The 72,089-nt window shown below is 45.6% G+C and overlaps 1 protein-coding gene across 1 annotated transcript; it reads right to left on the bottom strand.

Annotated features, from left to right (window-relative positions):
- Nucleotides 1-15,578: 15,578 nt before the first annotated feature.
- LOC122932127 (transmembrane 4 L6 family member 1-like) lies at nt 15,579-67,972 on the bottom strand. The gene is made up of 6 exons (XM_044286370.1): nt 67,768-67,972; nt 40,491-40,673; nt 24,605-24,670; nt 23,776-23,921; nt 20,158-20,350; nt 15,579-15,850 (listed from the first exon to the last, which is right to left on the bottom strand). Exons 2-6 carry the CDS (start codon nt 40,659-40,661, stop codon nt 15,836-15,838), a joined length of 591 nt encoding a protein of 196 aa, XP_044142305.1. The 5' UTR covers nt 40,662-40,673; nt 67,768-67,972; the 3' UTR covers nt 15,579-15,835.
- Between the last annotated feature and the right edge of the window lie 4,117 nt (nt 67,973-72,089).

Raw genomic sequence — 72,089 nt, 5'->3', positions numbered from 1 at the left:
CTCAATCCCAATCAGAGACGGCAAGAAGGAAGCCAACCTATCAGCTAAAATCTTGGATATTATTTTTGTATCCACATTAATGAGGGATATGGGCCTGTAAGATCCCGGTATCAGGGGGTCCTTCCCTGGTTTTGGAAGAAGCTTTATGTAGGATATATTATCTTTGTCCGGGGCTACCTTGCCCTTGAGTACATCATTATACAAATTCAGCATTACTGGAGACACCTGCGAGATTAGCATTTTGTAGTATTCCCCCGAAAATCCATCCGGACCCGGGGCTTTAGCATTTTTCAGACCCTTGATAACCATTTGGAGTTCCTCCAAGGATATATCAGCATTTAATTTCTGAAGTTGCTCATCTTTTACAGTGGGCAATTTCACCTGATCTAGCAGGGTATCAATTATAGGTGATGAGGAGTTATCCTCATATAAGGTCTTGTAATACTGGCCCAATATCTCATTTATACCCGCCGGGTCAATAACCACCTCCCCCTTGTTATTTTTGATGCTAGATATAAATTGGGGCGCTCTCTGGCCCTTAGCCAAGTTAGCTAACATGCGACCCGCTTTGTTACCATATCTGTACAACTTGGTCTCAAATTGCGTTTGTCTGAGAGCCTCCCTTTCCCTTTCATTTATTTCAAAGGCCTGGCGTGACTCCACCCATTTGGCCTTATTTTCCGCCGTCGGGGCTTCTGTAAATCGTCTGTACGCTTGTCTCACCCTATCACTCGCTTGCTCCAACAACTGCTGACATGCTTTCTTCTTACTGAATATATATCCTATAATACACCCTCTCAATACCGCCTTAGACGTGTGCCAAAACAGTTCCGAATCATCCAGATGGACCTGGTTATCTTCCCTGTACTCTTCCCACCAACCTACTAGCTTATTCTTAAAATCCTCGTTGTCTATTAAGCTTGAAGGAAACCTCCATAAATAATCTGTCCCCTTCAAGAACGAGTCCCTCATAACTAGGGTCACTGGAGCATGATCTGATATGGCTATATCTCCTATATCAGCATGCTCCACCAAGCCTGATAAGGTGACCTGAGTAAATATGTAATCGATGCGTGACCATGAGTCCCTGGCGTGTGAGTAAAACGTAAACTCCCTGTCATCCGGATGATATTGCCGCCGGGGATCCATCAGTCCCACCGACCTCATCATAGGCTCCAGAACTGCATCCTGAGCCGTACTAGTTCTGACTTCCCTGGAATTGGTTCTCCTATCTTCCTTTACCTCCACAACAGAGTTGAAGTCGCCTCCCACTATTAGGTTAGAAGCCTTGTCTGCGAGTAGATTACCTTCCAATGTCCTAAAGAACTGAGCGTTATTAGCATTTGGACCGTAAACATTATAAATAGTGTACTGCACATTTTGGACTTGTATCATTACTTTGACCCACCTCCCCTCCTCATCTGCAACGGAACCTAACAGCACAAAGTTGAAGGCCTTGTTAAACAGAATCAGGACTCCCGCTCTCCGCTCAGAGGAAGCCGACCCAATCACCTGTCCAACCCACAATTTTTTCATTCTTCCAAAATCTCTGGCTAATAGATGAGTCTCCTGAAGCAGAGCTATGTCAGGCTTCATCCTCCTAAGATGACGCAAGATCATCCACCTCTTTTGCGGGGAGCGCAAGCCCTTTATGTTCCAACTAACTATTTTCATACTTCCCCCTACTTTCTAGAACTGATACCTCATCCATTAGGATTGCAACTGGGTAAATATGACCCGTGGTCATATGCTTCTGAAGAGATACGTCGGCTGATGCATGAACATAAAAGACAATTTTTGCAAAATAACACAGATGAAAATAAAGAAAAAATAGAACATTTCCCCCCAACCCCCCCCCCCCCCCCTCCTGAGCACTTGGATCATCTCCTAACACAGAATTCCTACTATAGCACAGCAATCAGTACCGTACCCCTTTACTATTTCACAAGACTTCCCTTTTTTCTGGACTGCTAAGACTAACTACCTGCCCCCCTCCCTCACAATGGCGTAAGCCGCAAAACAAGTATCATTCTTAGTATAACAATTATAACAGCAAAACTGGAGGTATTACACCATAATGACCCTGGAATTATTTCCTCTAGTATATTCCTCAATACACCAGAACAATACAGTCCCCATGAGCTCTGTAATCAACTGTAACGCAGCCGCCTGCGAGTACCGCTTCATCGCGACCATGAGTCCCTTCTTCTGGAGCGAGGGGATCGTTTGCCCACCGGAACCAGCTCCCAATCTCTCCTCCGCCTGTCAGTGGGTGGCGAGCGTCTACATTCCGGACTCTTTGCTCTGTCTTTGTCACGCTGATGTTGTTCCGGGGATCTGCCTCTTTGCCGCTGCTCACCTTTCCTATTACTCGCCAGAAGAAAGTCCGCTGCCTCTTCCGGGTCTTGAAAAGTTTTCACTTCACCCTCCATTAGAATAACTTTTAAGATCGCCGGATACAGTAGTTGGAATCTCACTTGTTGCCTGTATAGTTCCGAACAGACTGAGCTAAATTCACGTCGCCTCTTCGCCACCATAGCTGAATAGTCCGCAAACATCAGTAGCTTATGTCCTCTCACCATCAGCGGCCCTTTGCGGGCTCTAAAGGCCCTCAGAATGGACTCCTTGTCCGTATAATCGAGAAAGCGCATGATGACTTGGCGCGATCGTAGTGGCGCATTTTGAGAGGTGGCGCTATTTTGTGTTTGAGAGTCCATGGCAGGTCCCACTCTATGAACCCTTTCCACCTTGTGCCTCCCACTAAGATTCAGAGCTTGTGGAATCTCCATCTCACATATTTCTCTCAGCGCCGTCTGCCTGATAGATTCTGGTAGGCCCACCACACGCAAATTATTCCGCCTAGACCTGTTCTCTAGGTCTTCCAGGCGATCTCTAAGGACAATGTTCTGTTTAAACAGATCTTGGTTATCGCGGTTACATCTGGAGATATCTTCCTCCATTCCCGCCACCCTCTGCTCCAGCTCCACTATGCTCCCCTCATGTCTGGCTACCGTCTCATGCAGCTCATGCAGTGACTGTGTGAGGGTTTTAGCGAGCGTTTCTTTAATGTCTGGAGCCAAGTATTTGGCCACTTCAATGGCTAAAGTTTTATAGTCCAGGTTAAGTACTTCCTCGTTCAGCTTACCGCCATCTGCTGCCGTTTTCTCAACTCCCATGATGTTAACCGGGGAGGCTGGGCGGGAATCCTCCATCTTGCCCAGCGCTACGCTTGCGGTCTGACTCGACCCGCTTGTCACTTGCCGTCTGCCGCTCCTAAGTAAATAGCGGTCCATGAACCGATCGCCGCTGCTGTGAGAAGTCTCCTAGGTGGTTTTCAGAGACTTCCAATGCCGCTGTGGACGGAGCGCAGGAGATATTAGGGGGACAGGCGCCGGAGCTCACTCACTCCGTGTCCTGCATTTCAGCGCCGGAACCGGAAGTCCCAAAATTATTTTATATAGCTACTGTATATCCTCAAGTCAATAGGCAGCTATAGCCGCACTAATAGGGGATGTGAGCACTAAATGTGCCTAGCAGTGATGGTCAGTTCGCAGTGGTCGCCAGCAAACACATGCGGGCTGCCATCCTTAGTAAGGCAGACTCACCTGTCCGGCGATGCACAGGTAAGCCCTTACCTGTGCCGATCTGAGTCACCGGGAGCAGGCAGTTCCGAGAACAGCCCGATGAAGGCCCCCGGCGGCTGTTCTCGGAACTGCCTGCTCCCGCTGACTGCATTTGATTTCAGACCGGCTCCCGGCACAGGCACAGGTAAGGGCTTACCTGTGCATCGCCGGACGGGTGAGTCTACCTTACTAAAGATGGCAGCCCGCATGTGTTCGCTGGCGAACACTGCGAACTGACCATCACTGGTGCCTAGAACAACATAAACCCTAAATACAGCCCAGGGCATACTGAATTGTAGTACGCACACATTTCAGGTCTCTGATGTGTGTTCTTATAGTAGAAACTGGAGCTGATGTAGAGATTGGAGTTAGATTAGCATTCATTCCTGAAAGGGAACCTGTCACCAAAAAAATCGCTTATTAGGCCCCTTTCACACGGGCGAGATTTCCGCGCGGGTGCGATGCGTGAGTTGAACGCATTGCACCCGCACTGAATCCTGACCCATTCATTTCTATGGGGCTGTTCACATGAGCGGTGATTTTCACGCATCACTTATGCGTTGCGTGAAAATCGCAGCATGTTCTATATTCAGCGTTTTTCACGTAACGCAGGCCCCATAGAAATGAATGGGGTTGCGTGAAAATCGCAAGCATCCGCAAGCAAGTGCGGATGCGGTGCGATTTCCACGCATGGGTTCTAGGTGACAGTCTATTCACTGTATTATTTTCCCTTATAACCATGTTATAAGGGAAAACTAATACAATCTTCAGAACATCAATCCCAAGCCCGAACTTCTGTGAAGAAGTTCTGGTTTGGGTACCAAACATGCGCGATTTTTCTCACGCGAGTGCAAAACGCATTACAATGTTTTGCACTCGCGCGGAAAAATCGCGGGTGTTTCCGCAACGCACCCGCACATTTTTCCGCAACGCCCGTGTGAAACCAGCCTTAAGCTGTTCAGAGTACCGTATAGTGCTGCATAGTAGTGTCCTATTGCACGTTTTCGTCATTTCCCAGCATTTAGGCTGCGTTCACACGGGCGAGATTTCCGCTCGGGTGCAATGCAGTAGGTGAACGCATTGCACCTGCACTGAATCCTGACCCATTCATTTCAATGGGTCTGTGCACATGAGCATTTTTTTTCATGCATCATTTCTGCAATGCTTTAAAATCACATTTTTCACGCAGCCCTGGCCCCATAGAAGTGAATGGGGCTGCGTTAATAACGCATTGCATCTGCAAGCAAGTGCGGGTGCGATGCGTTTTTCACAGATGGTTGCTAGGAGATGTTGTTTGTAAACCTTCAGTTTTTTATCACGCGCGTGAAAAAAGCATCAAAACGCATTGCACCCGCGCGGAAAAAACTGAACAACTAAACGCAATTGCAGCCAAAACTGACTGAACTTGCTTGCAAAATGGTGCGAGTTTAACTGAACGCACCCTGAACGCATCCGGACCAAATCTGTCACGCTCGTGTGAACTCAGCCTTATCCTCATTGAGAAATCGATGTTTTATTCAGCTGCTGCCCCGTGTTTCAAGTCAGGCTTGAAGTCAAGGGGGCAGTGGCCTAGGCGTCTCCAATCCTGCTTTTCCGGCCTCTCGCCGCCTTGATTGACACGCCGCATCTCAGTGCCGGGACCGCGCTCTCCGCCCGCATGCGCAGTAAAGGGCTGCTGTAGCGCGATCCTGGCTCCGGCTCGTACACTCAGCCGGATTCAGTCTCGCTACTGCGCATGCGCCCGCCAGCCTTACATACTTGTGCCTGAGATCACGCTCTGTATGCGCAGGAGGAGAAGATGCCGTGCGCGGGCGTGAGTATGTAAGGCTGGCGGGCACATGCGCAGTAGCGAGACTGAATCCGGCTGAGTGTACGAGCCGGAGCCGGGATCGCGCTATAGCAGCTGTTGCTCCGCTTTGTGGACAAGAATAGGCAGTTATATTAAAGGCTGTCCGTGACGTTCCGCAAATTGCGGAACGTGCACAGACGCCATCCGTGTTTTGCGGATCTGCTATTTGCGGACCGCAAAAAACACCACGGTCGTGTGCATGAGACCTTATGCTGTGGACTTCAAACTGTGAAATAAACTCGATGGTGTAAAAGACACCAAATGGTCAAGTGAGATCCAGATGCCCAGAAGCCCATATTTTCAGATGTCTGGGTGCCCGGTGAGGACATGGTGGTGGTCGTAAACTAATGAGCAGAGAGCGTGGACTTTGTTGTGATTTGTATGATGTGAAGTCTTATAAAGTGTGGTCATACCCTTAGGCCTCTTTCAGACGGGCGTTGCGGGAAAATGTGCGGGTGCGTTGCGGGAACATGCGCATTGTAATGCGTTTTGCACTCGTATGATAAAAATCGTGCATGTTTAGTACCCAAACCCGAACTTCTTCACAGAAGTTCGGGCTTGGGATCGGTGTTCTGTAGATTGTATTATTTTCTCTTATATATAATACAGAATGCATAGTAAAATAGCGCTGGAGGGGTTAAAAAAAAAACCATTTAACTCACCTTGGTCCACTTGATCGCGAAGCCGGCATCTCCTTCTGTCTTCATCTTAGCTGTGTGGAGGAACAGGACCTGTGGTGACGTCACTCCGGTCATCACATGATCCATCACCATGGTAGAAGATCATGTGACGGACCATGTGATGACCGGAGTGACGTCACCACAGGTCCTTTGACTGCAATCAGCAAAGAAAGAGACAGGGGAGATGCCGGCTACGCGAGCAAGTGGATTAAGGTGAGTTAAATTATTTTTTAAAAATTTTTAACCCCTCCAGCGCTATTTTACTATGCATTCTGTATTCAGAATGCTATTATTTTCCCTTATAACCATGTTATAAGTGAAAATAATAATGATCGGGTCGCCATCCCGATCGTCTCCTAGAAACCGTGCGTGAAAATCGCACCGCATCCGCACTTGCTTGCGGATGCTTGCGATTTTCACGCAACCCCATTCATTTCTATGGGGCCTGCGTTACGTGAAAAACGCACAAAATAGAGCATGCTGCGATTTTCACGCAACGCATAAGTGATGCGTGAAAATCACTGCTCATGTGAACAGCCCCCTAGAAAGGAATGGGTCGGGATTCAGTGCGAGTGCAATGCGTTCAACTCACGCGTCGCATCCGTGCGGAATACTCGCCCGTGTGAAAGGGGCCTTAGGCCCCTTGCAGACGAGCGTTCCTCCCTAAGCGAGTCCGCAAAGCAGCTCCCGGCCTGTCCTCCCAGCGCTGCCGGGGGTCACATAGCATTATATTGATTTATGATGCTATGTAACCCTTACAGTTCTGGAAAGTATTAGATTACACTGGCATAATGCTGGGATAATAATAATAATACATTCCAGAACTGTAAGCGTTACATAGCATCATAAATCAATATACAGGTCCTTCTAAAAAAATTAGCATATTGTGATAAAGTTCATTATTTTCTGTAATGTACTGATAAACATTAGACTTTCATATATTTTAGATTCATTACACACAACTGAAGTAGTTCAAGCCTTTTATTGTTTTAATATTGATGATTTTGGCATACAGCTCATGAAAACCCAAATTTCCTATCTCAAAAAATTTGCATATTTCATCCGACCAATAAAAGAAAAGTGTTTTTAATACAAAAAAAGTCAACCTTCAAATAATGATGTTCAGTTATGCACTCAATACTTGGTCGGGAATCCTTTTGCAGAAATGACTGCTTCAATGCGGCGTGGCATGGAGGCAATCAGCCTGTGGCACTGCTGAGGTGTTATGGAGGCCCAGGATGCTTCGATAGCGGCCTTAAGCTCATCCAGAGTGTTGGGTCTTGCGTGTCTCAACTTTCTCTTCCCAATATCCCACAGATTCTCTATGGGGTTCAGGTCAGGAGAGTTGGCAGGCCAATTGAGCCCAGTAATACCATGGTCAGTAAACCATTTACCAGTGGTTTTGGCACTGTGAGCAGGTGCCAGGTCGTGCTGAAAAATGAAATCTTCATCTCCATAAAGCTTTTCAGCAGATGGAAGCATGAAGTGCTCCAAAATCTCCTGATAGCTAGCTGCATTGACCCTGCCCTTGATAAAACACAGTGGACCAACACCAGCAGCTGACATGGCACCCCAGACCATCACTGACTGTGGGTACTTGACACTGGACTTCAGGCATTTTGGCATTTCCCTCTCCCCAGTCTTCCTCCAGACTCTGGCACCTTGATTTCCGAATGACATGCAAAATTTGCTTTCATCCGAAAAAAGTACTTTGGACCACTGAGCAACAGTCCAGTGCTGCTTCTCTGTAGCCCAGGTCAGGCGCTTCTGCCTCTGTTTCTGGTTCAAAAGTGGCTTGATCTGGGCAATGCGGCACCTGTAGCCCATTTCCTGCACACGCCTGTACACGGTGGCTCTGGATGTTTCTACTCCAGACTCAGTCCACTGCTTCCGCAGGTCCCCCAAGGTCTGGAATCGGTCCTTCTCCACAATCTTCCTCAGGGTCCGGTCACCTCTTCTCGTTGTGCAGCCTTTTCTGCCACACGTTTTCCTTCCCACAGACTTCCCACTGAGGTGCCTTGATACAGCACTCTGGGAACAGCCTATTCGTTCAGAAATTTCTTTCTGTGTCTTACCCTCTTGCTTGAGGGTGTCAATGATGGCCTTCTGGACAGCAGTCAGGTCGGCAGTCTTACCCATGATTGCTGTTTTGAGTAATGAACCAGGCTGGGAGTTTTTAAAAGCCTCAGGAATCTTTTGCAGGTGTTTAGAGTTAATTAGTTGATTCAGATGATTAGGTTAATAGCTTGTTTAGAGAACCTTTTCATGATATGCTAATTATTTGAGATAGGAATTTTGGGTTTTCATGAGCTGTATGCCAAAATCATCAATATTAAAACAATAAAAGGCTTGAGCTACTTCAGTTGTGTGTAATCAATCTAAAATATATGAAAGTCTAATGTTTATCAGTACATTACAGAAAATAATGAACTTTATCACAATATGCTAATTTTTTTAGAAGGACCTGTAATGCTATATAAATCCTGGCAGAGCTGGGAGGTCAGACTGAGAGCTGCGATGCGGACTCGCTGCGGGAGGAACGCTGGTCTGCAAAGGGCCTTAGAGTTCTTCACTCTCTAGGTTGGGGATCTGTAAGAAATTCAGGTTTTTGAAATAATGGAAGCCTAGATTTTGTATAATGTAAAGTATTTTATTTGTGTGACGTGTGTCTGGAGTGTTCTTCATAAGTAAGCACACCGTTTACTGACACTGACATCACAAGGTCTTGGAGGATCAGGAATTACTTTTACACTAACGTTTTTACTAGATCCGGCAGGGTTCAGCAAAAACGCTTCCGTTACTGATAATACAGCCATCTGCATCCGTTATGAACGGATCTGGTTGTTTTATCTTTAACATAGCCAAGACGGATCCGTCATGAACTTGTCACGGCTGAGGATGGGGAAAACCCTCAGCCGTGCGATGCCCGTAGATGTTAAGCGCTGCTTGGCCAGGACGACAGTATTAGGGAGCAGGTCACCTCCTATCGCGTCCCTAAACTTACCCTGACTCCTTACCATATGAGTCAACCCTGAAGGTGGGAGAACTCATACACCGGATGCCTTGGGGTCCCTGCTAGCCCTCAGGATTGCCCTGGAACAAGGAGCAGGGTAAGACGACCTGTTCTTCCTAGGCACGGAGGAACAGGAGTCTTACTAGCCAAGCTGCAAAGGGAAAAGAACATAAACAGCCTATGGATATGGCAGGAGGCTGAAAAGCACTTCCACACCTACCTGCCACAGACACACAGACTGGATCCCGTGCAATACAGCAAGTGTCCACACCCAAACACCAGTGGACACAGCACACACACAAACACACAGGAACCCAGATCCATAGGTGCATAACATCACAAAGGAAAACATCCACAGAACATCGTGTATAAAAATATATAACAATAATTTTATGACCACAAGGGTGGCCCCCACTGGCAGATGGAAATACAAGGAGGGTGTCTCCAGCAAAGCATGGCTGAAGCACCCCTCAGCTTCTGATCTCCAACAAGGCTATATAACCCAAAGTGGCCACACCCACACAGACACACAAGGAGAGGGAATTAACCCTTCCAACACTTACAGGGAGTGAAACCACTTAAAGGGGAAGTGTCCAAATGCACATCACACTGCGGCTGTTACCGCTGGCAACGACATGGGTGGCAACCATGTCCTGGGAGTCAGCCAGAAGGCCGAGACACTGCCACCACATGTACATCATACCAAACGTTGCCACGGGCAGCCACAGTGAAGGGAAGTGTCACAGTGCACACCTAACATAAGACCAAGTGCACACCAGACATACAAAGTGCATAACATAAACACACACCTAACAGAGAGGTTGCCAGGTGTAACCGCATGCCATTGCAGCAAGCTGCCTAGCACCAGCTCAGGCTGTTATACTGCAACAATACAACACTTGTTGCCCGCAGCAACCACAAGTGAGGCAGCACACTAGCGGCCCTCACCTGTGGTTGAACAACCAAACCAAAACCGCAGGCAACCGCATGCGGATCAGGAGTCACGACCATGACCATGGCCGTGACAGAACTCCACTGAAAGTCAATGGGGGAAGGATCCGTTTTCTATTGTGGCAGAGAAAACGGATCCGTCCCCATTGACTTGCATTGTGGGTCATGACGGATCCGTCTTGCTGCGGTTTGCTCTCCGGTATGAGAACGGAACAGAATGCATTTTGGAGCATTACGTTCTGTTCATTTATGTGTTGTGCCCATTGACAATGAATGGGGACAAAACTGAAGCGTTTTTTTTCCGGTATTGAAACCCTATGACGGATCTCAATACCGGAAAATATTAACGCTAGTGTGAAAGTAGCCTTACACTGGCTGATATTCTGGCTGATAATTGCTAACGAGCATTTGCATGAACACTCGTTAGCGATCATCTTGCAGTGTAAAGCCTTATTCACACGTCCGTGCTCAAATCTGTAAGAAGGTGGTCAGTGATGCATCCGTGAAGGATCCATGTTAGGTCCATGTGTCCATTTTTTGCTGCCCGTGTGTCATCCGTGTTTCACTGACACTGCACAGCTGAAAGATAATTTTCAAAGCATCTCTTCCTAATGATCCTTGAAACACGGATGCAACACAGAAGGCGTCCATGGTTTTCACGGACCCGTAGACTATAATGGACGTGATGGATCCGTGAACATGGACAAAATGGAGCATGCTTCCGTGCTAAAACACTGATGTGTAAATACACACATTACAATGAATGGGGACGTGTGCTGTCTGTGGAGAACTCGTACACCACACGTCCGTGGACCATCGGGCAATTCTGATCTTTAGGCATACTTAAAAATCAGCGCTTGCCGGCGGCAGATCGTGTTGTCTAATAACGATCTGCAGCCATCAAACCACTAGACCAGGGATGGCCAACTTGCGGCTCTCCTGCTGCTAAAACTACAACTAGATGGTGTAAAAGACACCAAATGGTCAAGTGAGATCCAGATGCCCAGAAGGCCATATTTTTAGATGTCTGATTGCCCGGTGAGGACATGGTGGTGGTCGTAAACTAATGAGCAGAGAGCGTGGACTTTGTTGTGATTTGTGTGATGTCAAGTCTTCTAAAGTGTGGTCATACCCTTAGGCCTCTTTCAGATGGGCGTTGCGGGAAAATGTGCGGGTGCGTTGCGGGAACATGCGCTATTTTTCCGCGCGAGTGCAAAACATTGTAATGCGTTTTGCACTCGCGTGATAAAAATCGCGCATGTTTGGTACCCAAACCCGAACTTCTTCACAGAAGTTCGGGCTTGGGATCGGTGTTCTGTAGATTGTATTATTTTCCCTTATAACATGGTTATAAGGGTAAATAATAGCATTCTGAATACAGAATGCATAGTAAACTAGCACTGGAGGGGTTAAAAAAATAATAATTTAACTCACCTTAGTCCACTTGATCGCGAAGCCGGCATCTCCTTCTGTCTTCATCTTAGCTGTGTGGAGGAAAAGGACCTGTGGTGACGTCACTCCAGTCATCACATGATCCATCACCATGGTAGAAGATCATGTGACGGACCATGTGATGACCGGAGTGACATCACCACAGGTCCTTTGACTGCAATCAGCAAAGAAAGAGACAGGAGAGATGCCGGCTACGCGAGCAAGTGGATTAAGGTGAGCTAAATTATTATTATTTTTTTTTAACCCCTCCAGCGCTATTGTACTATGCATTCTGTATTCAGAATGCTATAATTTTCCCTTATAACCATGCCGAAGGGCCATGAGCTGAAGGTAAGGTTAAGGGTTAGGTTAGGAAATTGGCATTGGGGAGGGGGGCACTGTTTCAGTTTTCGCCTCAGGCAGCAGAAAGGCTAGGTGCACCCCTGACTGTTACTGTAAGGTTTAAGGAATTGTATGTCATATTGAAATTGTATTTCTTTCTGCTTCCTTATCCATATTTCCTTAGAATTGCCAGTAATATAATTATTTCAGCATTTTTCCATGGTAGACAATATACTTTTCATACTCTAAGGCCTCTTTCACACGGGCGTCATGTTTTTTGCCCGGATAAGATGCTGGTGCGTTGCGGGAAAATGCGCGATTTTTCCGCGCGAGTGCAAAACATTGTAATGCGTTTTGCACTCGCGTGAGAAAAATCGTCATGTTTGGTACCCAAACCTGAACTTCTTCACAGAAGTTCGGGTTTGGGTTAGGTGCTGGGTAGATTGTATTATTTTCCCTTATAACATGGTTATAAGGGAAAATAATAGCATTCTTACTACAGAATGCATAGTACAATAACGCTGGAGGGGTTAAAAAAATAATAATAATAATAATTAAACTCACCTTAATCCACTTGCTCGCGCAGCCCGGCTTCTCTTCTGTCTTCTTTTTTGCTGTGTGCAGGAAAAGGACCTGTGGTGACGTCACTCCGGTCATCACATGGTCCATCACCATGGTAAAAGATCATGTGATGGACCATGTGATGACCGGAGTGACGTCACCACAGGTCCTTTTCCTGCACACAGCAAAAAAGAAGACAGAAGAGAAGCCGGGCTGCGCGAGCAAGTGGATTAAGGTGAGTTAAAAAATAATAATTTAACCCCTCCAGCGCTATTGTACTATGCATTCTGTATTCAGAATGCTATTATTTTCCCTTATAACCATGTTATAAGGGAAAATAATAATGATCAGGTCCCCATCCCGATCATCTCCTAGCAACCGGGTGTGAAAATCGCACTGCATCCGCACTTGCTTGCGGATGCTTGCGATTTTCACGCAGCCCCATTCACTTCTATGTGATAAATGCACAAAGAGGAGCATGCTTCGATTTTCACGCAACGCATAAGTGATGCGTGAAAATCACTGCTCATGTTCACAGCCCCATGGTTACGACCACCCTGCAATCCATCAGTGGTGGTCGTGCTTGCACACTATAAGAAAAAATACCAGCCTCTCTGGTGGCCGGGACCGTGGGAGCGCACGTAGGCTGGTGCTTTTTTCTATAGTGTGTAAGCACGGCCACCGCCGCAGGATTACAGGGTGGTCGTAACCATGGAAACCTTCTCTGCATAATAAATGCTATTTGCTGATGTGGCAAAACCCCTTTAAGGAGAAGTCAGATTAATTCACATCAGTGAGGCTGGAGGCGGAGAATCCAGGTGTAAAAATATTTTATTTTACTTAGGTTTCAATCTTTTACATTTGGTGGAGAAAGGGAGCACGGTGTGCAAAAATCTGTGTCAAGAAAATACCAGTGGTGTATATTGCTGCAGTGTAGAAGCCATACTGGAACAGAGGGCAGCACTGAACCTTCACAGGCTCTGTTCACACCATGCTGGTGGTGTACGTCCAGCACATAGGAAAATCTCCCAGCGAATAAGCTGATGATCTGATGTATGTCTCTCTATGCAGCGCTGGATCTCTTCCTATACGCCAAACGTACACCGCAACAGGGTGGTGTCAGCAGAGTAAGGCCTCTTTCACACGTTTATGTTCCCTTTTTCGCATTCTGTATACGGACCGTATACGGAACCATTCATTTCAATGGATACGCAAAAAAAAAACGGAAGGTACTCCGTATGCCTTCCGTATTTCTGTTTTTCCGTTCCATTCAAAGATAGAACATGTCCTATTATTGTCCGCATAACGGACAAGGATAGTACTGTTCTATCAGGGGCCAGCTGTTCCGTTCCGCAAAAAACGGAAAGCACACCGTATTTTTTGCAGAGCCGTTTTTTGAAGACCGCAAAATACTGAAAAAGCCATACGGTCGTGTGCAAGAGGCCTAAGGCTGGGTTCCCATCGCGTTTTTTCACATCTGCTTAACGTATACAAAAAAGTATACGTTAAACGGATGCCTCAGACTGATGCCGTACAGGGGCAACCGTTCACCATAAAGTTCCATTGTAAAAAAAAAAAAAAGGAAACGTTTTTTATCGGACTCTGCAGGATACAAGAACGCGGTGTACTGTGTTTTTGTATCCTTTTTTTAAAACGTGATGTGAACACACCCTTAGGCCCTGTTTCACACGGGCGTTGCGGGAAAATGTGCGGTTGCGTTGCGGGAACATGCACGATTTTTCCGTGCGAGTACAAAACATTGTAATGCGTTTTGCACTCGCGTGAGAAAAATCACGCATGTTTGGTACCCATACCCGAACTTCTTCACAGGTGTTCTGTAGATTGTATTATTTTCCCTTATAACATGGTTATAAGGGAAAACAATAGCATTCTGAATACAGAATGCATAGTATAATAGTGCTGGAGGGGTTAAAAAAATAATATTTTTTTTTAACTCACCTTAATCCACTTGATCGCGAAGCCCGGCATCTCCTTCTGTCTTCATCTTAGCTGTGTGGAGGAACAGGCCCTGTGGTGATGTCACTCCGGTCATCACATGATCCATCACATGATCTTTTACCATGGTGATGGATCATGTGATGACCGGAGTGACGTCACCACAGGTCCTGTTGCTCCACACAGCTAAGATGAAGACAGAAGGAGATGCCGGCTTCGCGATCAAGTGGATTAAGGTGAGTTAAATTATTTATTTATTTATTTTAACCCCTCCAGCGCTATTGTACTATGTATTCTGTATTCAGAATACTATTATTTTCCCTTATAACCATGTTATAAGGGAAAATAATAATGATCGGGTCTCCATCCCGATCATCTCCTAGCAACCGTGCGTGAAAATCGCACCGCATCCGCACTTGCTTGCGGATGCTTGCGATTTTCACGCAACCCTATTAATTTCTATGGGGCCTGTGTTACGTGAAAAACGCACAATATAGAGCATGCTGCTATTTTCACGCGACGCACAAGTGATGCGTGAAAATCACCGCTCATGTGAACAGCCCCATAGAAATGAATGGGTCGGTATTCAGTGCGGGTGCAATGCGTTCAACTCACGCATCGCATCAGCGCGGAATACTCGCCCGTGTGAAAGGGGCCTTAGATTTACACACCGATGTAGTAGAGCTGAAATTATGGCTGAGACTTTGCTACAATGTATCTAGCACTCCAGACCCACAGACCTCACCTATAGGGCTTATTCACACGACCGTGCCGTGTTTTGCGGTCCGCCCGTGTGCCTTCCGTAATTTGCGGAACGGAAGGGACGGCCCATTATAGAAATGCCTATTCTTGTCCGCAAAACGGAGAAGAATAGGACATGACTTGTAATTTTTGCGGGGCCCACGGAACAGAGCAACGGATGCGGACAGTACACGGAGTGCTGTCGCATCTTTTGCGGCCCCATTGAAGTGAATGGGTGCGCACCCAAGCCGCAAATAATGCGCCTCGGATGCACAGTTGTGTGAATGAGCCCATACTGATACTAAAATACCGAGGATTGCCTAAACGGATGTATTATAACAAATGGGTATGTTTCCATTCACTGACAGCAAGCAGAGGTATAGAAAATAGTGAGGTGTTTTTGTTGTTGTTTTTTTTAGAATTATAAATTACACAATACAATGAAACTTTATTTACACGAGACAGGACAACCCCTTGATGATAAGTCATTACCTACCTGCAGTACCACATTAACTGCAGATGATGCATCATGATATCACAGCGGGTTGTACTAAATGACAATCTCTGCTCCATTGCATTAACCAATTCAGCTCTGCTACATCAGTACAAACACTATAATAAAAAAAAATTAAAATCATGGACTGGAGGTTTTCCGGGTATGCGGTTCGCCCGCAGGGTGTCTTCGTGTTCACTCTTCAGTAGTCTGAAATAAAAGAGAAGACAGTATATCAATAAGAAGTATTCAGTCGACACGTGTGATATGGTATATGGAGGTACAGGGGTGATGTGTGGTAGAAGGGATGGCATGCTTTATGTCTGATACATGGAGTAAGGACGGTATAATTATGTGCGACGTATAGCGGTTTTATGGGGTTACGTGTTGTATGGCAGGCATGGGCAACCTGCAGCACTCCAGCTGTTGTGAAACTACAATTCCCAACATGCTCTATTTATTTCTATGAGAGTTCTTAGAAGAGCAGAACAAGTATGCATGCTGGGAGTTGTAGTTTCACAACAGCTGGAGTGCCGCAGGTTGCCTACCCCTGTTTGTATGAGTGAAGGTATTGAGAGTAAGGGGCCAGTAAGTGTACGGATATATCTGCTGCACATAGTGATCAGTGTTATAGGCGGTAATGACTGTAAAGGGGGTGTGTTTAAAAAAAAAATCCAAGATTTTTATACTGATGGCCTATGCCCTGGAGATGAGCGAAGTATTGAAAAATTCCATTCAGCTGCTTCGCCAAATTGTAAAAAAAATCTCTTTGTGATGAATTACTTCATCAAGAAGCGCATTTCTTTGTAAGTAGTGGGTGCAATGACAGGGAGCGGCGGTCACGCCATTCCCCATCATTGTACCCCTCAGATGTCGCGTTCGATTGTGTCATCTGACAGTACTAATACAGTTTAAAAAAAAAAAGTGAAAATAAAAAAAAATCATACTCACCTCCTCCGTTTGATCGGGAAGATCGGACCGCCGCCATCTTGATTGAAGATCAAGCGGGAAATCTTGCGCGGCTCGTGATGATGTCATCACATGGGCCGGCGTGGTGGCGTCATACGTCCCCGCCCACAGGGTTTAGTGCGAGATTTTCAATCAAGATGGAGGCGGCTGGCTCTTTGCGCTCAAATGGAGGAGGTAAGTATGATTTTTTTTTATTTTTATACCGCCATTCAGGGAAAATCAATTTGCTATCACGAAGCACAGAGAAATTTGGCTTTGCGGTGAATCAAATTTTCCCTGAAATTCGGATCAAAGTTCACTTCATCGACTCCGATTTGCTCAAATCTAGTCATCAGTATCTGATCAGTGGGGGTCTGACACCCGGGACCGCCGCCAATCAGCTGCTTTTCCTAGGCGGAGTGATGTCATGTTCATCGGTCACATGGTCTATGCGCAGCTCAGCCCCATTGAAGTGAATGGAGCTGAGCGCGATACCAAGCACAGCCGCTATACAATGTACGGTGCTTGGTAAGCGGAGAGAAGGTTGCAGCGCTACTTCGAGCACCACTGCTTTCTCAAACAGCTGATTGGCGGGGGTCCCGGGTCTCGGACCCCCACTGATTAGATACTGATGTCCTATCCTGAGGATAGGTCATGTTATAAAATCCTGGAAAATCCCTTTAATGTATAGAGGTAGTAACAGTATGGAGATAATTGAGGTAAGCGTATTCATGATTAGTGATGGCCAGTTCGCCGCGTTCGCCCGCGAACACATGCCGGCTGCCATCTTTATTCACAAGTCCGGCGATGCACAGGTAAGTCCTTGCCTGTGCCTGTGTCGGGAGCCGGTCTGAAACAAATGCGGTCACCGGGAGCAGGCAGTTCCGAGAACAGCCGCCGGGGGGCCTTCATCGGGCTGTTCTCGGAACTGCCTGCTCCCGCTGACCGCATTTGTTTCAGACAGGCTCCCGACACAGGCACAGGCAAGGACTTACCTGTGCATCGCCGGACTTGTGAATAAAGATGGCAACCCGCATGTGTTCGCTGGCGAACACGGCGAACTGGCCATCACTGTTCATGATACTTGGCTGCAATCCAAATCCACTAAAGTAAGTATGCAGCAAACACCTGTAAGTAGATTAAAAATGAAAAAACTTTTTTTTAGAAGATATTAAAAACATGGGGGAGATTGATCAAAACTCCTGCAAAGGAGAAAACTGACTTAGTTGCCCATAGCAACCAATCAGATTGATCCTTTTATTTTCCAAAGGAGCTCTGAAAAATGAAAGGTGGAATCTGATTGGTTGTGTCCACTTGGAGAGCTGCCTAGGAGGGTGAGGGGCCAGGGCCTCACTACACACTACGCTCTGGTACCTGCATATACTACACATTGGTGAGTGTTCCTGTCAGGCTGCTCAGCCATGATGGCATATTGCTGACAGGATCACATCATTACCATCTATTGTAGCGCAGTGTAGTGTATAGTGAGACCGGACGCCCTCAGCCCCCTAAGTATCTCTGCAAGTGGAAGCAACACAGAGTTCGGAATGCGTGAGCATTAGTTTGGATAGGCACATCATGTTTTTAATATCTTTTAACAAACGTTTCTTTGTTTTTAATCAACTTCATGTGGTTGCTGCACACGTAGGCCTCATGCACACGAACATTCCGTTTTTTGCGGAACGGAACGGACAGCCCATTGTAGAAATGCCTATTCTTGTACGCAAAACGGACAAGAATAGGACATGTTATTTTTTTTTTGCAGGCCCACGGAACGGAGCAACAGATGCGGACAGCACACGGAGTGCTGTCCGCATCTTTTGCGGCTCCATTGAAGTGAATGGGTCAGCACCCAAGCCGTAAAAACTTTGGCTCGGATGCGGACCAGTCGTGTGCATGACGCCTTACTTTAATGGAACTTGGATTGAAAGGTTCCCCCAGGAGTCGTCCTTGGGTTCATTTCCATGCAACGTGTGTAGCCGTCCTGAGGTCTCTCCAAGATGGTGAGCTGTTTTCCTCTTGACTTACATTGATATTCACTGCTATGTATGAGAATAGTGATGACGTGGGTATGTATGTGCATTACCCCAGTAGGTCTACTGCAAAGGGTTAATTATTGCCAAAGAGTTTAATGTTGACAAGCTAATTGTTGTGATTTATTATGTTTATGTACTCAATAGCGATGTATAAAGAACCAAAGGGTTGGCAGACTGTTTAGGTTACCATGGTGATGGAGTGGGCTGCCCCTGGCTCGTTAGTGGCAGAGCATGGGTTTAGTAGAGGGAGGGAGATCTGCACCCTCCTGAAAGCTAGGCCCAAGTTCAGAGAACCTTTGTCTCGGAGACTTCAGTAAGAAACTCTACTACCAGAGGACCCCTAAGAGAGAGAGTCCAGTCATCTTAGAAGGTCCAGAACCATTCCAGCTTCAGATAGCAAGGTATTTGCCCGTTTATGGCAGAAAGACTTTGCTGCTGTGGAAAGGATTATTGCCTCCAGCATCTACCACACTTTGAGACAGACTACTGTCTATCTGCATCTAAAGTTTCTGCACCGCCCAGCCCGAGAACTGCAGAAGGACGTAATAAGGACAGTGAAGCATGCCTGTGGTTATTCATGAAGTTTGGAGTCAGACTACAACTACCATCATTGTTGTTGCCTCTACAATGCTATTGAGAGAAGATTGCACTTTGATATACTTTGGAACTGTGCTTTTGCTGCTATATGTACTACTACTCCTCCTATCATTTAAGTGGTTATCAAACCCCTATAATGACCCCCCCAATGCCCGGACACCTCGTGTAGGCTATACTTACCCTGCTCCCCAGCACCCGCGTCACTCCTGCTCCCCGCACGGCCGCCGCTGTACCTCCCTGTAGCGTTGATCAAAACATCTGGCAATGGGGGGCAGCCAATAGCAGGCCGCGACGGAGACGAGCCTCGGTTGCATCGCCAGAGATGGCTGTGTGGGGATCAGAAGCGAACTGGGTGCCTGGGAGCGGGTTAAGTATAACCTATATGAGGTGCCCGGGCATTCAGGGTCATTAAAGGGGTTGGATAACCCCTTTAACTCAGTAAAGAGACTGTTATTTATTGCAATCCCCGACCTGGTTATTGACTCCACATCCGCCGGCTACTTCATCTGCACTCCTGACTTGCACCCAACGAAACACCCTCCATCCAGGGCACCCCAGCTACCACCAGGCAGGAGCCTCAACACCAGGGTGTGCCCTGAGAGAAGAAAGGGTGCGCCCTCTATTCACTGTGTCCAGCCCGGGGAACGCCAAAGTGAGGACTGCCAACGTGAACTGTGAGTTTTACAACTACCACTATCATAGCCACCACCACTCCTCCCATCCTCAACGCATTCCCCTGTGTCTCACTGCACATGTAGTCTGGTCGTATAATGTACAGGTGTATAAGTATTTGTGAGGGTGAGTAGTGATTTCTGGACATGTATGTTATACACGGGGGACATATAATTTTGGGACATGTGTGGGTATCTCATAGGGTGACATCAGTATACCGTATGAGCATTGTTTAGAATGAATCTAGTAATGCAAACGAGTTACATTGATTCTTCTTTTCCTCAAGCATGTGCCGCAGATCACTCCGATGACACCATTGATGACTTGAACGAGGCACAGGACGGTTTCAATGGCGCCGATCCCTAAGAGGATGGAGAAAAGGACAACGTTCCACAGCACCACGTTCTCGGGTTTTTTACACAAGCTCCACGTGTCATGGTGGAAGAGATAATTGTCCCTGCGGTCACAGAAATGACATACAATAGATGAGAGTTAGGTCATAGTGTGGAATCACTACAGACATGGAAGACATCAGTGAGTAGTAAAGCAGCGCCATCTGGTGGCAGTCAGCAGGCAATATGCTTCTTCACAACCTCACAACTTGAGGCTTGAATGCGGGGATGAATATGTATATACCAGGGGCGTAGCTATACGGGTAGCAGGGAAAGCGGCTGCTTTGGGGCCCGAACTCAGAAGGGGCCCACCCAGGAGGAGGAATAAACAGCTTTTGTCAGGGTCTCCTCAACAGTATATTATACAATGACATCGTATACAGTATATACATGTAGGAAATCGATGGAGCAGCTGCCAGGCTTTGTCTAAGAGAACGTTCTAGACTAGCCACAGGAGTTGAGGTTGCACAGGAGGAGAGGGTTACAAAAAAGTTGCTGGGTTGGGGGGGGGGGGGGCTGTTCAAAAATGTCATTTCTAGTTACGCCACTGGTATATACTGTACAGTATACACATTTAACTTAAAGGAGAACTCCACAAAGCAGTATAAAACAGCACAAAAGGCTCTTAGTGCACATTTCTACACTTTTTATTTTGTTTTGAAGTTTTGAGTTGCAATAGTCTGCATCTCCTCTAGTGCAGTGATACTATGACCACACAGTAGATACAGTTGTGTTCAAAATTATTCAACCCCAATGCTGTAAAGGGTTTTAGGGAATTTAGTGTACATTTGTAATTGTGTTCAGAATGAAATCTTACAAGGACTTTTTAAAGAATCAAATGCAACTAAAATGACATCAATTGTTTTTGTAATACAGTATTACATGTTTTTTTTTGTGATTTCTTCATTGACACAATTATTCAACCCCTTAAAGACTACCACTCTTAAGAACAGAGGTTCATTCAAGTGTTTTCGATCAGGTATTGAAAACACCTGTGGATGTCAAGGAGCAGCAATCAAGCATAATAAGCACCAATTAGGCAGATTTAAAAGGACTGTGATACTCAGCTCCTTCTAGACATTTACTGGTGTGTTTACAAACATGGTGAAGTCAAGAGAATGGTCCAGGAAGACAAGAGAAGAGGTGATTTCTCTTCACAGGAAGGGCAATGGCTATAAGAAGATTGCAAAGATGTTAAACATACCAAGAGACACCATAGGAAGCATCATTCGCAAATTCAAGGCAAAGGGCACTGTTGAAACGCTTGGCAGAAAGAAGATGCTGACTTCGACTGCTGTGCGCTACCTGAGGCGCAAAGTGGAGAAAAGTCCCTGTGTGACTGCTGAGGAACTGAAAAAAGATTTGTCAGATGTGGGTACTGAAGTTTCAGCTCAGACAATAAGGCGCACACTGCGTGATGAAGGCCTCCATGCCAGAACTCCCAGGCGCACTCTCTTGCTGTCTCCAAAGAATAAGAAGAGTCGACTGCAGTATGCCAAAAGTCATGTGGACAAACCACAAAAGTTTTGGGATAGTGTTCTGTGGACTGATGAAACAAAATTAGAACTGTTTGGGCCCATGGATCAACGCTATGTTTGAAGGAGGAAGAACAAGGCCTATGAAGAAAAGAACACCTTGCCGTCTGTGTAGCATGGCGGGGGGTCAATCATGCTTTGGGGCTGTTTTGCTTCTACAGGTACAGGGAAGCTTCAGCGTGTGCAAGGTACCATGAATTCTCTTCAGTACCAGGAGATATTGGATGAAAATGTGATGCAGTCCCTCACAAACCTGAGGCTTGGGAGATGTTGGACCTTTCAACAGGACAATGATCCCAAGCATACCTCCAAGTCCACTAGAGCATGATTGCAGATTAAAGGCTGGAACATTTGGAAGTGGCCATCGCAGTCACCAGACTTAAATCCGATTGAGAACCTCTGGTGGGACTTAAAGAAAGCAGTTGCAGCGCGCAAGCCTAAGAATGTGACTGAACTGGAGGCTTTTGCCCATGAAGAATGGGCGAAGATACCCGTAGATCGCTGCAAGACACGTGTGTCAAGCTATGCTTCACGTTTAAAAGCTGCTATAACTGGAAAAGGATGTTGTACTAAGTACTAAGATTGAATGTCACTTGGGGGTTGAATAAAAACTGATAATGATGTGAGCACAGAAAATACATTTGTGGTTATTTCATTATAAATGTTATGTTATATTTGTCTGACTTACAAGGGCCTCTTTGATTTAATTGTAAACAAGATGACTGAAATGATCAAAATCAATGTCAAACTGGCCAAAACACTCAATTTCAGTGGGGGTTGAATAATTTTTAACACAACTGTATATTTGCTGGATGACAACCAATAGCTACAGAATTCTCACCCAGCTTTCCCAGACTTCTGTATGGCAGAAATGCGTGATCAAGTCTGGAGCCACTTGGTAAAAAAATGGGACAACAAACCCTGCCTGACCCAGAGGACCATACGCAAATCTCATAAGGAACATAGCAAAAGTTAGTATAGGCCTTTCTGCCCCACCAAGATTCTCAGTATGTGTGTCATACGTTCTAAGGCAGCATGGAACAATAATAATAAAAAAAATGTAAGACATTTTTAATAAAATAAATTATAATAAACAAAAGGCATCCACAGCCTCACCCACTTTATCTGGTGCTTCATAAATATGGTGGTCATTCTGAAGACCATATTTCTTAATTTTTATTTACAAGTAGCATAAATACAATGATAAATCTATTCTATGAAACTCAATGTCTGCAGCTTCCCTCGGAGTCCATTATAAAACTGTCTGCCTGTGGCCACCACTAGAGGGAGCTGAGTGCATAGAAATTTATACAGTTACTATTGATGTCAATGGAAACTGTAAAAAACATTCTTTTTTACTGAGAAGTGTAGATACTTTCCATACCAATAGTATAGACAGGGTCGGACTGGACCGCCAGAGTACTAGAAGATCCTCCGGTGGGCCTAGTGTCTGAAGCCACAGTGGACCCCAAAAGTCCAGGAGAAAAATCTCATTAGGAGCTAATCACTTTTCTCTAGGGTCTATTTCTTAAATTTAAAACTATTAGACTTGATATAGGGATTGGGCCCGCAAATAATTTCCTCTGGTGGGGCCAAGTATCAGCAGTGTGATACTGCAGTCAGGCCTATGTTAATGGAGGACATCTGGTAGGCCGCAAGCTAGAATTAGCCTGCAGACTGTAAGATCGATGGTGGAGCAAAATACCAAAAGCTTGCTAGTACTCACTGGACAACCACTTTTGATATGCTTCTAATCTTAAACATTAGATTTGAAGAACCTTGGTTGAGCCAGAGGCCCCCAACATGATGGAGACACATGCCCCATGTGTCCTTCCTATAAATTCAACCCTGTGTGTGAATGATTTTAGGAATAGCTGGGTGACAACTCTTCGTAATGGCCATATCCAAGATTTGTAGAAACATACGTACATTATATATAACTTTAAGTCACTTACTCGTCTGTATCATTCCTGAAGGGGTATATGTATTCACCATCTCCAGTGTCACACAGAGGTCCACGAACCAAACCCATTGCAGAGATGACCACGCAGTACGCTCCTCCAATGGCGCCCAGTGCCGACAGAAGTATAGTCAGGAACATCTGGTGAATGGTGACCCACAAAGAAGATCATCTAGTTGTCATGAATGGTGCACAGACACATCATACAACAGGAACATGTTCAGACTTCTTCTTGACTCACCTATAATATGACCCCATGAAAATCTACATTCACCCTCAGACAATGGGGCATCATCCAATCAGCTGATATATCAATTTTCACGTACCAGAACTACAATGAGCCCCGGTATAAAAAATACAGATCTCACATTCGGTATTGAACCTCCATTAAGAAGCTGTCCGTTCTATGGAAGCTTTAGGTATTTCTTGACTGTATTATCACCAGAAATTGACTAAGAATAAATTCAGGAGAAAACAAGCATGGCATATGGCACCCATTCTTCAGATATGAGCAGGTCTCAGAGGTGGGATCTGCACCTATCGAACATTTATGGCATATCCAATGTCCTAATGGGAAATAACCCTTTAATCATTTTGCCGCATCTCAGGAGGTTCAGACACCAGAAAATTAAATCTATGCCAGCAAAGATGAGGCACAGATTTCCAGTTTAATTTATGCCATTTTTCTTGTATAAATATTGTATCGACCCACTAAAAGGGGAAAAGCTGCAAATTTTTGGTAAAAAATGAGATTTGCATGAAAATGTGTGACTTTTTGGTATGTGACATAGAGCAGTATTTATCCCCCCCTCATTATGTCTTACCCCACATCGGTTTGCACAGCATCCTTCTCCACCCGCACCCAGCATCATAAATGCTGGTAGGAAAGCCTGTAGAAGAAAGGAGATGTATGAATGCAGGCTGCTATCTTAAAGGAATTGATCATTCATCAGTTTGATGACCAATGAACGAATTAAAGAGGACCCGTCCCCTGTCTTGACATGTCTAATAACAATTCTGGAGTATCTTTTTTATTATTTTTGCTACAAATTTAGGAACAAAGGTACAACTGTGTGTTACTAGTCGAGGGTGTGTCCCTGCACAGTATTGGGGCGTTTGGGACGCGGCCAACCTGCCAATTAGGCCAATTAGTTATCGCCAACGAGTGAGGTCCCGTGTCTCTGTTTTAGCAAAACTGCTGCAAATACTGTGAGATGGAACATATTTTATAAACAATGTGAACACTGTATGGAGGTATTATAGTGGCATGCTACAGAATCAGGGGCCCAAAGCTCTCGGTTGTAGTAGTGCACCTGGACCTGGTGGTGTAAAGGGCCCTGCACTGCATCATTACATGTAACAAGCCAGCAGCACTATTGCCTCACTTGCATGCCCAGAACCGCACTGTGCATACTATGAGTTTGCTGTTCAGTTGGTGATCGCCAGCTGTGGGTACTGTAGGAATTATAGGCTGCTGTGGGTGCCAGTGGATACCCAAAGAAAAAAACACAATGCAACAGCACTCTGTAAACACAAATTACGTACAATAATGCCATAGTTATAGAAAATATTCTGGTGCTAATGCTACTCTTATTTAGTAAATTTGAGATTCTTGGCAAATACATTTTGTACAAAATTATTTGGGCCCGTCTGCCGGTGTCAAGGCGATCTCTATAAGACGGGAACCTAACACTAAATACTACCTGTTTTGTGCCATAATGACCACCATAAAATTCAGGGAGTGTAGGTTCCACATGCATGCTGGGTCCCAGTGGCGTAGGGATCGCCATTGTTATGGACTATAGATACAAATGGATACTTGCTTGTTGAGCTAAGATGGCGGCCAGGCATTCAGCCTACACCTATAAACTAGAATCTTACTTTGTGTTTTTATCATGTGTTTCTTTGTGGTTTCCGTTCAGCTCAAGCAAGCAGCTACAAAGAAAGTAGTAACGGTTTCACCCAGGAACAAGGGGGGGGAGTGAGGAGGAATTTCCTCTGGCCGTCAAGGTTACAGAAAAGTAGAGAGTTCATAGCCAATAGAAAATATATACTTTATCTTTCACCCCCCCCCCTCACTCCCTCCTCTCGTGAAAACTATGTATTGTCTGCTGTTTTCAGAAATAAACCAGAGATACTGATTAACTCCATGTAGTGAGTTGTCTGTCTGATCTCTCCGTGCACGTATCTTAATTTGGAGCAGTACATCAACTGAACTGGCAGCTTTGTCAGAACCAGAACAATTTTGGCACCCAACGTGGGGCTCGAGGATTGGACCCTCTGTTACCGTACCCCCAGAGACCAGACGAGGAGAGGCGCACTAACGGACACCGGGATCGCAACCCGTGATATGAGGTAGGAAAATTGAGTCATCTTGCCTATAAAGTGTCCCCTGGTGTAGCCTCTTGGTGTTCGTCTGAGGGAGGGGTGCGGAAGCAGTCTGGGACGTCCTCGAGGGCATGAAAGTAAGAACCCCATATGTTTTTTTAAAGTCTTGATGTACTGTGTTGTGCCTATAAGTTGTGAAGACCCTGTTGACAAGTATCACTGACGGAGACACGGAGTTCTCCTGTGTTCCTGTATCGGAGTTCAGCCCGGTGTCTGACTCAAATCTCCATAAAGGGGACGATCACAGATGGGTGGAGAGCGGTTCGCGGTAGCCCAGAGTGTGCTGACCGGGACTCAAAGGTCTTCGCGTCCAGTGATTACTCTATACAGGAGGTCTTTAGGCGGCTTCAGTAGGTACGAGAGATAATGGGAAATGAGGAAAGTGTCCCGAAGGGTTACTGTTCACCTGAACAGTACGTGGCGGACAGGAGAGGCAAACGTTTCATAAAAGGATTAAGTAAGTTGGAGAAGAGTTAAAGGTGTCTGTAAAGGAGGCATCCTATGTAGTGCTACCTGGCAAGTGTTGTTAAACGAGAAGAGAGGGAAGTTAGAAGATGATAAATTGACAGACATGGTCCGTGTGTGGTTGGACTGTAGTAAAGAATTTGAACAGACCGGGGGGAACTAAATTTTGATGAGAAAAGACAGAGATATTTCTGTAAGCCTGGTGTTGCATTGATACATGACTAGCCACCACCCTATAATGGCGCCGGGAAGAAAGCAGGTGGGTGGACCTGCAAAACATGTGGTCAACAGAATCCCTCCTCCCGTGATACGTGCCTTCCCTGTGGGGTTCCCCACCCACAAAACCACACCTTGGTAACTACTCCCCGGCACGTCCCATCACTTCCCGTGTTAGCTACAGCGCCATCTTGTCCCCAGGCAACGCCCATGAACGGACCTTTAATATCATTCGGTCCGGACCCCCCCGTCACTCCTATGTCACCCTTGCCCCTTCCTACTACCTTGTACCCGATGATAAACCCAGACGGTACATTCATGCTACCCCACTCACCTGCCACCCTTACTCCTATAATGGTAGGGGGGCAACCTGATGAAGCAGAACAGGGGGATGCAGACGGTGCTGCAGAATCCACAATGGGCATACAAAATGCACCGGGTAATATGCAGACTCCTTCGCGGGGTACCCCGACAGACTACGGTGATCCGTCAACTTTACCCCTGGCACCACAGTGGACTGTACCCATGACCGTGCGCCCATCACGACGTTCACAAGATCAAATACTGCAGGGTCAGATTACAGAGTTACAAAAGAACTTACAGAAAATTGAGCAGGGAAACCTTGAGACACTGAAAGAAGCCCTAGCACTTAACCGGCCACAGGGACCACCAAAATATGTGTCTTTCACCCCACAACAGTTATTCACCATAGTGAATTTACTGCCTGACCCTGAGACCCATCCCATGCCCTTTTTCAGGAAACTGTCCCAAGTGCATCAAACCTATGGGTGCACATGGTCGGACCTGCAAAGTATAGTGGAAAACAAGACAGATGAATACTCCACACTGATAATGGATCAAATCCACATCCCTGAACTTAAAGGTGCTAACTTTGACCCCCGGGATCATGAGTCTGGAGAATTCTTTATAGAACAACTACAGAAATGGACAAAAGCTAAAATAGCAGATCATTTCACCACACTGCAGGACAGCTGCGGGGGATCAGTTGACCCCCACCTTTTTTCTTTTCACAGAAATGTTAGTTTCTGCTGTGTTAGTTTAAGCTCCTCTTTCTGATAAGAAACTGTCTCGCTTCTTGGTCTTTGTGGTTTTCACTCAAATTATGTGACACCCACGGCTGCCGGATGTCTGACAATAAAATTCTGCACCGATTCATATGAGCAAGGGGATTCGCTGCAAACCATTTTGCACCTCATCTCCAATACTCTCTGGTCCAGAGGACCCCAGGATATTGGATACCTCAATGTCCCACCAGTCACTGTGACCCTGAAGGACCCCAGAGTCCTACCATACAAAGAGACTGGACCCAGTAGCCAGAGAAGCCCCTTCCTGTGTCAGAGCTATCCATGCTGCCAGCTCTCTTCTAAATGTCACATCTGACGTTGTGCTGGGTCATCCCCTCACTATTCTGGCTCCCCATGACATTTCTGCCATCCTCCAGCAGACTCAACCTAAACACCTCACTGCACAGCGCCACCTCCGGCTTCCGTGTAGTTTGCTTCTGCCAGATAATGTCACCATTCAGAGGTGCCACATCCTCCATCCTGCTGCACTCCTTCCTCTTCCAAGGGGGGAGTATAATGGAGATTCTGAAGATTTTATTGATCTACAGGCATACTCGAGCTGACACCTCTAAAGCCAGAGGAAACGCCCTAGCTGACCAAGCAGCCAAGGAAGCAGCAGTGAAAGAGGAAAGAGTCCAGTCAGACCAGATTATGATAACACAGGAAGACCTGGAACAAGAAGAAATCACATGGGACCTCCTGAAACAAATACAGAAACAGGCCACGCCACAAGAAAAATTGGATTGGCTAAAAGAGTCAGCCCAAGAAGAGAAAGAATCTGGACTGTGGACCCAAGGAAGGAGAGCATCTCTGCCCAAAGCTCTCTATCCTCTGATAGCTTCAATAGCTCATGGGCCCACCCACCAATCTAAGACCATCATGAAAGAACTAATAGACAATGGCCCCAGGGATAACCCCTGTCCTGGTGAGGCATACTCAGTCTTGCCTCATCTGTGCGCAGTGCAACCCGGGAAGACCTGAGCCTACACCAACCAAATGTCTCCCCAAAGCCCAGTACCCGTTCCAACGGATTCAAATTGACCACATCCAGATGCCAATGTGCCAAGGGTTTCAATATGTGCTAGTAGTGATAGACTTGTTCTCTAGGTGGCCAGAAGCCTACCCCGTCCGAAACCAGACAGCAACCACTACTGCAAAAAAACTGATGCAGGAGCTTGTCTGTAGGTTCGGAGTACCTGAGGTCATTGAGAGTGATCAGGGCCCAGCATTCACTGCTAGATTAACCCAAGAAGTCTGGAAGATGGTAGGGTCACACTTAGCCTATCACACACCCTACAGACCCCAAAGCGGCAACAAAGTCAAACGACTGAACGGGGTACTGAAGTCCAAGATGCTGAAAATGACTGGGGAGACAGGGCTCAGTTGGGTACAATGCCTGCCAATAGCACTATTTTCAGTTAGACACACCCCTAGGCCTCCACACCAAATTTTGTTTAGGACACGGCCTAGGATGGGACAGTACTTCCCACAGCAATTGCAAATGCATTATGAATCTGTTGCTAAATATGTGATTGCCCTGAGTAAACAATTGTCTAACATACGTGCACAAGTTTTCTCTTCCATTCCAGATCCTGACTCCCTAGAGGGAATTCACAATCTCAAACCTGGAGAGTGGGTGGTGGTAAAGAAACACGTCAGAAACACCCTCGAACCACGATACAAGGGGCCGTACCAGGTGTTGCTGACTACCCCGACCTCTGTGAAACTCGAAGGGAGGCCTACCTGGATCCACGCCTCACATTGTAAAAGAGTAAAGGCTGTCCCGACGACCCTGGAACAATAAGCCCTGAGGATTCACATACTGATCATGACTTTGACTGTAGGCATATCAGCAGTGTTCACACCACTGGGTGATGAATGGGACAATTCACTGACACGGCACCATCAAATTCTAGTCCAGGGGTTGAGACACTCAGAGATTGTTGGATCTATACCCACAGTCCCTTGAGCTGAACCAGTATGCCTTATGTTGCAATACCCTTGGAACTTTCTGAACTGATTGACCTGTCTAATTCTACCATCTTTCTCACTAGCATACACCAAGTTAAATCCAGTACACACAAGGATAGGGAAGTAGCCTTACCTGTTGCAGGGTGGGCAGATGCCCCATGGCTCATGATAAACAGATCAGGCCCCTCGGTAGATTATAGCTCTACTCCTTGGCAAGAGGGACACTGGGCTAATGTCACATGTTTTCCTAGCTGGACACACTGTTATTGTCTCCAAGTACAAACCAAAGGTATGACATTTAGTCCACACATACACTCAGGTTGCAATGATTCAAAAACAGACAGCCACGTGCAGTGTATTGGTGTAGATGCTGAGAACGGAAAGGATCTGCCCTGTAACAACCATACTGTACAGGATCTCCGGACAGGTATATTAGCTAACGACACCGAAAGTCAGTCAAAAGGATATGAGTTGGCGAAAGGGACACAATTAGCCAAACTAATTACCCGATTATTCAATAGCACAGAAGTTCCAGAAGATATATACTTAGTTTGTGGACACAAAGTGTACAAATGGTTATCCGAGAATGTCACAGGACTGTGCACCATCGCCAGGCTTACTCCTGCTACCTTTATAGTACCACACTCTGAAATTGGCATAAATGCAGTACCTAAACACACCTTGTATCGTAGGGCCAAAGATGTATCGTAGGGCCAAAGATAACACACCCAGACCAAATGGCAAGCCACATGTAGTAGAGATGAGCATTACCAACAAAATTGTTAGTTCCATCTTCATATATCCCATGATAGCGCAGATGTGGGATCATCTGGTAGTAGCAACAGACTACCTGGATGACCAAATATGGGAAGTGATGAGACTTATGAATACCTCAAACATTGTGCAAAACCAGTTAATCATTGTCACCAACCAACACATATTAGTTCTAGATTATGTTACAGCTAAAGATGGAGGTATGTGCCAGGTTGTGGGACCCTCTTGTTGCCATTACATAGACCCGCAGGGTAATTTGCAAGTTAAGGTGGGTATAGAGAAAATGGTGGATTTAAGAGATAAATGGCTGGACGCACATAAAGCTGGTAAAGATACATGGTGGTCTGATACCTTCTCTTCCCTTAACCCCAATAACTGGTTCAAAGGTATTGGGGGTTGGCTCATGGGAATTGTCCAGGTAATATTGCAGGTAGCCCTAATAATATTGGTGATATATGTAGTGATTAAGCTCGTTCTTATTTGTGTGACCCGCTTTTCAAAAAGAATGAAGAAAACTGATGAACGACCTATTATGCTCCTCTACGATGAGGAAGGACAGAAGGAAACATCGTTCAACACAGCTCCCCCTCCTCACAATGATGCCTGGCTGAGATAGGGTGAGATGAATCCCAGGGTATTACCACAAGTCCGAGCAACCGGGAGCCTACCTATAAGGGGTAGGTTGTCGCCACTGCGGGTGAAGAGGATACGAATGGTATGCCCAGGGGATTCGCTAGGCGAAGGGAAAGTCTACAATCAAGTCTCCAAGGGGGGACTGTTATGGACTATAGATACAAATGGATATATGCTTGTTGAGCTAAGATGGCGGCCAGGCATTCAGCCTACACCTATAAACTAGAATCTTACTTTGTGTTTTTATCATGTGTTTCTTTGTGGTTTCCGTTCAGCTCAAGCAAGCAGCTACAAAGAAAGAAGTAACGGTTTCACCCAGGAACAAGGGGGGGGGGAGTGAGGAGGAATTTCCTCTGGCCGTCAAGGTTACAGAAAAGTAGAGAGTTCATAGCCAATAGAAAATATATACTTTATCTTTCACCCCCCCCCTCACTCCCTCCTCTCGTGAAAACTATGTATTGTCTGCTGTTTTCAGAAATAAACCAGAGATACTGATTAACTCCATGTAGTGAGTTGTCTGTCTGATCTCTCCGTGCACGTATCTTAATTTGGAGCAGTACATCAACTGAACTGGCAGCTTTGTCAGAACCAGAACACCATAGCAGCCATAGCAATGGCTATGGGGCCCTACGCCACTGGGGGCCCGCCGCCGACTGAGGATTTAAAAAAATAAATAAATAAATCATGTGGCGAGTGGGCCGGGCCCGGGCGTGGCGCTGTGATAGGGGGCGGTCGGACTCGGAGCCGGAGGCAGAGATGCAGTCTGGGCTGTGGTTCGCCGGAAGAGCAGGAGGCGGAAGGGGCATGTACAAGGAAGCTGCGAGGCAAGCTGCTGGAGTGTGGGTGGCTGGCTGGCTTGGCGGCGCGTGCAGTACGGTACGGCTTCACTGCGTCGGTCAGTTCAAGTGGCTGAGGTCAGGGCTGGCTGGGGAGTGGGACTGAGTCTGTCCCTGTTGCGATGTGTGTCCGACCGAAGCGGCAGGCGGCAGCGGCAGTCAGTGAGTGAAGTCAGACGTGGAGTACTGTAACTGGAGACTAGAGTGGACAAGTATTACAGACCCCTCAGATAGGATTAGGTGGCTGTGTCTTTGCCAAAATCCCACTAACCATTACCACAAATGCAGCTTCTCCTGCCAGGCTTGAGCAGGTATATGTGTGAATATGGAAGATGCTGAGATCCGGCTGTACCTCACAGTGAGGTACAGCCGGATCTCAGCATCTTCCATATTCACACATATACCTGCTCAAGCCTGGCAGGAGAAGCTGCATTTGTGGTAATGGTTAGTGGGATTTTGGCAAAGACACAGCCACCTAATCCTATCTGAGGGGTCTGTAACACAAGAAGGTGAAAGTACATATTGTGGGGTGTGTATGTGTATTAGACAGAAGGTAGGGATATGTATTTTGTGTAGTTTGGGTATTAGGGAGAGTAAGGGGTATACAGACGTGGACAAAATTGTTGGTACCCTTTGGTCAATGAAAGAAAAAGTCACAATGGTCACAGAAATAACTTTAATCTGACAAAAGTAATAATAAATTAAAATTCTATAAATGTTAACCAATGAAAGTCAGACATTGTTTTTCAACCATGCTTCAACAGAATTATGTAAAAAAATAAACTCATGAAACAGGCATGGACAAAAATGATGGTACCCCTAACTTAATATTTTGTTGCGCAACCTTTTGAGGCAATCACTGCAATCAAACGCTTCCTGTAACTGTCAATGAGACATCTGCACCTCTCAGCAGGTATTTTGGCCCACTCCTCATGAGCAAACTGCTCCAGTTGTGTCCGGTTTGAAGGGTGCCTTTTCCAGACTGCATGTTTCAGCTCCTTCCAAAGATGCTCAATAGGATTGAGGTCAGGGCTCATAGAAGGCCACTTTAGAATAGTCCAATTTTTTCCTCTTAGCCATTCTTGGGTGTTTTTAGCGGTGTGTTTTGGGTCATTGTCCTGTTGCAAGACCCATGACCTGCGACTGAGACCAAGCTTTCTGACACTGGCTAGTACATTTCTCTCTAGAATTCCTTGATAGTCTTGAGATTTCATTGTACCCTGCACAGATTCAAGACACCCTGTGCCAGACGCAGCAAAGCAGCCCCAGAACATAACAGAGCCTCCTCCATGTTTCACAGTAGGGACAGTGTTCTTTTCTTGATATGCTTCATTTTTTCGTCTGTGAACATACAGCTGATGTGCCTTGGCAAAAACTTCGATTTTTGTCTCATCTGTCCACAGGACATTCTCCCAGAAGCTTTGTGGCTTGTCAACATGTAGTTTGGCATATTCCAGTCTTGCTTTTTTATGATTCGTTTTCAACAATGGTGTCCTCCTTGGTCGTCTCCCATGTAGTCCACTTTGGCTCAAACAACGACGGATGGTGCGATCTGACACTGATGTTCCTTGAGCATGAAGTTCACCTTGAATCTCTTTAGAAGTCTTTCTAGGCTCTTTTGTTACCATTCGGATTATCCGTCTCTTAGATTTGTCATCAATTTTCCTCCTGCGGCCACGTCCAGGGAGGTTGGCTACAGTCCCATGGATCTTAAACTTATGAATAATATGTGCAACTGTACTCACAGGAACATCTAGTTGCTTGGAGATGGTCTTATAGCCTTTACCTTTAACATGCTTGTCTATAATTTTCTTTCTGATCTCTTGAGACAGCTCTTTCCTTTGCTTCCTCTGGTCCATGTCGAGTGTGGTACACACCATATCACCAAACAACACAGTGATTACCTGGAGCCATATATATAGGCCCAATGGCTGATTACAAGGTTGTAGACACCTGTGATGCTAATTAGTGGACACACCTTGAATTAACATGTCCCTTTGGTCACATTATGTTCTGTGTTTTCTAGGGGTACCATCATTTTTGTCCATGCCTGTTTCATGAGTTTATTTTTTTACATAATTCTGTTGAAGCATGGTTGAAAAACAATGTCTGACTTTCATTGGTTAACATTTATAGAATTTTAATTTATTATTACTTTTGTCAGATTAAAGTTATTTCTGTGACCATTGTGACTTTTTCTTTCATTGACCAAAGGGTACCAACAATTTTGTCCACGTCTGTATATACCCCTTACTCTCCCTAATACCCAAACTACACAAGATACATATCCCTACCTTCTGTCTCATACACATACACACCCCACGATATGTACTTTCACCTTCCTGTGTTACAGACCCCTGTACAATTTAACAATCTACTTTAATACACAGACATTTAGGCTGGGTTCACACCTGAGCGTTTTAAAGCGCGTTCCTACGCGCTGTAAAACGCTCAACAGGCAAAAACCAATGATTCCCTATGGGCATGGTTCTCACCTGAGCATTTTACAGCGCGTACGAACGCGCTGTAAAACGCCCTACGCCCCAAGAAGTACAAGAGCTTCTCTGGGGCGTATTGTCGCACGTTCCCGCACATAGACTTAGCGGGAACGTGCGACAATGGGCGTTTGCTTGTTTCCTCGCGCGTATGTAAACGCACGATAAAAACGCCTGAAAAAGCGCATACAGAGTACGCTCAGGTGTGAACCCACACTTAGATTCATAAATTTCCTACACTGGCACAAATGCGTTGCCAGTGACCAACTGTCTGTGCTCAGTCCTACACGTAAATGTCGCAAGTGCATGAGGAGCTGCGGATGTGGCGGCAAGGTCCGAGAGGTATGTGGGAGATCCGGGACGGGGGGGGGGGGGGGGGGGGGCCCATACATTTTTTTTGCTATGGGGCCCAGTCATTTCTAGCTACGCCCCTGCTGGGTCCACTCTGCCTTTTACCATTTTTGGTACCATAATGGCCTTCATAAAATCCAGGGAATGCAGGTACCAACATGCATGCTGAGCCCACCCTATACCTCTCCTGTTGCCAGACAGCTTCCAATGAGTGAGGGAGAGCAGGCTACAGCTTTATACTACACTAATTAAAATCAGCCTATGGGGCAGACAGGCTGGTCAGGGGGGTGCATTAGCACCAGAATATTTTCTATAACTATGGCGGTACGTTATTTGTGTTAGCAGAGTGCGGTTGCATTGTTTTTCTAGCCATAGTGGCGTGCACCTGCACATAGGGATGTGCTGACTGACCTCCTTTTTTTGCAGTTGTACTAAGCTTCAGGTGTGGCTGACTCCCGTTGGTCTTGCACCCCTGACCAGTCTGTCTACCCCATAGTCTGATTTTAATTAGTGTCATGCACATGAACGTATGGGTTCCGTTTCCGTATTGCAGACCGCATATGCGAATCCGCAATAAACGGACACCTTTCCGTGTGCATTCCGCATCACTGATGCGGACCCATTCACTTTAATGGGTCCGCAAATCTGGAGATGCGGAACGGAAGCACGGAACCCAACGGAAGCACTATGGAGTGCTTCTGTGGGGTTCCGTTCTGTACTTCCGTTCCACAAAAAGATAGAACATGTCCTATCTTTTTGCGGAACGGAGGTAATCGGACCAATTCAAGTTGAATGGGTCTGGATCCGTCCCGGAGGCCTCACGAACATTCTCCGTGCATTGAGGACCGCAAATTGCGGCCCCAATGCACGGAATGGGACCAATACGTTTGTGTGCATGAGCCCTAAGTATAAGAGATCATTCAGACAACCATAGTGTTTAGTGGATCGGCAAATTGCCGATCCACAAAACATGGATGCCAGCCCGAGTGTGTTCTGCAATTTGCGGACCAGACATGTTCGGCACTATCGATTACAGACAAGAATAGGACATGTTCTATCTTTTTTTTCCGGGGCCGCGGAATGGAACTACGGATGCGGACAGCACGCGGTGTGCTATCCGCATCTTTTGTGGCCCCATTGAAATGAATGGGTCCGCACCTGCTGCAGGCTGCAGTCACTGATAATGGCCCATCGTGACCCTCTGCTGGCCCTCCTTCAAAAGGCCTAAAAATCGATAAACCCCCTCCATCAAGCTTCCAGTAGAGCCAGCTGTATCATATTTGTGTTCCTCACCTGCAATAGTTTATTACCAAGCATCTTGTTGGCTTCTGTGATATATGATACATAGATTGTGCACCTCCATTTTAATATCCCCCCACCACTCGTTTACTAAAGGCTCCTCTCCACTGCTGTCCTAGGATGGGACTGGGGGGGATTGGGCACTACCGTAATTATTCGGGCTGCCCTCATGTACAGACTTCAGCTTTGTGCAGGAAAGGTAAGTGCATGTGGGATGTGTACAGGTCCTTCTAAAAAAATTAGCATATTGTGATAAAGTTCATTATTTTCTGTAATGTACTGATAAACATTAGACTTTCATATATTTTAGATTCATTACACACAACTGAAGTAGTTCAAGCCTTTTATTGTTTTAATATTGATGATTTTGGCATACAGCTCATGAAAACCCAAATTCCTATCTAAAAAAATTAGCATATTTCATCCGACCAATAAAAGAAAAGTGTTTTTAATACAAACAAAGTCAACCTTCAAATAATGATGTTCAGTTATGCACTCAATACTTGGTCGGGAATCCTTTTGCAGAAAGGACTGCTTCAATGCGGCGTGGCATGGAGGCAATCAGCCTGTGGCACTGCTGAGGTGTTATGGAGGCCCAGGATGCTTCGATAGCGGCCTTAAGCTCATCCAGAGTGTTGGGTCTTGCGTCTCTCAACTTTCTCTTCCCAATATCCCACAGATTCTCTATGGGGTTCAGGTCAGGAGAGTTGGCAGGCCAATTGAGCCCAGTAATACCATGGTCAGTAAACCATTTACCAGTGGTTTTGGCACTGTGAGCAGGTGCCAGGTCGTGCTGAAAAATGACATCTTCATCTCCATAAAGCTTTTCAGCAGATGGAAGCATGAAGTGCTCCAAAATCTCCTGCTAGCTAGCTGCATTGACCCTGCCCTTGATAAAACACAGTGGACCAACACCAGCAGCTGACATGGCACCTCAGACCATCACTGACTGTGGGGACTTGACACTGGACTTCAGGCATTTTGGCATTTCCCTCTCCCCAGTCTTCCTCCAGACTCTGGCACCTTGATTTCCGAATGACATGCAACAGTCCAGTGCTGCTTCTCTGTAGCCCAGGTCAGGCGCTTCTGCCGCTGTTTCTGGGGAATGCGGCACCTGTAGCCCATTTCCTGCACACGCCTGTACACGGTGGCTCTGGATGTTTCTACTCCAGACTCAGTCCACTGCTTCCGCAGGTCCCCCAAGGTCTGGAATCGGTCCTTCTCCACAATCTTCCTCAGGGTCCGGTCACCTCTTCTCGTTGTGCAGCGTTTTCTGCCACACTTTCCTTCCCACAGACTTCCCACTGAGGTGCCTTGATACAGCACTCTGGGAACAGCCTATTCGTTCAGAAATTTCTTTCTGTGTCTTACCCTCTTGCTTGAGGGTGTCAATGATGGCCTTCTGGACAGCAGTCAGGTCGGCAGTCTTACCCATGATTGCGGTTTTGAGTAATGAACCAGGCTGGGAGTTTTTAAAAGCCTCAGGAATCTTTTGCAGGTGTTTAGAGTTAATTAGTTGATTCAGATGATTAGGTTAATAGCTCGTTTAGAGAACCTTTTCATGATATGCAAATTTTTTTAGATAGGAATTTTGGGTTTTCATGAGCTGTATGCCAAAATCATCAATATTAAAACAATAATAGGCTTGAACTACTTCAGTTGTGTGTAATGAATCTAAAATATATGAAAGTCTAATGTTTATCAGTACATTACAGAAAATAATGAACTTTATCACAATATGCTAATTTTTTTAGAAGGACCTGTATAAGGGCTCATGCACACAAACGTTTTTTCTTTCCGTTTCCGTTCCGTTTTTTTTTTTGCGGATCGTATTTGGAACCACTCACTTCAATTGGTCTGCAAATAAAATGGAAGTTACTCCGTGTGCATTCCGTTTCTGTAAGTCCATATTTCCGTTCTGCCAAAAAATAGAACATGTCCTATTATTGTCTGCATTACGGACAAGGATAAGACTGTTCTATTAGGGGCCAGCTGTTCCGTTCCGCAAAATACGGAATGCACACAGATGTCATCCGTATTTTTAGCGGACCGCAAAATACATATTGTCGTGTGCATGAGCCCTTAATATGTGTTTGCCTTCAATGTATATACTTGTGTACATGTGTGTGTTAATGTATACAGTATGCGTGTATATTGTGCTTACAGATTGTGTGTTATCTATGACACACGTCATGTATAATGCATTATGTATAACGTGTTTATAGCTTGTGTGTGTGTTATGTTTGTACGTGTGTAATGAATGTGTAAATGTGCGTATGTAATGTGTACATTTGAGTAATGTGCTGGATCCGTGCTAACGCTAGCCCACCATGCCGACGGAAGTCCACTCCGGCCCCATTCACTATAATTGGGGCGGTCCGGAGGTCCGGCTGCAGCATGGCAAACATGGCGAGAGATGGCTGGACAAAAACTACAGTACAGTGGTGTGCCTAAGTTGTTTGACACCCGGGGCGGGTCCTTTCTCTGGCACCCCCCCTCCCCCAATACTTTAAAAAAAATCGTATCCCCTCACAGTAGTATTGCCCTCATTGTACAACCTTCACCGTAGTTTTGTACAGATGTGTGCCCCCTAACAGTAGTTATGCCCACATTATGCCCCCTTAAAGTACTTATCCCTTCATTGTGCCCGATTCACAGTAGTTATTCTCTTATTGTGCCCCTCACAGTAGTTATGCCCTCTCTGTGCCCCTTTCACAGTAGTAATGCCCTATATGTGCCCCTTCACAGTAATAATCCCCATTGTGCCCCCTTCATAGTAATAATACCCATTGTGCCTCCTTCATAGTAATAATGCCTCTTAAAAGTAGTAATGCCCATTGTCCCCCTTCACAGTAATAATGCCCATTGTGCCCCCTAATAGTAGTAATGCCCATTGTGCCCCCTTTACAGTAATAATGCCCATTGTGCCCCCTTCACAGTAATAATTCCCTCTGTGTCCCCTCCATAATAGAAATCCCCATTGTGCCCTCTTAATAGTAGTAATGCCCTCTGTGCCCCCTTCATAGTAGTAATGCCCTCTGTGCACTGTGCCCCCTCCATAGCAGAAATGCCTATTGTGCCCCCTCCAGAGTAAAAATGCCCATTGTGCCCCCTCCAGAGTAGAAATGCCCATCGTGCCCCCTCCAGAGTAGAAATGCCCATTGTGCCCCCTCCATAGTAGAAATGCCCATTGTGCCCCCTCCATAGTAGAAATGCCCATTGTGCCCCCTTTACATTAACAATGCCCCCGCATGTCGTGTAAATGTGAGTAATGTGTATATGTCAGTGTGTGTAATGTGTATATATAAGTGTAATGTATATATGCGAGTTTGTACTGTGTATATGTAACCGCATATGAAATATATATGTGTGTGTAATGTGTACACATGTGTGGAATGTGAAGGGTAATACAAATATTATTTTAATATAAACTGTATATGACGGTATTATTTATGTGTTTGGTTAGTAGATAAGATCACTGATATTTACTGGAGGAGAGGGGCATGAATGTACTTATACAAGTTACTTAGATTAAGAAAGGTGAAGGGAGGTGAATTCATAAACCATATTCAGGCATCATGGATAGGCTGCAGAGCCATGGCCATGTGTAATACAAGTGAATGGAATTTTTTAAATCTCCAGAAATTCCACATTTGAGCATGTTGCAGGTTTTTAAATCTGCAGTATGCTCATTAAGTTGTGGAAAAGACACAGATAATGGGGGTCATTTATGATTACGCCCGTTTTTGGCATAAAAACACATTTTTGCAACTTTATAAACACCCGTGCACATACTTTTTTTGCATTTAGGTGCAAATTAAGCACATCCTCTGGTGTCTTAGAGAAAATCAAAGACTGGTCTTTGATAAAATGACCCTCCTCATTTTCATTGTATAGTGGTAAATCTGCAGTGAATCTGAGCACAATTCACAGTCTGATATTTTTGGATACAATGGGCTGGGGAGGGGTGATAGCCTGGTACAAAGTTTACTCTGGGGTCCATAGGACTCTACTGACGCCGTTATAGAATTATTATGCAGCACTGTATGATTACATCATACAGTAAGAGGACACTGAAATGATAATGTGGGCTCCGATATATGGACACTGTATTACGTGAGCACTGTTTTGTGGACACTATAGTGCAGTACTCTTCTTTTATATTGTTCAACTCATGAATAAATCATATAGACTCACCAATAATCCAGCCCCAACGATGCCATGGAAAAACCAGACAAAATCTGTGATCTGTTCCATCTCTGGGATTTTGCCATTTGGGAAGTACAGCAGCAGATTTGCAACAATTGCGCAGATTCCTAACGGGAACAGGAGTTTGCCGATAAATTTTGCACATTTCCCGGTGCACATGGTCAGGTCGGGCTGTAATGACAAATATAATATACTGAGAAGTTCATGTGGGTTATGGATGATATTAGCCACACTTGCTGATGTGTAAAACAGGATTTAAATCATTCATGTGATTAAAACATCTGGTATTGCAGTTCAGCCCATTTAAAGGGGTAATCCCTTGATAAATGTAAAAAAATAAAATAAATCAGACATCATAAAATACATAACATTCTGTTTCTAACAAAGTTAGAACCATCCTTCCACCTCATATGGATCCAGGGATCTCCCCATTTCTTGCTCCAATTGTTCTGCTAGATTTATTTCAAGCCGGCAGCTTAGCGGGCATGACCTTTCTCAGGGTGAGTGTCCTTTCTGCTGCAACTGTCTCCCTATCACAGCCAGTTGAAGGATAAAACTGAGCATGTACGCCCAACTGAGTGAGATGGACAGAGAAATAAGAAAAAGTGCAGACAGCAGGTGGCGCAATACAGATACATTTTATTGAATGACTCATTGAGTGGCTATACAAAATTTTAATCACATGCAATTAAGAAACTATTCAGAGCCAGGTGTTGGATTGAAAACTGCTGAATATTTTTTTGTGGGACAACCCCTTTAACTGGAATGAGGCTGTGACACAGGCTATAGTCAAAACTGGTGATGTCCTTAGAAAATTAATACCCTTTTTTGACACATTTAAAGGCAGGTCACATTTTTGAGAAGTTGTCCACAGAGTCATATCTTGAAGATCCTGGGCCCCAGTGCAAAATCTGTACCAGGGTCCCCTGCCTACCATGCATGATTTCCTACACTGGTGACTATTTCCTAGGTACAAGAATATAACTACTGTAATACTGCTCCTATGTACAAGAATATAACTACTATAATACTGCTCCTATGTATGTACAAGAATATAACTACTATAATACTGCCGTCTATGTACAAGAATATAACCATTATAATATTGCCGCCTATGTACAAGAATATAACTACTATAATACTGCCTCCTATGTACAAGAATATAACTACTATAATACTGCTCCTATGTACAAGAATATAACTACTATAATACTGCTCCTATGTATGTACAAGAATATAACTACTATAATACTGCTCCTATGTACAAGAATATAACTACTATAATACTGCTCCTATGTATGTACAAGAATATAACTACTATAATACTGCCGTCTATGTACAAGAATATAACCATTATAATATTGCCGCCTATGTACAAGAATATAACTACTATAATACTGCCTCCTATGTACAAGAATATAACTACTATAATACTGCTCCTATGTACAAGAATATAACTACTATAATACTGCTCCTATGTACAAGAATATAACTACTATATTACTGCTCCTATGTACAAGAATATAACTACTATATTACTGCTCCTATGTACAAGAATATAACTACTATAATACTGCCTCCTATGTACAAAACTATAACTACTATAATACTGACTCCTATGTACAAGAATATAACTACGATAATACTGCTCCTATGTACAAGAATATAACTACTATAATACTGCCACCTATGTACAAGAATATAACTACTATAATACTTCCCCTATATACAAGAATATAACTACTATAATACCACCTTCTATGTAAAAGAATATAACTTCTATAATGCTGGTCCTATGTACTAGAATATACTGTATCTAATTTTCTCTTCATCCTCAGGTAGCACAGAGCTTGATATCCTGTTTTCCAACCTAGCACTGCCCACCTAGAATAACAAATTAAGAATTAGCATAATTAATTGTTACCGCCATATAAAAACTCTCTCACAGCTCACACATTGGTTGATTTTTTTCCTCATCCTAGCCAGTGCAGTTTGTCTCACCTAGAAAGCTGACCTTGGTTTATGCTTGTTTTAGAGCATATGGATTGCCAGCAGCCCGGGCATCAAAAACAGACCATGCAATATTAATTATTTTTTGTTGTAGCAAGTAGATACCATAGTAGGTGGTTTTTCCTTGCATCAAGTACAGACCATGCAATACGGATTATTCCCTGCAAATGGTGGCTACACGTGTCACAAAGTGAAAGGAAGAAGCTCGAGAACGCGATGTGACCCATAATGCTGTGCAGCCAGCCAATCAACCGATAGCCTTCCCCTGTGATGTCACTGCCCTGTAAAGCCCAAATCTCGCCTGCTCTCTGCCATTTCACTGTGAACTGAGCATAGGGACAGATGTGCCAAGCGCTAGAGACAGTTGTTAACAAAACTTTTAATTATAGAAGATTGGATAGGGACAGTGCAGGGACAGTGCAGGGAGATCGTAGGGATAATTTTTATACATTGTAGGGACAGCATAGAGAGAGGATAGGGAGACTGCAGGGACAGTGTAGGCTCAGCGTATTCGCCCTGTGCATCTTGTTCCACTACTCCGCCATTTATACTTAATCTGTTCTGTGATACGTAGACTTACTGTGCATCCGATTCTTTGTCAAAAGGCGGTCTAATATATAGGAGTGTTTTTCTCGTTTATCTGCTGCTCCATTTATATTTCATCTTTTCTGTTATATATAGACATACTGTGCATCAGACTGATTATCAACAGGCGGTCTAAGATATAGGCTCGTTTACCTAGTTCTTCTGCTGCGCCTTAAATAATAAATCTGTTCAGATATACATAGATTTATGCCTCATTCACATGTCAGTGTTTTGGTCAGTGATTTCCATCAGTGATTGTGAGCCAAAACTAGGATTGGAGCCTCCACAGACATAAGGTATAAGGCAGGCATGTCCAAACTGCGGCCCTCCAGCTGTTGCAAAACTACAACTCCCAGCATGCCCTAATAGCTGTAAGCTACACAGGCACGCTGGGAGTTGTAGTTTTGCAACAGCTGGAGGGCCGCAGTTTGGACATGCCTGGTATAAGGGAAAGATCTGCTCCTGTTCTGTGTTTAGAGCCGCACCTGGTTTTGGTTCAAAATCACTGATGGAAATCACTGACCAAAACTGTCACTACCAGACATCTGAGAAGCTCTGACAGACATTCTTCAGAACCTCCTCCTTGAGGTTCCTTTTGCTTTGCTTTCCTTTTCTCATCTTGTTAGCCTCTCTCAGCTGTCATGTAGTTGCACTGATTGCATCCCTTCCCATACTGCATCACTTTGCGGTTTATACAACTTCCTGGAGTGTGTGCATGCTGGATGCTACTACTGAGTCTTCTACAGATATGTTTTGTTCATTCATTTCTTGTTTTCCTGTTTGCTGGATCCCAGGTGACCCTGACTCCCTCTGTATCAAGTGTAGGGAGCCGGTGGTCGTGTCCCCTCTTTATTATAGGGTGTTCAGGTGTTATACAGTCGAGGAACGAGGATATGCGATCATCTACCATTGAGATTTTTGCATAGGCTGAGCAGTTAGGGAGAGAGCCAGGTCTGTTGCAGGGCTTTCCCTTTGGTTCCTTAGTTTTGGATCCAGTCAGTCGGATCTTCATTTTGTGTCTTCTAGTTGTCTGTACACCTTCCGTGACAAAAACACAGACGTGTGAATGAGGCTTTTATTGTGTGTCAGACCCATTGCCGACAGGTGGTCTAATATATAGGCGCGTTTTTCTAGTTCATCTGCTGCGTCATTCATACTTAAAGGGGCGGGCCACTCTGTTGGAACTCATTAAAACTATAAAAAAAAGTAGGGAGATATTACACTTACTAATATATTTTCTTAAGCAGATCTTCCTGGTTTTCCTGCTATTGGCAGCCACGACCCCTCCTGTCCTGCTCTCACAGCAGCCTGTCTCGTCCATGCCTTGCATGTGCCATGGAGGAGCAACCTCGTCCATGCCTGAAGGAGTGTGCTTCTGTCTGGGTCCTAAATGGTCCTGCTTGTATCAGAGGTGCTTTCCTTCTGTGACTGGCACTCCTGGCAGGGGCTTAGCGGGGACACTTGTTAGGGAGACTGAGGAGAAGCTGTGATGGCTGATCTGACTGCCCCTATGTTTCCCCCGTACTGAGAGGATCCTGCCAACATGTGAGGATGTAGCAGAGCCAGGGAAGCTCTGTGGACCACAAACTGTGAGCAATCCCAGTGTCTGTCCTGTTTATGGCCCCTCTGCTCTGTGTTCTTATCACAGACATGATATTACAGCAAGACCAACAGTTCAGGAGCGTTAACCCCTTGTGAGCTGTCAGTATGGTGGAGGTCAGTGATATCAGCAGCAGTCACTAGTCTCGCCGTCTATAGTTGTGTGCCTTCTTCTTTCTGCACTCTGAATGTGGTGATATATGACCCCCACCACTGCATATAGAGATCTGTGACCCCTTCAACACTGTACACAGTGATCCGTGCTAACGGTAGCCCACGAGTGCCGCTGGAAGTCCGCTCTGGCCCCATTCACTTTAATGCCAGACAAAAAACCCAGCGTGCTGGGCATTAGTGAATGTGAATGGGGCCGGAGCGGACATGCGACGGCACTCGTGGGCTAGTGTTAGCACGGATCCAGCAGGGGAACAGTCTGCCAGACCCTGCTAACGCTAGTGTGAAAGTAGCCTTAGGCTACGTCTACACGACGACATTTTGTTGCACTAATGTCGCGCAACAATTTTTATAATGGCAGTCTATGGTGTCGCACTGCAACATGCTGCGACTGCGACGCAACAGTCGCAGAAAATCCATGCAGTCGCAGTATGTTGCATGTTGCAGTGCGACACCATAGACTGCCATTATAAAAATTGTCGCGCGACATTAGTGCAACAAAATGTTGCGCTACAAATGTTGCAGTGATTTTGTGCCCTATCTGTCGCGCGACAAATGTCGTCGTGTAGACGTAGCCTTAGTCGTGTGATGAGATAGACAGAAGACTCCTCTATGTGAGCAGATCGATTTGTACAAATGTATTCATCAGAGCTCTTGTGCAACAAAGATCTGTTCCCAACAGCCCCCCTCCTATGGCCGTCCATGCACCTAAACAGAAATCTAGGACAGCTAAGAGCTGCCCTAGATTTCTGGCTTCATTTGAGTCAGAAAACTGGGGAAAATGAACATAAATTTGTTGGGGCGACTGGTCATGCCCCCTCCGGACCATTGTCACGCCCTTTCTTTAGTTTTTAAAGGCACAGTAAAAAATCACAAACACATAGTTTGCAACTTTTTAACGCCATTTTTAGAAACAAGGGAAATTATAAATCTTCCCCTCTTCTCATTCTGTTCATGGCTTACATCCAATGGTGCAACTAGAAATGACCGGGCCCTACAGCAAGTTTATGAACAGGGCACCTCCCTCCCCCCAGTAACATATGTATGATACATTAGCATCATATTCCTGTGTGCTGATGGGACTGGGGCATACTTCCTATTGCTATGTCTGTACAGAAGTTATTGATATTATCTGAGGGGCTCTTGTCTCTATGGAAACACAGGTGGGATGTCATGTGACTGCTCCTCTGAACATGCTTGCTGCAATGCATGCTGGGATTTTTACTTTCACTTTGCCGGTGCTCCTCCCACACAGCCGGTCTGAGGGAGCTCCTCCAGGGAAGCCGGTCATGGTGAACGGGTTAGAAAAATGATATAAAGCCCGTACATGTCACATGATATAAATACTTCATGGTTTTGGCTATTGTCTAGGGCACTATGGATTTTTGATACTTAGGGTGGCCAACCCCTTTAATCTGTTCTGGTATACATAGACTTACTGATCGTCAGACTCATTGTCAACAGGAGGTCTAATATACAAGCGCATTTATCTAGTTTGTTTACTGCACCATTAATACTGAATCTGTTCTGTTATACATAGACTTCCCGTCCCGATGCCCATTTAACTGCCATTCTGCCAATTCTTCCCGCTTCTCCAGCCGTGTTCCATCATTTAAAATGCTGCAGCTGAGCTGATAGAAAATATAATAAAGGGTTGGGCATTGCTAGACCACCCAATTCTTAGTTTCTTTGCAGGGTTTCATATCTAATTCTACTTCCTTTAGTCCTTCCCAACAAAAAACGAAAAAAAGTTATCTACAGTAGAAGTCTTATATATATATATATATTTTTTAAAGTAACTGTCTGTACAGCTGTCATTGCTGTGTGGGTAAGTGCTTTACCTCTGATACAGAAGGGCAAGGGTTCAAATCCCATCACAAGCTTTTATGAAAGACAGGCTAAATAAGAACACGAGCACCAAATCTTCAACACTAGAGGCTGCATCGCATCGCATCGCTGACATGGAGGTAAGTAGAAAAGTGTTTATTTTTTTTTAAATACCGGACTGTTACTTTACTAGAGATGATGGGGGGGGGGGGGGGGGCGCCAAAATGTAGATTCGCTTGTGTTGACAAGAATCTTTGCACCGGCCAGCAGCTGGTGGCACTGAGGGGGCAGCTGGTGGCACTGGGGGGCAAGCTGACGGCACTGGGGGGCAAGCTGATGGCACTGGGAGGGAAGCTGATGGCACTAGCTGGCAGCTGATGGCATTGAGGGGGCAGCTGATGGCACTGAGGGCCAAGCTGGTGGTACTGGGGTGGGGGAGAGCTGAAGGCACTGGAGGAATGGGGCTGATGGCACAGGGGGATAGTGGAGCTGATGGCACTGGGGGGAACTGATGCACTTGGGCTGATCGCACAGGGGGGAACCAAGGGTGTTGGGGACTGATGGCAGGGGGTCTGATGAGTTTTTATAAAGGTAAATAGTCTATTAATTCATTTATTCTTATTAGATTACTCGATTAATCATAAAAAATAATCAGTAGAATACTCTATTTCTAAAATAATCGTTTACTGCAGCCCTAGTTGAGAGTAAGATGTGTTTCAGAAAGACAGAGGATTGCTGGTTGGTGTGTTTGCAAAGCGTAAAAGACAGCATGCCGTTTAGAGGTTGTGCCTAATCCCTGCACATTCCAAGCAATAATCTTAAGGGTACCCATCATTAAACCATCTCCAAAAAAGAAACAGCCCAGTGCCGCTTACCCCAAGGCCATTGCACAGCCCAATGGAAAACATACATAATGTCTCGTCTACCCCCCAAACCCACCCATCCCACCCAAACAAGCTCGCTAACAAAACAGACATTTCTCCTGCAGTGGAGAAGCTGGGGTAAAAGAAATTCCTGATCCATGAATGTAGATACAGTTTAACAGAGCTAGCATAGGATCTGCCTCAATAGTGCTACTGCGGCGTTGGGACCTGGCACAGCTCAAAATTGTAACCTGCCGCAGTAGATCATCGAAAAGGGTAGCTGTAGAACTCTCAGTCATTTTTTGACACCCAGGAAGTGTGCTCTTCATTTTTGTACCTCCGCAGAAAAATCAGTAAACAAGGATGCACGATTGCCATTTATAGTAAGATCTGCACAGTCTCGTGCGCCTCTCAAAATCGCATTCCGATCTCTAAAATGCAGAACTTTGATCAGAAGAGGTCTCGGCAGCGGCCCTGGTGGTGGAGGGTGAAATGGTACGCAGTGAGCCTGCTCAATAGCAAACAGGGGAGACAGTCTCTTGCAGCAGGGGCCGACCGGTGTTGGGACTGGTTCACCACTACTTGGGGTCCCTTAAAGTACAAAGTTTGTCATTACGCCAGTTGCCGTGAAGCCGAGGGCCCCTTTTAGTGATATGGATCGTACCCAGGGTAAGAATGCCAGAGTAGTGTAGGGTGGCCTAATGTCCCTTAATAGTGTTGCACTTGTCACGGTGCTCCTACCTGGATATGCTGGAACCCCAGGCGTGGCCGTCTGCTGCAGAAAAGGGGGTAGTTGAATGGTGGGATGAAGAAATAAATTGAGTCCAGACTTGGTATAACGTTGAACAACAGCTTTACTTGAATAAACTTTCATCAGGAAACAATCTTCCAACTTTGTCTTGGTCATCAGCAGGCTTTGGCATTAATTCTGGCAAGCAAACACACTCGGCTCTGCTACGTCTATGGCTCTGCTGTGCTGTCAGGATTACATAGGAACTTTGTGGAGTCTGTGCTTAACTTTCTGGAGTCTGGTCTGTCTTTGTCTTTACCCAGAGGAGCTTTTTCTCCCTGGCTTCAGAGGCTTAAGGCTTCTGCCTCTTTGTCCAGCAGAGCTGAAGGTGCTCTGCCGGCTCAGTCAGGGCTCGCCCAGCAGGGACGAGATCCTGCTCCACAGTCTCCCTTGGCAGGGGGTACTCTAGACACTCACCTTCACTAACTAACGAAAATGGAAAGATGGTTCCATCCTCTGCAAATATAGCTCTGCCATGCTTGCCGCCATCTGCTGGTGAACCAGGTACATTACATAATAACAGTTGCAGATAAAAGAATATGCACATTATACAGGACCTGGGAATCAGTACATATGATGACAGTATATTAACCATAAGAGATAGTGGAGAAAGGTGTAAAAAGGTGGTAATGCACCTCTGGGGCCTTACATTCTCTTCCAATTTTATCAGCAAGCCATTTCTCCATAAACGTAACAGCATCAGCTCCCTCAGTGTGTTCAGGCACACCAAATATTCGGACATTGTTACGTCTCAGTCTATTCTCAAGATCATCAGATTTAGATATAAGCAGTGAGACATTGTGTATTACACGCTGAAGGTCTCTTTTTACAGGCGGTACCTGATCCTCCATTGTACTTAGTCGGCCCTCCATCTCACCAATCCGCTCCTTCACTTGCCTCATGTCTTGTCTGATAAGTAGGGATGAGCGAACTCGAACTGTATAGTTCGGGTTCGTACCGAATTTTGGGGTGTCCGTGACACGGACCCGAACCCGGACATTTTCGTAAAAGTCCGGGTTCGGGTTCGGTGTTCGTCGCTTTCTTCGCGCTTTTGTGACGCTTTCTTGGCGCTTTTTGAAAGGCTGCAAAGCAGCCAATCAACAAGCGTCATACTACTTGCCCCAAGAGGCCATCACAGCCATGCCTACTATTGGCATGGCTGTGATTGGCCAGAGCACCATGTGACCCAGCCTCTATTTAAGCTGGAGTCACATAGCGCCGCCCGTCACTCTGCTCTGATTAGCGTAGGGAGAGGTTGCGGCTGCGACAGTAGGGCGAGATTAGGCAGATTAACTCCTCCAAAGGACTTGATTAACTGATCGATCTGCAGCTGTGGATCATTGAGCTGCTGATCCTCAATTGCTCACTGTTTTTAGGCTGCCCAGACCGTTTGTCAGTCACATTTTTCTGGGGTGATCGGCGGCCATTTTGTGTCTTGTGGTGCGCCAGCACAAGCTGCGACCAAGTGCATTTAACCCTCAATGGTGTGGTTGTTTTTTGGCTAAAGCCTACATCAGGGTGAAGCTGTCACACCAAGTGCATTTAACCCTCAGTAGTGTGGTTGGTCAAGCTATCACACCAAGTGCATTTAACCAGCAATAGTCTGTTCATTTTTTGGCCATATACTAAATCAGGGGCAAGCTGCGCCCGTCACCAAGTGCATTTAACCCTCAGTAGTGTGGTTGGTCAAGCTGTGACACCAAGTGCATTTAACCAGCAATAGTCTGTTCATTTTTTGGCCATATACTACATCAGGGGCAAGCTGCGCCCATCACCAAGTGCATTTAACCAGCAATAGTGTGGTTATTTTTTGGCCATATCCCAGTCTAATTCTGTCACTAAATCCATACCGGTCACCCAGCGCCTAAATACTAGGCCTCAAATTTATATCCCGCTAAATCTCTCGTTACCGCTGTCCTGTTGTGGCTGGGAAAGTTATTTAGTGTCCGTCAAAGCACATTTTTTGTTCTGGGTTGAAATACAATTCCCAATTTAGCAATTTAAAAATTTAGTGGTTTCTGCTGTATCAGAGCTATTTGAAATCTATCCCTAAAAGGGTATATAATATTCAAGGTGCACATAGGGTCATTCAGAATAACTTCACACACACCCGCTACTGTGCATTTCCAAGTCTAATTCTGTCACTAAACCCATACCTGTCACCCAGCGCCTAAATACTAGGCCTCAAATTCATATCCAGCTAAATCTGTCGTTAGTGCTGTAGCTGGGCGAGTTATTTAGTGTCCGTTCAAGCACATTTCTTGTTCTGGGTTGAAATACAATTCCCAATTTAGCAATTTCATAATTTAGTGGTTTCTGCTATATCAGAGCTATTTGAAATCTATCCCTAAAAGGGTATATAATATTCAAGGTGCACATTGGGTCATTCAGAATAACTTCACACACACCCGCTACTGTGTATTTCCAAGTCTAATTCTGTCACTAAACCCATACCTGTCACCCAGCGCCTAAATACTAGGCCTCAAATTCATATCCAGCTAAATCTGTCCTTAGTGCTGTAGCTGGGCGAGTTATTTAGTGTCCGTTCAAGCACATTTCTTGTTCTGGGTTGAAATACAATTCCCAATTTAGCAATTTCATAATTTAGTGGTTTCTGCTATATCAGAGCTATTTGAAATCTATCCCTAAAAGGGTATATAATATTCAAGGTGCACATTGGGTCATTCAGAATAACTTCACACACACCCGCTACTGTGTATTTCCAAGTCTAATTCTGTCACTAAACCCATACCTGTCACCCAGCGCCTAAATACTAGGCCTCAAATTTATATCCAGCTAAATCTGTCCTTAGTGCTGTAGCTGGGCGAGTTATTTAGTGTCCGTTCAAGCACATTTCTTGTTCTGGGTTGAAATACAATTCCCAATTTAGCAATTTCATAATTTTGTGGTTTCTGCTATATCAGAGCTATTTGAAATCTATCCCTAAAAGGGTAGATCATATTGAAGGTGCACATAGGGACATTCAGAATAACTTCACACACCCGCTACTGTGCATTTCCAAGTCTAATTCTGTCACTAAACCCATACCTGTCACCCAGCGCCTAAATACTAGGCCTCAAATTTATATCCAGCTAAATCTGTCCTTAGTGCTGTAGCTGGGCGAGTTATTTAGTGTCCGTTCAAGCACATTTCTTGTTCTGGGTTGAAATACAATTCCCAATTTAGCAATTTCATAATTTAGTGGTTTCTGCTATATCAGAGCTATTTGAAATCTATCCCTAAAAGGGTATATAATATTCAAGGTGCACATTGGGTCATTCAGAATAACTTCACACACACCCGCTACTGTGTATTTCCAAGTCTAATTCTGTCACTAAACCCATACCTGTCACCCAGCGCCTAAATACTAGGCCTCAAATTCATATCCAGCTAAATCTGTCCTTAGTGCTGTAGCTGGGCGAGTTATTTAGTGTCCGTTCAAGCACATTTCTTGTTCTGGGTTGAAATACAATTCCCAATTTAGCAATTTCATAATTTAGTGGTTTCTGCTATATCAGAGCTATTTGAAATCTATCCCTAAAAGGGTATATAAAATTCAAGGTGCACATTGGGTCATTCAGAATAACTTCACACACACCCGCTACTGTGTATTTCCAAGTCTAATTCTGTCACTAAACCCATACCTGTCACCCAGCGCCTAAATACTAGGCCTCAAATTTATATCCAGCTAAATCTGTCCTTAGTGCTGTAGCTGGGCGAGTTATTTAGTGTCCGTTCAAGCACATTTCTTGTTCTGGGTTGAAATACAATTCCCAATTTAGCAATTTCATAATTTAGTGGTTCCTGCTATATCAGAGCTATTTGAAATCTATCCCTAAAAGGGTAGATCATATTGAAGGTGCACATAGGGACATTCAGAATAACTTCACACACCCGCTACTGTGCATTTCCAAGTCTAATTCTGTCACTAAACCCATACCTGTCACCCAGCGCCTAAATACTAGGCCTCAAATTTATATCCAGCTAAATCTGTCCTTAGTGCTGTAGCTGGGCGAGTTATTTAGTGTCCGTTCAAGCACATTTCTTGTTCTGGGTTGAAATACAATTCCCAATTTAGCAATTTCATAATTTAGTGGTTTCTGCTATATCAGAGCTATTTGAAATCTATCCCTAAAAGGGTATATAATATTCAAGGTGCACATTGGGTCATTCAGAATAACTTCACACACACCCGCTACTGTGTATTTCTAAGTCTAATTCTGTCACTAAACCCATACCTGTCACCCAGCGCCTAAATACTAGGCCTCAAATTTATATCCTGCTAAATCTCTCGTTAACGCTGTCCTGTTGTGGCTGGGAAAGTTATTTAGTGTCCGTCAAAGCACATTTTTTGTTCTGGGTTGAAATACAATTCCCAATTTAGCAATTTCATAATTTAGTGGTTTCTGCTATATCAGAGCTATTTGAAATCTATCCCTAAAAGGGTATATAATATTCAAGGTGCACATTGGGTCATTCAGAATAACTTCACACACACCCGCTACTGTGTATTTCCAAGTCTAATTCTGTCACTAAACCCATACCTGTCACCCAGCGCCTAAATACTAGGCCTCAAATTTATATCCTGCTAAATCTCTCGTTAACGCTGTCCTGTTGTGGCTGGGAAAGTTATTTAGTGTCCGTCAAAGCACATTTTTTGTTCTGGGTTGAAATACAATTCCCAATTTAGCAATTTCATAATTTAGTGGTTTCTGCTATATCAGAGCTATTTGAAATCTATCCCTAAAAGGGTATATAATATTCAAGGTGCACATTGGGTCATTCAGAATAACTTCACACACACACGCTTCTGTGCATTTCCAAGTCTAATTCTGTCACTAAATCCATACCGGTCACCCAGCGCCTAAATACTAGGCCTCAAATTTATATCCCGCTGAATTTGAATACAATACATTGGGCCAAATAATATATTTGTTGTTGTGGTGAACCATAACAATGAGAAAAACATCTAGTAAGGGACGCGGACGTGGACATGGTCGTGGTGGTGTTAGTGGACCCTCTGGTGCTGGGAGAGGACGTGGCCGTTCTGCCACATCCACACGTCCTAGTGTACCAACTACCTCAGGTCCCAGTAGCCGCCAGAATTTACAGCGATATATGGTGGGGCCCAATGCCGTTCTAAGGATGGTAAGGCCTGAGCAGGTACAGGCATTAGTCAATTGGGTGGCCGACAGTGGATCCAGCACGTTCACATTATCTCCCACCCAGTCTTCTGCAGAAAGCGCACAGATGGCGCCTGAAAACCAACCCCATCAGTCTGTCACATCACCCCCATGCATACCAGGGAAACTGTCTCAGCCTCAAGTTATGCAGCAGTCTCTTATGCTGTTTGAAGACTCCGCTGGCAGGGTTTCCCAAGGGCATCCACCTAGCCCTTCCCCAGCGGTGAAAGACATAGAATGCACTGACGCACAACCACTTATGTTTCCTGATGATGAGGACATGGGAATACCACCTCAGCATGTCTCTGATGATGACGAAACACAGGTGCCAACTGCTGCGTCTTTCTGCAGTGTGCAGACTGAACAGGAGGTCAGGGATCAAGACTGGGTGGAAGACGATGCAGGGGACGATGAGGTCCTAGACCCCACATGGAATGAAGGTCGTGCCACTGACTTTCACAGTTCGGAGGAAGAGGCAGTGGTGAGACCGAGCCAACAGCGTAGCAAAAGAGGGAGCAGTGGGCAAAAGCAGAACACCCGCCGCCAAGAGACTCCGCCTGCTACTGACCGCCGCCATCTGGGACCGAGCACCCCAAAGGCAGCTTCAAGGAGTTCCCTGGCATGGCACTTCTTCAAACAATGTGCTGACGACAAGACCCGAGTGGTTTGCACGCTGTGCCATCAGAGCCTGAAGCGAGGCATTAACGTTCTGAACCTGAGCACAACCTGCATGACCAGGCACCTGCATGCAAAGCATGAACTGCAGTGGAGTAAACACCTTAAAACCAAGGAAGTCACTCAGGCTCCCCCTGCTACCTCTTCTGCTGCTGCCGCCTCGGCCTATTCTGCTGCTGCCGCCTCGGCCTCTTCCTCCGCCTCTGGAGGAACGTTGGCACCTGCCGCCCAGCAAACAGGGGATGTACCACCAACACCACCACCACCACCACCTCCGTCACCAAGCGTCTCAACCATGTCACACGCCAGCGTTCAGCTCTCCATCTCACAAACATTTGATAGAAAGCGTAAATTCCCACCTAGCCACCCTCGATCCCTGGCCCTGAATGCCAGCATTTCTAAACTACTGGCCTATGAAATGCTGTCATTTAGGCTGGTGGACACAGACAGCTTCAAACAGCTCATGTCGCTTGCTGTCCCACAGTATGTTGTTCCCAGCCGGCACTACTTCTCCAAGAGAGCCGTGCCTTCCCTGCACAACCAAGTATCCCATAAAATCAAGTGTGCACTGCGCAACGCCATCTGTAGCAAGGTCCACCTAACCACAGATACGTGGACCAGTAAGCACGGCCAGGGACGCTATATCTCCCTAACTGCACACTGGGTAAATGTAATGGCAGCTGGGCCCCAGGCGGAGAGCTGTTTGGCGCACGTCCTTCCGCCGCCAAGGATCGCAGGGCAACATTCTTTGCCTCCTGTTGCCACCTCCTCCTTCTCGGCTTCCTCCTCCTCTTCTTCCACCTGCTCATCCAGTCAGCCACACACCTTCACCACCAACTTCACCACAGCCCGGGGTAAACGTCAGCAGGCCATTCTGAAACTCATATGTTTGGGGGACAGGCCCCACACCGCACAGGAGTTGTGGCGGGGTATTGAACAACAGACCGACGAGTGGTTGCTGCCGGTGAGCCTCAAGCCCGGCCTGGTGGTGTGTGATAATGGGCGAAATCTCGTTGCAGCTCTGGGACTAGCCAATTTGACGCACATCCCTTGCTTGGCGCATGTGCTGAATTTGGTGGTGCAGAAGTTCATTCACAACTACCCCGACATGTCAGAGCTGCTGCATAAAGTGCGGGCCGTCTGTTCGCACTTCCGGCGTTCACATCCTGCTGCTGCTCGCCTGTCTGCGCTACAGCGTAACTTCGGCCTTCCCGCTCACCGCCTCATATGCGACGTGCCCACCAGGTGGAACTCCACCTTGCACATGCTGGACAGACTGTGCGAGCAGCAGCAGGCCATAGTGGAGTTTCAGCTGCAGCACGCACGGGTCAGTCGCACTACAGAACAGCACCACTTCACCACCAATGACTGGGCCTCCATGCGAGACCTGTGTGCCCTGTTGCGCTGTTTCGAGTACTCCACCAACATGGCCAGTGGCGATGACACCGTTATCAGCGTTACAATACCACTTCTATGTCTCCTTGAGAAAACACTTAGGGCGATGATGGAAGAGGAGGTGGCCCAGGAGGAGGAGGAGGAGGAGGAAGAGGGGTCATTTTTAGCACTTTCAGGCCAGTCTCTTCGAAGTGACTCAGAGGGAGGTTTTTGGCAACAGCAGAGGCCAGGTACAAATGTGGCCAGCCAGGGCCCACTACTGGAGGACGAGGAGGACGAGGATGAGGAGGAGGTGGAGGAGGATGAGGATGAAGCATGGTCACAGCGGGGTGGCACCCAACGCAGCTCGGGTCCATCACTGGTGCGTGGCTGGGGGGAAAGGCAGGACGATGACGATACGCCTCCCACAGAGGACAGCTTGTCCTTACCCCTGGGCAGCCTGGCACACATGAGCGACTACATGCTGCAGTGCCTGCGCAACGACAGCAGAGTTGCCCACATTTTAACCTGTGCGGACTACTGGGTTGCCACCCTGCTGGATCCACGCTACAAAGACAATGTGCCCACCTTACTTCCTGCACTGGAGCGTGATAGGAAGATGCGCGAGTACAAGCGCACGTTGGTAGACGCGCTACTGAGAGCATTCCCAAATGTCACAGGGGAACAAGTGGAAGCCCAAGGCCAAGGCAGAGGAGGAGCAAGAGGTCGCCAAGGCAGCTGTGTCACGGCCAGCTCCTCTGAGGGCAGGGTTAGCATGGCAGAGATGTGGAAAACTTTTGTCAACACGCCACAGCTAACTGCACCACCACCTGATACGCAACGTGTTAGCAGGAGGCAACATTTCACTAACATGGTGGAACAGTACGTGTGCACACCCCTCCACGTACTGACTGATGGTTCGGCCCCATTCAACTTCTGGGTCTCTAAATTGTCCACGTGGCCAGAGCTAGCCTTTTATGCCTTGGAGGTGCTGGCCTGCCCGGCAGCCAGCGTTTTGTCTGAACGTGTATTCAGCACGGCAGGGGGCGTCATTACAGACAAACGCAGCCGCCTGTCTACAGCCAATGTGGACAAGCTGACGTTCATAAAAATGAACCAGGCATGGATCCCACAGGACCTGTCCGTCCCTTGTCCAGATTAGACATTAACTACCTCCCCATAACCATATATTATTGGACTCCAGGGCACTTCCTCATTCAATCCTATTTTTATTTTCATTTTACCATTATATTGCGAGGCTACCCAAAGTTGAATGAACCTCTCCTCTGCCTGTGTGCTAGGCCTAAATATATGCCAATGGACTGTTGCAGTGGTGGCTGACATGAAGCCTGATTCTCTGCTATGACATGCAGACTAATTCTCTGCTGACATGAAGCCAGATTGTCTGTTACGGGACCTCTCTCCTCTGCCTGGGTGCTGGGCCTAAATTTATGACAATGGACTGTTGCAGTGGTGGCTGACGTGAAGCCTGATTCTCTGCTATGACATGCAGACTGATTCTCTGCTGACATGAAGCCAGATTGTCTGTTACGGGACCTCTCTGCTCTGCCTGTGTGCTAGGCCTAAATATATGCCAATGGACTGTTGCAGTGGTGGGTGACGTGAAGCCTCATTCTCTGCTATGACATGCAGACTGATTCTCTGCTGACATGAAGCCAGATCGTCTGTTACGGGACCTCTCTGCTCTGCCTGTGTGCTAGGCCTAAATATATGCCAATGGACTGTTGCAGTGGTGGGTGACGTGAAGCCTCATTCTCTGCTATGACATGCAGACTGATTCTCTGCTGACATGAAGCCAGATTGTCTGTTACGGGACCTCTCTCCTCTGCCTGTGTGCTAGGCCTAAATATATGCCAATGGACTGTTGCAGTGGTGGCTGACGTGAAGCCTCATTCTCTGCTATGACATGCAGACTGATTCTCTGCTGACATGAAGCCAGATCGTCTGTTACGGGACCTCTCTGCTCTGCCTGTGTGCTAGGCCTAAATATATGCCAATGGACTGTTGCAGTGGTGGGTGACGTGAAGCCTCATTCTCTGCTATGACATGCAGACTGATTCTCTGCTGACATGAAGCCAGATTGTCTGTTACGGGACCTCTCTCCTCTGCCTGTGTGCTAGGCCTAAATATATGCCAATGGACTGTTGCAGTGGTGGCTGACGTGAAGCCTCATTCTCTGCTATGACATGCAGACTAATTCTCTGCTGACATGAAGCCAGATTGTCTGTTACGGGACCTCTCTCCTCTGCCTGGGTGCTGGGCCTAAATTTATGACAATGGACTGTTGCAGTGGTGGCTGACGTGAAGCCTGATTCTCTGCTATGACATGCAGACTGATTCTCTGCTGACATGAAGCCAGATCCTCTGTTACGGGACCTCTCTCCTCTGCCTGTGTGTGTGCTGGGCCTAAATATATGCCAATGGACTGTTGCAGTGGTGGCTGACGTGAAGCCTCATTCTCTGCTATGACATGCAGACTGATTCTCTGCTGACATGAAGCCAGATTCTCTGTTACGGGACCTCTCTCCTCTGCCTGTGTGTGTGCTGGGCCTAAATATATGCCAATGGACTGTTGCAGTGGTGGCTGACGTGAAGCCTCATTCTCTGCTATGACATGCAGACTAATTCTCTGCTGACATGAAGACAGATTCTCTGTTACGGGACCTCCCTCCTCTGCCTGGGTGCTGGGCCTAAATATATGCCAATGGACTGTTGCAGTGGTGGCTGACGTGAAGCCTCATTCTCTGCTATGACATGCAGACTAATTCTCTGCTGACATGAAGACAGATTCTCTGTTACGGGACCTCCCTCCTCTGCCTGGGTGCTGGGCCTAAATATATGCCAATGGACTGTTGCAGTGGTGGCTGACGTGAAGCCTCATTCTCTGCTATGACATGCAGACTGATTCTCTGCTGACATGAAGCCAGATTCTCTGTTACGGGACCTCTCTCCTCTGCCTGTGTGTGTGCTGGGCCTAAATATATGCCAATGGACTGTTGCAGTGGTGGCTGACGTGAAGCCTCATTCTCTGCTATGACATGCAGACTAATTCTCTGCTGACATGAAGACAGATTCTCTGTTACGGGACCTCCCTCCTCTGCCTGGGTGCTGGGCCTAAATATATGCCAATGGACTGTTGCAGTGGTGGCTGACGTGAAGCCTCCTTCTCTGCTATGACATGCAGACTAATTCTCTGCTGACATGAAGACAGATTCTCTGTTACGGGACCTCTCTCCTCTGCCTGGGTGCCGGGGCCTAAATATCTGAGAATGGACTGTTCCAGTGGTGGGTGACGGGAAGCCAGATTCTCTGCTATGGAACCTCTCTCCAATTGATTTTGGTTAATTTTTATTTATTTAATTTTTATTTTAATTCATTTCCCTATCCACATTTGTTTGCAGGGGATTTACCTACATGTTGCTGCCTTTTGCAGCCCTCTAGCTCTTTCCTGGGCTGTTTTACAGCCTTTTTAGTGCCGAAAAGTTCGGGTCCCCATTGACTTCAATGGGGTTCGGGTTCGGGACGAAGTTCGGATCGGGTTCGGATCCCGAACCCGAACATTTCCGGGATGTTCGGCCGAACTTCTCGAACCCGAACATCCAGGTGTTCGCTCAACTCTACTGATAAGTAAAATGTCCTCCTTGAGACCCCCCATATGCGTATTCAACGAGGCAAGAGCCATATTGCATTGCGCCACTGCTGCAAAGACATCTTTGATGGTGGGTTCTTTCTCAGGAACAGCCCCCATGACCAGTAGTGTACTGACCTCCGTCTCTGTGAATCGTATGGGGCAGGAGTTGACATTCCCAGTGGTGTCTTTAAGTTCAGATGCCTTGTCTATCGCCAGATCTGGGGCGCTTGCTGAGAGTGTTGGAGCGGGCAAACTTTTCTAGCCACTTCTGACATCTTCGCAGCTTGCGCGGCGCCATGTTGTTTTCCTTCCTCTCCTTTTCTTTGGACTTTTGGCGCGTCATGTTGTCGCCGGGAGGTGTTGAGTCGCAGGGGGAGCAGTTCCACACAGGCTAATGGTAAGTTGTCCAGCAAAGCAGCAGGTAAACGGAGGGTATACAGGAGACTTAGCCAAGAGCTCCACACCATGCGTCTGCTTACATGCCCGGTCAGGCCACGTCCCCAATCTGTTACATTACTAATTCATTTAGTGTACACTATGGCCAACAGACAGATGCCTGGCCCTCAAAATGAACGGGCAGAAGAAGGGGGGGTGGTAGCAGTGGCGGCAGCAACAGGCCAGAGCTGCCACTGTCTTCCAGCGGTTGTATTTTGACCAACAATCCAACTGTACTGGAACGGTTGGCTTGCTCTTCAACATCATCTTAGGTGACAACAGATACACACTGCTAGAAATCAGTGGGTTCCCACGCTTAGTTGGCATGGTCCAGGAACAAGCTCTGTGCCCACATCTGTCCTGCAACTGCCTCTTTCTTTTGCTGCTCCTTCTGCTCAGGAAGCAATGTATGCTGCCAGCTCTGCTCCGCTTTTCAGTGAGGATTAGCTTAGTGAGGACAGTCAGCAGCTACAGGCCAGCACAGTTATGGAGGAGAGATCCGCTGTGTCCTCCCTTAGGCATGCAACTGCCGAGGATGACAGTCGGGTGGGAGTATGTGTTGGAGGTGGTCAGGGATGTGGCCATGAGACTGGTGAGGGTGACAGACAGTGACTGGTGAGGGAAAAGAAACAGTAGTGGATAATGATGTAGCCAATCGCACATGGGAGCGGGTGAAGAGGGGGCATCATCATCATAATCAGGGGGTTAGGGTGGCAGCAGGCCTGTGAGACGGCAGCAGGGTGGCAGCAGTGGGAAATCTGGAGCCAAACGTGCCTGGGGTAGACCGTCTGCTACTCAGGAGCGTACCTGTAAGGAAACAACTAGCAGTGCGTAGGTTCATAAACGCACCTACAGACAGTCAGCATGGAGCGGTGGGGGTAAAATATCATACTCGGCAGTGTGCGAATTTTTTATCAACTCACTGGAAAACATTAGCGTGGCGGTATGCAGGATATGTGGACAGAAGGTGAAGCACGGTCAGGGTGCGAATGTTGGCAACATGGCCCTGTGTCAACACATGGGGCATCACCATAAAATGGCCTGGGAAAACCGTGGCACTAACGTAGAGTTGTACAGCGTGACGCAGCAACCTCTGCATCTCCCAGTTGCCCACACGCCTTCTCCAGCAGTCAGGGCTCCTCAACCTGAGCAGAAGGAACCTGTCGGTCCTTCCCTTTGTCTATTGCTCCTGATGCTCATCCTACTCCTCGTCATGTGTTTCACCAGCAATCAAAGAGACAACAGTATGTGTGCACTCTTCCAACGGCGCAGAAGCTAAATGTGCACCTGGCCAAGTTGCTGGTACTACAGTCCCTCCCTTTCCATATCATGGACTCTGAAAATTTCTGAGAACTGATGTCTTGTGCCCACACAAGTTGGAGAGTCCTAATCTGTCATTACTTTTCTTAAAAAGCTGTACCAGCCCTGCGCACATATCTTGAGCAGAAAGTGGGCCAATCCTTGAGCCTGTCAGTGTCTGGTACAGTTCATGCCAGCACTGACGTGTGGAGCTGTAACTATGGTCAAGGACAATCTATGTTCTTTACTGCCAAGGTAAGTAACTGAAAGATCCAGCATCCAAATAAAAAAAGATATTTACAGAAACATGATAAAATCCATTTGACACATTTCGACCAATACAAAGCACCTCAGTCATAGCATATAATGCAAATGGCAATCAATGGCAATACAAATGATCAAATACTCCTTATCACAAATGACTTAATGGAATAAGTGGATATTCACAATGCAATAACATTGCAAAATAGATACAATATGATAAATCATTTAATAATGCAAAATCAAATCAGATTTACGATTAAGACCATTAGGAGAACATGTCTTTAACAGGAAGATCCAGAAGGCCTCTCGATTGCATAATTTTTGTTGGTGATCACCCCCCCATATAGGGCGCAAGACCCTCTCATGTACCTGTACACGTAAAGAAGATGTATTTTTGTTGTGTGTGTGCAAAAAATTTGAAGAAAGTGCAGATATGTTTCTATTGTTGCCAGTATCCTGTTTGGTGATACATTGTTTATGGCAACATTTACATGTACCCTTTTAGGAAAGCGAAGATCTAGGTGAGAGGTTCTGAGAAGAAATAAGACTGGGGTGTAGTATTTGTCCAAGTGTCTGAGCGCATCTAGCCACACGTTTATATCCAAAATATAAAATTTGGTGAAAAAAGTGGGAAAAAAGTGGGAAAAAAGGTGCTCATAGGGTAGTAAGTTTTAGGTACCAGTTCTTGAGAGTTAGCTGTGTCAATTGTTATGCACACCTTCTGGTGTTGTGGTTACGTAGGCACAACACTTGTAAGGGCAGGGGGTGCTGCCGATATCTTCTCAATCCTTGTTTTGTGCAGTTGCCAGTTCTCTAAAGGAGTGATATGAAGTACAATAGGAAGCTGTGTACTGAGGTCGTACACGATGTGATCAGTGTTCCCTCTAAGCTGCGCGGGTGCGCGACCGCGCAGCAACTATTGTGCCCCCGCTCATGTCCGCTCAGCACCCGCTCACCCTGCCGCCGGCAAAATGCCTACACTAATGCCCACACTAATGCCCACACTCAAGATGACGTTTTCAATACGACCTGTGACTGAGGCTCAGTGTGGCGCCGCCTACACATATTACCGCTCTACTGCTGCGGCTCCTCCTTTTTCTGACCGGAAGAGGAGAGGAGGACTGGACTGAGCACGCAGCAGCCAGGCGAGGTAACGTCAGCGGCGTCATCTTAGAGGCTAGAGTGGTTTTACTGTCAGGGGGTGGTAATATGCTGTCCGGAGCACACATGCATTGGTAAAAGCTCAGCAAAGACATTATTTGAACTCATGGGTTTTCACAAGGGCATAATAGACTGCGCAGGAATGTATCCATCTGAGGCTCGGGGTCCAGGGGCCCCCTGGGAGTCTGGGACCCCACATACTGCAGCAATATAATACCATGGGATACCCCAGATCACACAGGGTTGTCAGACATTAACCCCTCACACTTCTTAGCTTTTCTTCTTACAGACTCTTGTTATTTGGTTTAGCTGATACACTCGAACATGTCCACAGCTGTGGCTGTGTTACATTTACAGCAGGTTACACTTGTTTCATCCTTTTGGTTCCTGGTGCTGCCCTCCGCTATGATGCCCTCACCTAAAGGACCCTCATCTACAGTGCCATCACCTGTAGCATTCCCATCTACCATGTAATTTAATCTTGCCAAGAACAACAGCGTGATGGAGCTATACATTACCGTGCTAAAATGAATAGCACTATAGATGACTACAGTATACATTATAAGCCCTGTACCATGCTGTACAATATACAGTATAATCCATACACCATAGTGTACAGTATACAGTATAATCCCTGCCCCATGCCGTATGATATACAGTATAGTTCATATACCAGTGGGCTTATACCTTTTGATCAAAACGTACCCTAATGCCTCTTGTACAGCATGAAGTATGGGGGGGCTGTACACTTTAATATTGCACTGAGAAGCGAGTTTAATTAGCTCTAAGCATAGCATTGTGGATGTGCGATCCAGTTCTGTTTCTCCCCTTGGTATGCACCATGCTGTACAATATGCATTATAATCCATACACCATGCTGTATAATATACGGTATAACACCTACACTGTGGGGTTATTGTGTATATTGTACGGCATAGTGTATGGATTATACTGTATATTGTACAGCATGGTGCATACCAAGGGGAGAAACAGAACTGGATCGCACATCCACAATGCTATGCTTAGAGCTAATTAAACTCGCTTCTCAGTGCAATATTAAAGTGTACAGCCCCCCCATACTTCATGCTGTACAAGAGGCATTAGGGTACGTTTTGATCAAAAGGTATAAGCCCACTGGTATATGAACTATACTGTATATCATACGGCATGGGGCAGGGATTATACTGTATACTGTACACTATGGTGTATGGATTATAATATATATTACACAGCATGGTGTATTAACTATACTATATATTGTACGGCATGGTGCAGGAATTATACTGTATATTACATAGCATGGTGCAGGGGTTACACCGTATTGTACGGGATGGCACAGGGGTTACACTGTATGCTCTTAGATGTGACAATTATCCTAGGTTTTCCTATCGCCCACCTTCGATGGCGCTGTGCCCAGCTCTGAGCTGACCCCGCTCAGCAGCTGCCAAGGCTTAGAGGGAACACTGGATGTGATACCTCTTGGCGCAAAACCACAACCGTGATATGAAGTCTTTTAAAAAATGGTTTTTATTTTTGATCAGGTGACAACACGTTTCGGAGTGAAAGTACTCCTTTTTCAAGTCTTTGGAACAGGGCAAATGCAGATAACGTGACCAGTCAAGAAGCTTTGGTTCGGACTGCTGTATATGGCGCGGCTTGAAATAAAAAAATATAAAATTTGAGAAAGGAGAATCCTGGTATTAACATTCGAAGATATTTACAAATAACCGTGCCTGAACTGTGGATTGGGGAAGGATCTGAAGAATAACGCTATTGTGACCAGAGCCTGAAAGAATACTAACCCAAGTAGCCCCGCTATGTTATAAGTGAGAGTTGCTCTTGGAGCCTGTTATGCTACAACCAATATGCTGTGTGCCCTCACTGAGAGTAACAGGCAAGCTCTGTGCCTTTATTAATCTCTATAACTATTAAGCTCTGTAACTGCCAAGCTCTGTGCCTTTATGATAATCTATAACCACCAAGCTCTGTGCCTTTAACATACTTTATAACCGCCAAGCTCTGTGCCTTTTAAACTCGTAATTACCAAGTCTTGTACCTGTTCTATCTGTAGCTACCTTATGTTGTGCCCCCTGTTGGAGTAAAGTTTGTTTACCTTCACTGCCACATGTCCATCTCCTCCTGTGCCATCCTTGAGTATTTATTTAGACAGTTCGGTCTGGTTCTGTAATTAGATCTTTATTTAGAAAATCTGAGGTTTGTACTTTAAGGGGCCTGGGGTGTATTTATTTATAGGTCTGTTATGAGTCTCTATTTGGGTGTCTGGTCTGAGGTCGGTATTTATTTAGGAGGACTGTGTTCATTTAGGGGGTTGTGTATATATTTATTTAGGGGTTTGGTCTGGGGTCTGTATGTATCTAGAGGGTTTGGTCTTGTTCTGTAAATCAAAGGTCTGGTCTAGGTTCTAAATTTGTTTAGGAAGTCCATATTTATTTAGAGATCTGGTCTAGGGTCTGTATTTGCTTAGGAAGTCCATATTTATATAGAGGCCTGGTCTGGAGTCTTTGTTTAGGGGCTCTGTATTAATTTAGGGTTCTGGTCTGTTGTTTGAAAGAATTTTGGGGTGTATATTTATTTAGAGGTTTGGTCTAGTTTTGTTAAAGGAAGGTCTGGGACTCTGGTCTGGGGTTTGTACTTGTTAAGGGGGTCTGTATTTATTTAGAGGTCTGTAAGAATTTAGGGGGTTTGGAGCGTGTATTTATTTAGGGTTTGGTCTAGCTCTGTAAATGGATGGTGGTGGGGTCTTTATTTAGTTAGGGGTCTGTATTCATTTAGGGTTGTGATGAAAGAGATGGCCATGCATTGAAAAAAAAGATACGCTGCTTAACACAATTCTTCTCAGAAATAAACATGACACACATTGACTATCTAGAAAGCCAAGTCTATGCTGATGGATATACTGTATATTGTAAATTTGTGGGTTACAAGCACATAAAGGTACTTAGCAACCATACAATACAGGATTCCCAAGGAAAATAAATTATTAATTTTCTACTAAGCAACCAAAACGTTATTGATTTGTGTATTTGCAAAGCAAACTATGAATTAAGAGTCCATATTGTACATTTGCTTTAGGTAAACATATGACAGGTCCGAGGCAGCAGAAATGTGTCTACTCTAGACCTTTCACCTCACTAGGTACATTTTTTTTATGAATGTGTTGGGACAGGACTCCCTGGGGTTGTGTTGGAGTTTTGTAACAATGGAAACACGGAGAGCTAGCTTCTGCCAGTCCTGATCAATAAAAATCCAAAGGGCAGCTCTACGCTGAAACTAGGAAATTCAGGGAAAGTACTGAGTAGAATCTAAACCGAGCTCAGTGCTATTTCTATATACTGTATTTACTACTATTATCACAACTTTGGCCCACTGGAGGATCTTCTGATCTTCGCCTTGTTTGGCATTCCGACCCTAAGATCTCATGCACATGACAGTATACGTCTTGCAGTCTGCAAATTGCGAATCCGCAAAACACGGATACTGTCCATGTGTGTTTCGCAATTTCCCATTGCGCAAGTCCTGCCTCAAAATGGACAAGAATAGGCCATATTCTATTTTTTATTTATTTATTTTTGTTGGTGGGATGACGGAACGGACATAGGGCTGTGGACAGCACATGGTGTACTGTCCACATTTTTTTGCAGCCCCATTGAATTGATTAGGTCTGCAATGCATCTGATCCACAAAAAATGCCAATCGGATGGGGACAAAAAATACTGTCATGTGCGTGAGACCTAATAAGGAGGATATTTTGAAGACAGTTTCAAATACTCTATTAGGGATTAGTGGGAGTTCCCTAGTAAGGACCCTCATCTCTGGAGGACTTGACATGTTCACAGACTACATGAACTGTTGATTTGTTTCAATGGGAAGTGTGTAATGCTTTGTCTCCCCTGTGGAGGCACTGCAGAAAAACAGAACACTTACTGCCTGGTTCCCTCCCAGATTACCGATGATCCCTGGGGGTCCTGCTAGTGGAACAGTTTGCAATTTACTATACATAATATATGCAAATCTGGGCCACAGAAGTTATACAGTACATCATGAACAGATGTAAATGATTTATGTCATTGTTTATACGGCAGAGCCCTGAGCCAGTTCCATTGCATTGCTCTGTAAGTCTGCATCACAGTTTTAAAGGGAAGCTATCTCGCCTTCACAATGATGGAGGATAGTTATATGTTCCCACCTGGAGTCTATCAACATGGTATCTTGTAATTAATGTGTGTAGCCTTCAAAATGATATTTATTCTTCAGTCATAATGGTTCACTGAGGAACCCATGGAAGATACAAGCTTTATATTTCATCACTAGAAATGTATTTTGGCCAGGTCACATGATGAATCTTGTCCGGCTGCCATTTTGAAATATTTCATACAGTGGGAAAAGGTTCCTTAAAGGGTTTTTCTAGTTTGTATCACATCCTTTAAAATAATCTTCTATGAAGGTTAGGGATGAAAGAATTGACTTCGGATGAAACATCCGAAGCGATTCGCATAAAACTTCGTTAGAATACTGTACGGAGCGGGAGTTCTGCCCTAGAAGCATTTCTTATTGGGATGAATATCTCAGATATGTTTTTAGATTTTATGAGGAAAAACCGCCGTGTGCCTAAAGAGTAAGCCATTTATGGATCCATAGATTTCTATAGATGCAATGTTCCTCTCTTACAAAGTGTAGGCATATTGCTAGGATATGCTACCAATTTATGATTGGTGCCATTTTACCTCTAAGACACCCCACTGAACATGAATATGAAGGGGCTTATCGCCTCATTCCCTTTACGATCCTTCCCTGCACAATGGTCCCTGGCAAGGGCGGATTGGCCATAGACCTTACAGGGAAACTTCTCGGGGGGCCGTCTGGGCCCTTCTCACAGCCGGCCAGTGGAAATTTTTGGGGCTGTATTTTGTGATGGACTGTGGTGTTTGGCTCTGTTGGGGTGGTATAATGTGCAGCAATATGGTATTGCTGGCCCTGCCTTCCATTAATTTGGACCAGACTACAAAACGGGGCCACTTTTAGTATTTTTTCCAGGGCCACTTTCAGTTCCCAGTCCGCCCCTGGCACCTACTATGTAGAGAACTACAGAAAGACCCTATTCAAGAGTGGTTGCAGGGAACGCCGTTCTGCAGGATAAACTTAGAAATAAACACAATACAAATGAAGTGTTGCATCCCTGTCATTCTCAGGATCAGTGGGACTCCAACCCCGACCGATCAGATCAGATCCCCATGATTGTAAAGTGATGGCATAGCCTAACTACACAGATTGTGCAATGGGGTCCTAGAGTTTCCAGGTACACCTCTTGCATGCTGGTAATCCTTACATAGTTATTTGATATGGTAACCTATCATACCTGGAAACCTCGTGAAGATAGATATGGATGCAGAAGACCAAATCGAGATGATTTCCACCAAAAGGAGTAGTAGGACTCTGCTACCAGTCGCACGGAGCAAAAAGCGAGCAGTTGTAGGCAAACACCGATGATCTGCCTGAGAAGAATTTGGAAGGACCCTGAACTCCCTCGCTAGGTTGCTGCAATGACAAATAAGCTGGTATTGATTTTCCGAGCCATGAATGTAGCACTGTTCTCCTGGTCAGTGTTCCCGATACTTATAGATTAACTTACAGCGATGATGTCACATTTATTAAGAATCAAAAGAATTTCTAAGCAAATGAATGATTCAGCTGTAAAATATCATACGTGTAAAACAGTAAACAGTGATATCATCCTGGGATTTATATTACACTAGCAGAAGGACCCGGCATCTGTTTCATTTAATGTTTCTGTGTGTCGTTAAAAGATATCAACAGTATCCCCCATAAGAATGACCTCTACAGCAGTCCGCCCCCTTAACAGTTAACTCCACAGCCCCCCACCCCTTAACATTGACCCCCCAAAGTTCCCTGCCTCCTTAAAATGGGACAGCAGCCCACCCCCTTAACTTTGACCTTTACAGCCCCCCACCCCTTAACACTGACCCCCCCCCCCAAGTTTCCTGCCTCCTTAAAATGGGACCTTCACAGCAGCCTATCCCCTTAACTTTGACTTTCACAGCACTCCACCCCCTTGACAGGGACCTCCACAGGGGCCCGCCCCTTAACACTGTCCTCCATAGCAGACCGTCACCTTAACTGTGACCTCCACTGTTCCATGCCCCTTTAACAGAGACCTCCACAGCGCCCACCCCTTTAACAGTGACTGCCACAGTACTCCGTTCCCTTAACAGTGACCTCCACAGCAGCTTACCCTTTAACAGTGGCCTCCACAGTCCCCTGCCCCCTTAACAGTAACATCCACAGCGAACGCCCCTTTAACAGTTAAATCCACAGTGGCCGCCCCTTTATTAGTGACCTTCACTGTACCCCATCTCCTTAACAGTGTTTTCCACAATAACCCACCCCCTGAACAGTGACCTCCACAGCAGCTGCCCCTTTAACAGTGACCTCAACAGTCCCCTGCCACCTTAACAGTAACCTCCACAGCACCCGCCCCGTTTTGATAAGGATTGATTGATTGATATTTTCCTTTATTTACTGTTCATCCCCATTAAACATGTGCTCCGTGGACAATGCCACTAAGTGTGAGTCCTGTGCATTGTATGCGTGCCTTGAAGAGCCTTTCGAGGGTGAATACATTTGCACTAGATGCAATCATGTTGCATATTTGGAAGCCCAGATCTTGGATCTAAATAAGCAGCTTGAAATACTTAGGGGCATTGCAGACCTGGAGAGAGGCTTAGACCTCACTGTGCAGGCGCTGACTGGGGTCAGTGAAATGGAGGTGGGGGGAGGAGGGCAAGATCAGGACTATCAGGTCAGCGGTTGGGTTAATGTAGGAAGAAGGGGTAGAGGGAAAAGTGCCAGGGAGGCTAGTCCTGAGCTGGAATGCCCTAGTAAATATGCCTGTTTGGCTGATATTAGAGATGAAAGCCCAGGGACAGCAACACTGCAGCAGGGCGTTTCTCCTAGCAACCAGGAGGATGCCCGCTGCAGGAAGGATGGGAAAAGGAGAGCAGCAGAGGTCAGACAGATGCTGGTGGTAGGGGAGTCTATTATTAGGAGGACAGACAGGTCATCTGTCGCCGAGACCGTGTAAACGCCAAACAGTGTGTTGTCTGCCGGGTGCTCGGGTTTGGCATATTGCGGATCGGATTGACCGATTGCTGGGTGGGGCTGGGGAAGACCCAGCGGTCATGGTACACATTGGCACCAATGACAAAGTCAGGGGGAGATGGAAGGAACTTAAAAATAATTTTAGGGAACTAGGAGAGAAGCTCAAGTCCAGGACCTCCAAGGTAGTGTTTTCAGAAATACTATCAGTGCCACGAGCGTCACCTTAGAGACAACGGGAGCTTAGGGAGTTAAATAAGTAGCTCAGAAGCTGGTGCAGGAAGGAAGGGTTTGGGTTCATGGAGAACTGGGCCGACTTCTCTGTTGGTTACAGGCTCTACAGTAGGGACGGGCTGCACCTTAATGGGGAGGGTGCAACTGCCCTGGGGGGAAAAAATGGTTAGACGGCTGGGGGAGCTTTTATACTAGGATCTGTGGGAGAGGGGGGGCGGGGGTCATACTAATAAGGGATAGATAGTGGGATATAGGAGGGGACAGTGGGGATTTAGTGAGGTCTGGGGTTAGTGAGGAAAGTAGGGAGAAGACTGGGCAGAACTATACACCGATGAAGAGTAGAGCTGCTGCTAACAAGAACCTGTTACATACAAACATCAACCAAGGTAACCAAAAAATCCCAGATATTCACTTTACAGGTAATAGTAATTTTAAATGTATTTTCACAAATGCCAGAAGTCTAGATAGCAAAATAGGGAAGATGGAGGCTATGGTACTATAAGAACACATTGATGTAGTTGGTGTGGCTGAGACATGGTTGGACTCTTCACATGACTGGGCTTTTAACCCCTTAGGGACACAGCCTTATTTCACCTTAAGGACCAGGCCATTTTTTGCAAATCTGACCAGTGTCACTTTAAGTGCTGATAACTTTAAAACGCTTTGACTTATCCAGGCCATTCTGAGACAGTTTTTTCGTCACATATTGTACTTCATGACACTGGTAAAATGAAGTCAAAATATTTTTATTTATTTATAAAAAAATACCAAATTTACCAAAAATGTTAAAAAAAATTCAAATTTCCAAGTTTCAATTTCTCTACTTCTGTAATACCTCCAAAAATAGTTATTACTTTACATTCCCCATATGTCTACTTCATGTTTGGATCAATTTGGGAATGATATTTTATTTTTGGGGGATGTTACAAGGCTTAGAAGTTTAGAAGCAAATCTTGAAATTTTTCTGAAATTTCAAAAAAAACACTTTTTAGGGACCAGTTCAGGTCCGAAGTCACTTTGTGAGGCTTACATAATAGAAACCACCCAAAAATGACCCCATTCTAGAAACTACACCCCTCAAGGTATTCAAAACTGATTTTACAAATGTCGTTAACCCTTTAGGTGTTCCACCAGTTAATGGCAAATGGTGATAAAATTTCAGAATTTAGATTTTTTGGCAAATTTTCCATTTTAATCCATTTTTTCCAGTAACAAAGCAAGGGTTAACAGCCAAACAAAATGCTATATTTATTGCCCCGATTCTGTAATTTGCAGAAACACCCCATATGTGGTCGTAAACTACTGTACGAGCACACAGTAGGGCGTAGAAGGAAAGGTGCGTCGTATGGTTTTTGGAAGGCAGATTTTGCTGGACTGGTTTTTTTGACACCATGTCCCATTTGAAGCCCCCTGATGCACCCCTAGAGTAGAAACTCCATAAAAGTGACCCCATTTAAGAAACTACACCCCTCAAGGTATTAAAAACTGATTTTACAAACGTTGTTAACCCTTTAGGTGTTCCACAAGATTTAATGAAAAATAGAGATACAATTTCAAAATTTCACTTTTTTGGCAGATTTTCCATTTTTATATTTTTTTTCCAGTTACAAAGCAAGGGTTAACAGCCAAACAAAACTCAATATTTATGGCTCTGATTCTGTAGTTTACAGAAACACCCCATATGTGGTCGTAAACTGCTGTACGGGCACACGGCAGGGCGCAGAAGGAAAGGAATGCCATACGGTTTTGGAAGGCAGATTTTGCTGGACCGTTTTTTTTGACACAATGTCCCATTTGAAGCCCCCCTGATGCACCCCTAGAGTAGAAACGCCCTAAAATTGACCCAATTTTAGAAACTATGGGATAGGGTGGCAGTATTGTTGGTACTAGTTTAGGGTACATATGATTTTTGGTCGCTCTATATTACACTTTTTGTGAGGCAAGGTAACAAGAAATAGCTGTTTTGGCACCGTTTTTATTTTTTGTTATTTTCAACATTCAGGTTAGATCATGTAATATTTTTATAGAGCAGGTTGTCACGGACGCGGCGATACCTAATATGTATACAATTTTTTTATTTATGTAAGTTTTACACAATGATTTCATTTTTGAAACCAAAAAAATCATGTTTCAGTGTCTCCATAGTCTGAGAGCCATAGTTTTTTCAGTTTTTGGCCAAATATCTTGGGTATGGTATGATTTTTGCGGGATGAGATGATGGTTTGATTGGCACTATTTTGGGGTGCGTATGACATTTTGATCGCTTGCTATTACACTTTTTGTGAAGTAAGGTGACAAAAAATAGCTTTTTTACAGTTTTTTTTTTTTTTT

Source organism: Bufo gargarizans, chromosome 3 (genome assembly GCF_014858855.1).
Source record: "Bufo gargarizans isolate SCDJY-AF-19 chromosome 3, ASM1485885v1, whole genome shotgun sequence".
NCBI lineage: Eukaryota > Metazoa > Chordata > Amphibia > Anura > Bufonidae > Bufo > Bufo gargarizans.
The sequence above is the reverse complement of the archived record's forward strand: the minus strand, read 5'-3'. Positions and strand labels throughout refer to the sequence as shown.

Excerpts from the sequence above, each read along its gene's own strand:
- LOC122932127 (XM_044286370.1), bottom strand. The coding sequence starts at position 40,661 with ATGTGCACCGGGAAATGTGCAAAATTTATCGGCAAACTCCTGTTCCCG. Across the intron at positions 24,671-40,490 it reads TCGTTGGGGCTGGATTATTG|GCTTTCCTACCAGCATTTAT; the intron begins GTGAGTCTATAT and ends TTTCTTCTACAG. Across the intron at positions 23,922-24,604 it reads GCTGTGCAAACCGATGTGGG|ATGTTCCTGACTATACTTCT; the intron begins GTAAGACATAAT and ends ACCATTCACCAG.